At 45.3% G+C, this 71394-nt stretch overlaps 2 protein-coding genes across 3 annotated transcripts; both read left to right on the forward strand.

Annotated features, from left to right (window-relative positions):
* The first annotated feature begins 2992 nt into the window (after positions 1-2992).
* On the forward strand, positions 2993-11378 carry LOC115647758 (keratin, type II cytoskeletal 5-like). Its single transcript, XM_030554528.1, has 9 exons — positions 2993-3553; positions 4457-4671; positions 6118-6178; positions 6832-6927; positions 8098-8262; positions 8668-8793; positions 10067-10287; positions 10492-10520; positions 10616-11378. The coding sequence occupies exons 1-9, from the start codon at positions 2993-2995 to the stop codon at positions 10957-10959; spliced, it is 1818 nt and encodes a 605-aa protein (XP_030410388.1). The 3' UTR covers positions 10960-11378.
* A 16574-nt stretch (positions 11379-27952) lies between these two features.
* On the forward strand, positions 27953-59916 carry LOC115647754 (keratin, type II cytoskeletal 5-like). Of its 2 annotated transcripts, XM_030554524.1 has the most exons (17): positions 27953-28426; positions 28874-29088; positions 31180-31240; positions 36384-36479; positions 38347-38511; positions 39159-39284; positions 40501-40721; positions 45552-45559; positions 47999-48477; positions 49645-49859; positions 50625-50685; positions 51834-51929; positions 52106-52270; positions 55409-55534; positions 58338-58558; positions 58956-58990; positions 59609-59916. In XM_030554524.1, exons 1-17 carry the CDS (start codon positions 27953-27955, stop codon positions 59914-59916), a joined length of 3072 nt encoding a protein of 1023 aa, XP_030410384.1. The 2 variants fall into 2 exon arrangements, with proteins under 2 accessions (XP_030410384.1, XP_030410385.1); XM_030554525.1 differs by lacking the exons at positions 45552-45559; positions 47999-48477; positions 49645-49859; ... (5 more) ...; positions 58956-58990; positions 59609-59916 and adding exons at positions 42162-42196; positions 42919-43136.
* The last annotated feature ends 11478 nt before the right edge of the window (positions 59917-71394 follow it).

Below are 71394 nucleotides of genomic sequence, written 5' to 3' on the forward strand. Positions count from 1 at the left end.
CCCAGCTAAAAGAATTTGGCGAATTTGGCACAAATAGATGAAATATTTTGGTTTCAGTGCTGTGGAATCATTCCCCACCCCCCCACATGAGGATGATATTTTGTTACTTTCCAGGAGAGTTGTGAGGATTAAAGCCATTCATGCTAGTGAGATGCTTGGTTGATTTGGTGGTCAGGGCTATGTAACTACTTAGATGTCTATTGTAGTCCAATCAGCTGTGTTGCACAGCAAATGTGGGAATAAGTGAAACTCAGGGTATCTGGTTGAGACAGGGCCACTTACACACTACGAGACAATATAAGTTTTCCCTCACAGTTAACTCAAACAAACCTTGGTTACATCCATGGAGTTTTGTCTTTGTTTCGCCTCTTTATTATAAAAGACAGATGAAGAAGAAGCAAGTGGCTTTCCCAGCACTTCTGCCTGGCCATTTCTCCATACTCAGCACAGCTGATACAATGATGTTGTTTTGGTTTGCGAAGTTGGAGCTCAGACTGTCTATCAAGTTTGAACTGGATGAGGATGATTGATGATAAAATCATGCTTTAATTGCCTGCCTTTGGCTGGAGACAGAGCTGTTACTCAATACGTACATTATCTGAGCGCATGCAGTGACTGAAATTAGGACAGCGGCATTCAGCTGACTTAACAACTCCCCTCCTGTCGTGGGCCGTGAGATTTTATGATAGTGTATTTGGCAATCGTCAGAGAAGCCAGAGAAAAAGCATCCTGGTTGTATCTGCAAGAACACAGCACCTCCATGCACCCTGACTACTGTGCACCACAGCAGAGTGAATTAGATTGATCAATAAAACTGGAGTGCTTTAGTGCGTGTCGTGTATGGAGAGTGCATTGGTTGTGGCTTGTTGTGTGTTTGCTGCTCCTTCAAAGGGAGACCAGGCCCACTCCCCACTGCAGGGATGGCAGTGTTTTGTGTTTAGATGCAGCCTATTACAAAGGAGTGAGACACACTCTGCTCTTTCTCTCGTGGAGACCTGGGCTAAAATTTTCAAAACTTGACCCAGGCGTCCCATTTTCCCAAGGACTTAGGCCTTTAGGAGCCTAGTTCACACTCTGTGAAAGTCGGTGAGAGGCTCCCGAGTGTGTCAGTGACTTTTGAAAATGGGACTTTAGGCCACGTTTGCAAAGGTATTTCGGTGCCTAAGGATAAGTGCCTAGTGGGGTTTTTCAAAAGCGCCCGGGTGCCCGACTCCAACGGTGGTTTAAACAAATTCTGCCCTCTAACTTGTATTATTTGTTTAGTGCAGGTTGACTGTCCAGAAATAAATTCATTGAATAAATAGCTGAATAAAAATTGGCAAAGCTAGTCAACAGCAGGGCTGCCCAGAGGATTCAGGGGCCTGGGGCAAAGCGATTTCGGGGGCTCCTTTCATTAAAAAAAAGTTGCAATACTATAGAATACTATATTCTCATGGGGGCCCCTAGGGGCCTGGGGCAAATTGCCCCACTTGCTCCCCCCTCTGGGTGGCCCCAGTCAATAGGTGTATTTGATAAATAGTATTCAGCCTATTAAAATGATGTTTGTTTGATGCGTTTATATATGTTTATAAGTCTCTCTCTCTCTCTCATGAGCTACCCAGCTGATTTACAGTACTCAACAACTGTATTGTTTATTATCTAAACAGCAACATAGGCATGCATGGCTCTTTTTAAACCAGGCCTACACTAACTATCTATCATTTGTTACCTATTTAGCTATTTCTTTGTCTCCCTATCTAGTTCTCTATCTGGTTGTTTGTCCACACCCCGCACCCTAGCATCTGAATACGTCTACACAGCAATTAAACACTTGTGGTTGGCCCGGGTCGGCAGACGCGGGCTTGCGGAGCTTGGGCTGAGGGGCTGCAAAATTGCTGTATAGTCACAAGGCCGGGGAAGGTGCCAGAGCCTGGGCTCCTGCCCGAGTGTCTACACAGCAATTTTTAGCCCTGCAGCCCAGGCCCCACGAGTCCAAGTCAGCTGACCTGGGCCAGCTGCAGCCATGCTTCGGGGCTTTTATTTCAGTGTAGATGTATCTTGAGTGCCCATGGATGCTTCTCAGTGTTGCTTATTTGCTTTTAGTCTTCAGAACAACACAGAGGACAGGGGGATTTGCTCTCCCTGCTGATCACTGCATTTCTCATCCTTGTTGCTACCCATGTTATTCATGATACCAGATAATCGGGAGATTCTAGCATTACAGATTCTAGGATTCACCTCTGCAGGAATTAAGGTAACAGAAGCTCCCATTACAAGAGATTTTTAGGAAGCTTCAGGGGTGAAAAGCCCAAATTCACCTCTCTGGTAAAAGTCTTATTTTAATGAGACAGTGCAGAGCCTCCTCCAATTGCAGTATGCTCAGCTCCCACTTTGGATTGGGCAACCGGTTCTCAGAAGCCAAAGGCAATTTTCCATGGAGAAAGCAGATTTAGGGTGTAATCATAGGTGTGTGTGTGTGTGTGTGTGTTTGTGTAATTGTGAAAGCTGTGCTATTATTTGGCATCCTCTAAAACGTTTGCCTGCCATGGGGCTTTATGAGGCGAGTTCCAGATAAAGATACAGATAAATGGTACCCATCCAGAATAAGGGGTGAATGAATGATTCACTGCATCATTTAAAGGGAGATCATTTCAGACACCCTAAAAAAGTGCAAGGCATCTTAGTCAGAGAGAGTTACCAGGAGGCGTATGTGACATTGTTCATGTTTTGTTTTGAACCCTTCTGCATTGCAGGGGCGTGTAACTGGGCAGGGTCATTGGCCAATTGAAGATCGAAATCTGTCAACCACACCAAGCTCAAGAACACAATAAGATCATATCCTCTGTCACGCCCATGTCAAGCCCAGCCCATCTCCCGAAGCAGCTAAAAGGGAGCATCCCCAGCACTGGATTCAGAGGGACTCACTTCCCTTCACTCTGCACTCATTTTCTTGCACCACAGAAACGGTGACTCTTCTTCTCTTCGTCTTCCACTCTGTTTAGAAGGAGCAGCCATGTATCTCCAGCAATGCACTCCGTCCGTTCGAGGCAGCAGAAGGAGCTACAGCTCATGCTCTGCCATTGGTGCAGGTGGAGGTGGGGGGGGCAGATCCAGGCGTAGCTACAGCTCCTATTCCTCCTCCAGGGCCTTTGGAGGTGGCGGACGCTGTGCAGGGTTTGGCAGCAGGAGTTTGCATAATTTAGGCGGAGGTACAAGGATTTCTTACGGTGGAGGATTTGGGTGCAGAGGTGGTGGCTTTGGTGGTGGGTTCGGTGGCTATGGAGGTGGAGTGGGCGGCTATGGAGGTGGAGCAGGCGGCTTTGGAGGAGGAGTGGGTGGCTTTGGAGGAGGAGTGGGCGGTTTTGGCGGACCTGGCTTCGGACCTGGCTTTGGGCCTGGCTTTGGGCCTGGCTTTGGACCTGGCAGACCTGGAGGCATCCAGCCCGTTCAAGTTGACCCAAGCCTCCTGCAGCCGGTCAATGTGGATATTGACCCTCATATTCAACAAGTGAAAAATCAAGAGAAGGAGCAGATCAAGGTCCTCAACAACCAGTTTGCAAGCTTCATCGACAAGGTGAGAAGTCAGGGCAGTAGGGGGGCACTTTGAACGGCTTTGTGCACTGCAGAAAGGGCTGTTCCTGTATTTCCATCTCAGTTTTGGTAAGAAAGGAAAATTGAGCAGTGATCAGAAATAGGCTAGAATTTCTCATCCAGAGACAGAGAGAGATTAACAGCTTCTCTTGCATGGGCCTTGCCATGGATTCAGCTACCCCAAGCTACTCTTTGGCTTTGAGCTGTAGGATGCTCCAAAAAAGTCACGTTCAAGTCATCACAACATCTTTAGCATTCACTAGCTGGTCTTACTACTGTGAATTTCTCTTTCCACATGGCCTCCTGTCAAATGCTACCTATTTATTAATATAATTTGATTATCAAATGACCCATTTACAGGGGAAAACTAGGATTTCTAATTTGGCAGATCCTCAGCTTCAGCGCAACTAGGACAGTTTACACTAGCTCAAGATCTGCCCCAGAATGTTTTCAGTGATGGAGCTCACTATTTCAAATTCTTTTTGGTTGCCATTCTGAGTTTTGATGGAATAGTCCTAAGTTATATTGCAAAGCGATGGTTGGAGGGCAGTGAGCGAAAAGGGTCAGAAATGTTTTTGCAAAGATCTGTTCTAAAATTTTCAAGAAGTTGAAACATTTCAATGAGCTCAAAGCTTTTGCAAGACAGGGTGAAAATGCCATGAAAATGCCACTGAAATTTTCTGCTATTTGGTTTCAAATCCCCAAATGCCATCCATATCTTGAAATGTCATCAACATTTCAAATTTGATTACTCTGACCACCTTCGATATTACCATTCAACTGAGAAAGAACTCTCCTGTTTGCACAATGCAGGAGGATCCTTGAGTAGTGCCGCTCTTCCAAGTATTATAGGGAATACTTGATCCATCTGCTTTTTGGGTTTCAGGTCCGGTTCTTGGAACAACAAAATAAAGTTCTGGTCACCAAGTGGGAACTCTTACAACAGCAAGGTGGAGTAATTATTAGGAAGGACATAGCACCCTTGTATGAGAATTATATCCAAACCTTAAGGAGGAGACTAGATGGACTCCAGAATCAAAGAGGACAATTGCAGTCAGAACTGGAGAACATGCAGCAGTATGTCGAGGATTACAAGTGCAAGTAAGTGCATTAAAAGAATAAGAAACAAAACCTTAAATTAAATTTAAAACATATTCCAGCTATAGCAAACTCGATTGATCAATTTACTGTGCCTTCAGTCATGAAGGGCAGGGTCTATTTTTCCCCTTGCATCAACTCTTTGATACTAGTTATGGCTGAAAATCCCAACATGGCCTAATTTCAAAGGCACAAATGGCAGAGAGGCACCTGACCCTGGGTAGTCAATGGGAATTGGACTGCTAATTCCCATCTCTAGTTTGAAAATAAAGCCCAAGAACAGAGAAACATTATTATTCACTGCTTAAGAGAAGAACCTACCCCATTCCGTTTATAGGTATTGTGATAGACCCAGTCCAGCTGGGAACAGCAGAGTAGTCGAAGGGAGATATACTGGCCACTGGATAAGCAATTTTCTGTTCCCTGAGTGACCAGAGCAGGGGCTGCTCCAGGCTAATGAGAACACCTGTCTCCAATTAACCTGCTAAGAGACAGGTGAGGCTGTTAAGCACCTGACTCTAATTAAGGCCCCTCTGATGGTATAAAAGGGCTCACTCCAGTCAGGATAGAGGGAGCCAGAGGAGAGGAAGTGCGTGCAAGGAACTGGGAGCAAGAGATGTGCAAGAAGCGGAGAGTGAGTAGGCACACTGCTGGAGGACTGAGAAGTACAAGTGTTATCAGACATCAGCAGGAAGGTCCAGTGGTGAGGACAAAGATGATGTTGGGAGGAGGCCATGGGGAAGTAGCTCAGGGAGTTGTAGCTGTCGCGCAATTGTACCAGGAGGCACTCTAGACAGCTGCAGTCCACAGGGCCCTGGGCTGGAACCCGGAGTAGAGGGTAGGCCTGGGTTCCCCTCAAACCTCCCAACTCTTGATCAAACACAGGAGGAATTGACCTGGACTGTGGCTTTTACTAGAGGGGAAGATCTCTGGGCTGTTTCCCGACCCACAGGGTGATTCTGTGAGGCGAGCAAATCTGCCAATAAGCACAGGGCCCACCAAGGTAGAGGAGGAACTTTGTCACAACATATAATAAGCCCTAAGTTCCAATGTTCCTTCCTATCCTGGTGTGATTCAGTTGTGTTACAGCAGTTCTTTTCTTAAGAGGATGGCTGATGGGCTGTGGACCTTGAGAAAGAAGTGTGTTTTGAGGAGGGATCTGAAGGTGGAAAGGATATAGTAGAGATGAATTGGATCCCATCTGGATGTTAGCAAGAAGGAGTTAGTGGCAATACAGCATGAAGGGTCAATCAGATGCACACCTTTGGTGTAGTAAAATGAGGAAGAGAAGGAGATAAGAACAGAGATTTAGACAGGTGCTGTGATTTAAATATCTGGATTATTTGATATTAGACTTGATTTGAACCTTAGGTGAGTCTAGTCTTCTTTTACTGGTGACGGAAGCAGCAGAACTCAAAAAACCCCATCTTGTCTCTTTACTTGAAACAGGTATGAAGAAGAAATCAACAAGCGCACAGCTGCTGAGAATGAGTTTGTGGTGCTCAAGAAGGTGAGCGATGATGCTAACTAATGAACGAGGTGGGAAGCTTTAAATAGAGATTCAGCGAGATTCTGTCTTCGATGAAAATATAACCATTGAAAAGCATAATTAGAAGGAAAAAAATGCCAGTTACACACAGGCCTGCACCAAAATCCCCGAGTTGCTACCACCTGTGTGTTACAACCCAATATCCACTTGGGATTGGGTAACTGAATTTGTCAGATGCCCGGAAAAATGTCTGTCTACGCAGGTATTTCTAGGGTGCCCACCACAGTGCTACCTGAGTGACTGACAGAAATTAACACATTTTTGTGCCTTACAAGTCAGGTTTTCAGCTTCTCCACTTAATGTCCACAAAATCCTCCAAAGGGATATTTGGTAAAGGGAAAGCAACAGAGGAAAGAAAGAAAGGACATTCTAACCTTAGTAGTGGTGCGAACGAATGACTTTCTGCTATGTCACCTTGGTCTTATTGTAATGGATAATAAAATAACTAATCCCGAAGGTCCTGTTTTCCCCCACACCTTTCTGAGCGCTACATTTGATGCCCTAACAGCAGAACAGCTCTTGCTTGGCAGGAAACATAGGATGCTATTTCTGCTATTTCAATGATACCCAATGGGAGATTAAACAGTTCACAGTATCTCTGATCTTTCCTTCAGGATGTGGATAATGCCTACATAGTTAAAGTAGAGTTGGAAACAAAGGTGAACACTCTGATTGATGAAATCAACTTCCTGAGACGTGTGTTTGATGAGGTAAGGAGTCTTCTGTTTCCCTTGAGCAACTAGTCATTGGGTGATGTAGGTCCCTTCCAAAGAGGCTTGACTTTGATTACCTACTGGGGTTGGGTTTCTCTTGGGTGATGGCTAGAGCTGTTGGAAACTGACAATGATTTTTTTTTTTCCTACTGCAAACATTTGTGCCAGAAAGTCTGACTCCATTCAGATAGAGACTGACTCATTTCTAACCTGGACCCAAATGCCAGGCACCTGAAATCACCTTTAGGATGCTAGATTTTCAGAGCTGCTGAGCCCCACAGCTTCTGCTGAAGTCGATAGGGGCTCCTTGCTTTTGAAAATCATCCCATTTATTTGGAGTGTAAATATGGATCAAGAGGCCTAACTTTAAGCAACCATGTTTGGTCATTGTAGCCACAGACAAATGGACTGAACTCAAGGCTGGGGACCAGTTCTAGTGTCTGCTTTGCCACTGAAGGGCCTCAAGAATTCTTGGCACTTATTATATAGCACTTCAGACATTGGGTTAAACCGCGGCCCTAATGAATCATTGGCACTTTTGCCACTGAGTTTAACTAGGCCAAGTTTTCACCCTTTGGCTTTGACTTCCTGAAATAAGTAGCCCAGTACTCGTGTAGTTCAGAAATGCTGACATGCTGTCTAATTACCAAGGCTGGTGGGGAAACAGGGAAACATTTGTTAACAAATTTCCAAGATGCTTCTGTTTGGGAGTTTATTGAAAAAGGACCAATTTCTCATTTTTACATCTATTTTTGTAGAATATGCCACATTCTCCCCACCTCTTCCTTTCTATTTTTGTATAATGGGAGGGAAAAAAGGCAAAATTTTTCATTTTGCAGTTTCAACTGAAGAATGCAATTTTGCCATCAAAATTTTTCTTTTTGAGACAAGGCTGTTTGTTTTTCCTTTAAGAATTTTGATCAGCTGTCATAATTGCTGTGACTTTGGAAACAGGCCAAGGACCTTTTTGTAACACCCTCATTTCTTTAAGATCTCCTCCTCCTCAGCTGTGTTTATTCTGTGACAGACTATGTCTGTTCTAAATTGAAGTAAACAGATCTCTATAGGTCGTCTTTAGACTGGAGAATAGGAAAAAGGGACAGAGATGGGAAATAACATGAATGAAAGATACAGGAGAGAGATGACTAATGTTTTGGTGCTTTGCAGGAATTAACTCAGTTGCAGACGATCAGTCGTGACTTGTCAGTGGTTGTATCCATGGATAACAACAGACATCTAGATTTGGAAGGCATCATTCAGGAAGTCCGAAATCAATATGAGGAGATCGCTCAGAGAAGTAGAACTGAGGCAGAGGCTTGGTACCAGTCTAGAGTAAGTAAACAAGCGGCTAAAGATACGTGGATGGGGAATATTGCTCACAGCGGATTCATAAATACAGCTCAGTTGCAATGGAAGAACTAAGCAAATATTTAGAGCTATAGGTTTCCAGGCAGGAGCTCCCTTCTTAGACACAACCCAAGGGGATCCAGGGTTCATGTTTGTGTGGGAATTCTGAATAGGACCAAAGATGTGGAATGGGGTAATGGGGCCTTCACACCGCAGAGAACCATACTGTATTTCCCAAAGATCTCTGCATCTATGTAGGCACCTAAAGGAGACACTATAGGCCAGTATGACGGGCAGCAGACACAGCACAGCTGCTGGCTAACAATTACCAAGTGTTCTGTAGGTATCAGCGATATGTTGTTCAGTGGTTGTTTTATTTCTGCCCATCAGTATGAAGAGCTGCAGAGCACAGCTGGAAGACACGGGGACAACTTGCGCAACACCAAGATAGAGATCCAAGAGCTGTCGAGGAATGTCCAGAGACTGCGGGCTGAAATTGAAAGTGTGAAGAAGCAGGTATGGCTCGGGAACTTTTTATATGTATCAGTGCGGGGCTGGATCAGGGATATTCCAGGAGCAGCAGCAGAGTTCTGGAAGCTCTTTTGCGGCCTGCAGGCATGGCACCTGCTGATTAAAAACACCGATGCTAGTCGAAATCGGTGAAACTTACAGATCTTTGAGAGTCAGAATTTGCTTGGAATGCATCTGCCTCCTTGGCGGGCTCCATCTCTCAGCACTTTATAATATGGGGTGGTGTGGGGAATGGAGAGCCAAGCTCTCCTGGGGGCTGTTGAGTCACACTAGGCTGCTAATGCATACACAATGTGGAGACAGCCTGATGGATGGAAACCAGGCTTGACACAGGCTTGAAATACTTCCCCAGTAAAACCTCTGCAGTGAATTAGAAAATCATAGGTGTCGAATCACTCAGCCTAGTTTGGTGTCCCAGGTCAGAGTCCTGCATGCGAATGAGCTACAAGGATGGTGCAGTGGGTAGGGGACTGAACAGGAAACTGGGCGATGCCTGACTCTGGGTTCTACCGGACTCCCCCGGTAATAGATTTCATAGTCTGCGCCGGATGCATCGGGGTTGGTAGCTTTGCTGGCCAGAGACTGAATTGTGACTCAGCCAGATGCAACACTTCTCTCACTTTGGAGGGCGGAGTAAATTAGTTCATCCCTTTTCATGGAGTAATGTAATCTTCGTGGGCAGATTAAGCTCTTCTAGCCCACGACTACCGGGCCGGGCTAGCCTGGGCTCTTTGGTCCTCCACCTGCTTGCCTGCAGCAAGGGGTGTCAGATGAGGAGCCCCTGTAGCCGGAGAGTAAAGGGGAGGGGGCGGAGGTGTGTTGTTTCTCCTTATTCTTCTCATGGCAGCTGGGGCAATTGAGCCCTAGACATGGCGTTGGCAAGTCACTACCTTTCTCTGCCGCTCTTCCTTAGCTTTAAAGCAAGAACGTTGATACTCACTCTGCTGGCTGGTGGAAATTGGTCATCCTTCAGCCCCACCGCCCCCACACACAAAAAGTGTTCAGTTTTGTTGGAAATTTTCAAGTTTTCGGTGAAAAAGTTTTGGTGGAACCCCAAAACTTTGAATTTGGGGCAGTACTTTTTTTTGAAGTGTGTGTGTGTGTGTGTGTGTGTGTGTGTGTGTGTGTGTGTGTGTAATGAAAAACTGAAATTTTCAGCCATGCCCCAGACCATTTTCCAGCCACACGTAGCTTTGGTGAATCCGACGACAAAGTAGGTCTAGAGTGGAAATTTGACACTGCCTTTCCTCTTTTGAAGATCGCACAGCTGCAGGCTGCCATCGCGGAGGCAGAGGAGAAGGGCGAGTTGGCCCTCAGGGATGCTAGGACAAAACTGGATCAGCTGGAACATGCCATGCAGAAAGACAAGGGGGATCTGGCTAGCTTATTGAAAGAGTACCAGGATCTGCTGAATGTCAAACTTGCCCTGGATATTGAGATCGCCATGTACAGGAAACTGCTGGAAGGAGAGGAGTCCAGGTAGGTGCATTGCCTGTTGGGATTTGTATTTCAAATGGTTTCAAGTTGCCATATTTGCTGGTAGGAGCTATTATAAGAGGGAAATAAATAAATACTTAGCAACATCCATTGCACTAAGGATGGAAAGTTGTCAAATGAGCAGGGCTCCGTGGAAGCATGACCTGCTTTCCTGGGTGAATGACTTATGTCTCTTTCCCTACACAGGATAGCCGGAGGTGGCCATGTGAATGTCTGTAAGTAGTTTGTGGTCTTCATGTTGATATGTTGTTTCCCTGGGGTTCGTGGGCTGCCCTTACACTGACGGGGTGACCCTGTGCTTTTCTTGCAGCTGTCATTGGTGGAGGAGTCATTGGGGGTGGATTTGGTGGCGGAAGTGGAGGAGGCATCTGTGGTGGTGGATTTGGCGGTGGAAGCGGAGGATTTGGCGGTGGAAGCGGAGGAGTGATCTGTGGCGGTGGATTCGGTGGAGGCGGAGGATTCAGTGGCGGAAGTGGAGTTGTTTGTGGTGGTGGATACGGCAGCAGAACCATTGGAGGTGGTGGCTTCTCTTCTGGAAGTGGAAGAGGCTACGTAGGTGGCAGCAGCGGCATCTGCTCCAGCGGCGGTTCCTCCTCAGTCGTACGGCGAAGCACCACGTCTGTCTCCACCAAATCCGGTTCGGGAGGATACTGAGCACTGGAGCCAGGCCCCAGAAAGAAAGAAGCATCTTTTTATCTTCAAATGGCAGCAGCACAGCCCACCTAACCCAACTCTGGTATCCAGAAAAGAAACGAACTGTATCTCTTACAGCCCACACCCTCGAAACACCACCTGATCCTGACCGCATCTTCCCCGAAAGGAGGGTGGGAGCAACGCGTCATCCTGGCAGCAACACCTGCAGGGATTAAACCAAACGTCCATGTCAGTTGAAATGCACCCACCAATTAAATATTATAAGACCCTCTAAAGTAAAGCATCACTTGAGGATATCAGTAAGCAGCGAGCTGATTTAGAGGAGGGAGACCTCTGCCCCTCTGGGTGTGCTGTAGATTTTTGGCTGTTGTGGCTGTCAAGGGGTAATGTGTATAAAACTCAACTTTCCTCTTCTTTTCCTAGCGCTTCTTCTGAAATGGCTGTTTTCTTGGGTGCTATTGCATTTACTGTGCCTTGCATCTCCTGTTTGCGTGCTTTACAAATAGGTCAGAGTTGCGGTAAATGTGCGGAAAAATTATAATCCACCTTCAGCTGAGTCGAGGAGTTAGAAATGTTTGTGTGGCTTTCTAGACACGATAGACTTCCCCTTTAAGGAATGACTAGGCAAGTTTGTCATTTTGGGTATCCAAAGACAGGCTTTAACCAACGTTCACCATAAACAAGTGGGTACCAATTCCACTCATCCTCCATCCTCCTTTAGTTGCACCCGATTCCTCCGGATGTATTTGTGCCTTTATTGTAAAGATAACAGAGCAAACTGTTCACTGCAAAGCATTCTGTAATGTAGAATATACTGTACTGTCACCATTTGCCTACCTTTCCTACTCATGGGGCGTCCCATTTTCTTGGGGCGTGACCATTTTCAATAAACTGCAGACAACTCAGATCATGTCTATGTGTCATTATTCTTATACAAGGTCTGTGGTCAGGATCCTGAATGAAAAGCAAGAGCTGTTCTTCTGGTTAAAACATAGACATAAAACGATACTCTGGGCAAAATTCTCAGCTAATGCAAATCATTGAAGGTCTTTTGAAGTCCATGGACCTGGGCCAGTTTACAGTCTGGCCCTGTGTGTTCTGAAATGTTGTTAAGATTATTGACATAGGGTTCATTTCCTAGAGGCAGGGCACTTTGAATCTGCTGCATTTTTTTTTGAGGTCACTGTGGAGCTGAAAAGAAATAACAACAACTGGGCCTAGTTTTCCATTATACTAGTATTATGCCAGTGTGACTCTACTGAAATCAAGGGAGACACACTTCGGCCAAGTCCAGACTAGATATTAAAATCGATTTTAGATACTCAACTTCAGCTACGGGAATAACGTAGCTGAAGTCGAATTTCTAAAATCTAGGTACTCACCCGCCTGGACGGCGCTGCATCGATGTCCGCGGGTCTCCGTGTCGATTCTGGAACTCCGTTCGGGTTGATGGAGTTCCGGAATCGATGTAAGCACGCTCGGGGATCGATACATCGCGTCCAGACTAGACGCGATATATCGATCCCCGAGCAATCGATTTTAACCCGCCGATGCCGCTGGTTAGTCTGGACGAGGGCTTGATGTTACAGTGGTGACGGTCTCAACATTACCGTGGTCACAGCAGGCAAGACCCACATGTTACTGAGTCTGAGACACACGTCCTCTGAGCAGAGAAATAGAAGTGTCAGTGGAACAATTATCACCAGCACGTTGTGCAAGGTGGGAGCTTACTGCTCACTATGTCTAGCAAAGACATAACAACATTTAATGCCTGGAAACTGAAGCTAGATGCATGGGAACTCAGATGCATGTTTTTAACAGAGAAGGTAATTAACCATTGGGACAGCTTGAGAAGAGGTGGATGCTCCGTCACACGGACACCAAGACTTGGTGTCTTTCTAAAATGTACCCTTTAGCTCAGCCAGAAGTTATGGGAATGATGCAGCAATCATGGGGTGAAATCCTACAGCCTGTGTCATGCAGGAGATTAGAAGAGGTCCCTTCTGGTCTTAAACCTCTCTGGGCTTTGAAGGGTAATAAATAGGTATATTTCTGAAGAAACCCCAGGTTAGTTTTAACTTGAACTGATTGAACATTGGAATTTTCATCTAGTGTGAAATTCTCATATTTCAAAATTTATTTTAGTCCTGAATTGCTGCCAAAAGCTGAAAAAAACATTTTTTTCTGGCAGAATGGGAAATTCCAAAAATTTTGGATTCATAACGTTTTGTTTTTGACATTCCCAAATTGAGATGGTTGTTTTGCCTCGGTTTGACGTTATTGTATGTCCCACTTGAGCTGCTGTAGAGCCTGGTGGCAGTTGTCATATGAGTGCCTCGTGTCCATTCTCCTCGATGGGCTGGCTGCCCGTGATGCGCTGCGTTCATTGAGCCTGGGGACTCATCCAGTTCTCTGAGGGCGTGAGGCTGCAGAGGATCAATCAGACAGCCTACCTCTCAGCAGGATGGGGATGTTGGTAAATGTCACCAGTGAAAGGCTATAATGAATGTAAGTTTTGAGCACAGAATCACCCATATGGTAGACAGGTTTCAGAGCGGTAGCCATGTTAGTCTGTATCAGCAAAAAGAACGAGTATTTGTGGCACCTTAGAGACTAACACATTTATTTGAGCATAAGCTTTCGTGGGCTAAACCCCACTTCATCGGATAGCTTATGCTCAAATAAATGTGTTAGTCTCTAAGGTGCCACAAGCACTCCTTGTAGCGTTCATCATGGGAGATGTAGTCCAGTCAGTAAGCCTGGCTCTGAGAGAAATGTGGGGGCATGAAGCATCTGAACTGCAGCTCCCACGAAGCACAGCAGTAGCTCAAGTTAATGTCAAACTGACTTTTTTTTGAAACATTTGGATTAGGTCCAAACTGACCTGCAACGAAGTGTTTCAGTTCAGTTTTTTGTAATGGAAAACTGAAATATTTTGGCAAAAACACAAATTGTTTCTATGGAAAAATTCAATGCTGAAGAACCTTAGCCGTCAAAAAGAAAAAAAAAAAAACGGGGGCAGCCTAGCCATTCAAGGATGTACTCAGGGGCTCAGCCAGGATTGTACTCAGGCAATTAACCTGAGTTGGCAGCAGCCATACTGCTATTTTTAAGTGCTAATTCAGGCAAAGCGAGGACGGGTACATCTATCTGAGCTGGGAATCGCCCCTCCCAGCTGCTGTGTGGACATAGCCTAACAGTGCAAATGCACCACTATGCTGGCGTAACCAGCTAGTAAAGGAATTCTCCTGCCGAGGGAAATCCCCTTGTGGCATAGAGCTGCTGAAGCACCTCTACACCCCAACTTCCCTTGTTCCTGGCATTATGGATGCAGCAAAGGTCTCTCTACTCCCCAGTAACCTGCAACTGCTGGATCAGTCCTTTTGAGGCTTTAGGCAGCCAGATTCAAAATAGAGCAGCCCGGGGGCTTCTCTAACTTGCACTGATTTGGTCTCTGTCAAGCCACCAGATTAGAGGTGGGGATTCATAGATTGATAGCTTATAAGGCCAGAAGGGACCTCTGTGTGATTATCTATTCTGACCTCCTCTATAAAATGGGCCATAGAACTTCCCCAAATTAATTCCTCTTTGAACTACAGCACAACTTTTAGAAAAATGCATCCAATCTTGCTTAAAAATTTGCCAGTGGCTGGTGACTCCACCACAACCCTTGGTAAGTTGAGAGGGAGAACAAAGATGCTTTAAAGCAAACTTTGCTCGGATGGCTTTTGTTTAGGAAGAAATAATGGGGGAAGAGAAAACACTCTGAAAATGTCAAAATGCCCCGTTGTGACATTCTCAGACCAAGGATTTACAATGTTTCACATCAAAACAATTTTTTTTGTTTCAAAATGTACTTTATGTAAGTGGGGGAATGGTCCCGCTATTGTGGGGAACTTTCCTGGCTTATACACAACCCTGGTGGAATAGGTGGTGAAAGGATCTGAGTCCTCGCTCCCACTCCCTTTACCCAGAGGCCTGCCTGACCTCGAGGGCTCCCCTTCCACGCTTCTGTATGGCTGAGTCCTCTTAACCCCAACAAGGCTGGGCCCAGGATTCCTGGGGGGTTCCACCCCCATCCTTGTTGTGGTCACTCAGGGCAGGGGCTAGGGTGTCCCCACTCTGGGATGCTCTCTCTGCACTGGATGCTTCCCTGAGGCACAGTTCAAAGCAAATACAATTTATTAAAGAGCAACCAATTAAAAAAAAAATAGGAAAAAATGGGAAAAGTGAAAGGAAAACCCCGTCACCCAGCTCTGTGGCATGAGGACATCACAAGCAGCATCTCTCGAATGTCCGGGAAGCTCACAGTCCATTCCTCACAAGTTCCAGGCCCCTGCCCAGGCCCTGGCTGTGCTGCAGGGACGCCGCGGGTCAGACTCTTGCTCAGGCGGTAGCCACATGCCCTCAGGTTCTAGGTGGCAGGACCCTTCTTCCCAGTATTGCCCCCCCCATTGGGGTTACAATCCCCCTCCAAGTCTGGCCTGCAGCGCCTCTTGGCTGTGGGCATCTCCCTTTGCTGGGTCCTCTGTGCAGGGTCCCCCCTTGCTCTCCCCAGCTGCTCACTGCACCCAGCTCCAGACGGCTCCAACCCCAGCTCCAGCTCCATTCTGCCTCAGCATGGCTGCTGCTCCTCCTCCAGCTCCCTGGGCTGCTTCTCTGGCCTCTCTGGCTCTAGTTGCTGCAGCTCTGCTCCCAGGACAGGTCTGCTCCTTAGGCTGCTTTTGTGACTCTGCTCCCAGCACTGACCTGCTCCCTGGGCTGCTTTTCTGGCCCCTCTGGCTGGCCCGGCCCTTCTCCCCAGCTCAGCTTGGGCCCCTCCTTTCTCTTTAGCTCTGCCCCACACTGACCCAGGCAATTCCATCTCACATGGAGGACAAGATCCCCCCGGCCTCCTGACTCCCTGATTAGCCTGCCCGCCCTGTTAGTCAGGCTGACCTGGAGCATAGTCCTCTCCCCATTGTTCCTGGGAACTGTCAGTCTCAGGGCTGTGATTTCCCATCGACCCTTCCCCTTTCTTTTGGGACTGGGAGCTAGCCAACACCCCCCCTCCCCCGCACACACTGAGATTTAGCAAGGGGACATTTAGTTTCTACTAAAATTTCAAAGGACAATATCGAAACCAAACGTTTTGAATTTGTTGAAACAAAACACTTCGCTTGACCTGAAACAAAACTTTTTAAATAATTTTATTTCACAAAACTTTTTCAAAATTTTGTCTGTTCACCTCAATTTAGGATGATTTTTTTTTAAATTCAGTTTTTTGCAGGACTAAAATCTGATTTTCTAACCGCTTCTGGTAGCAACATATACATATCTAGATAGGCTTTTATACTGGCATCCAGGACTTGTATCCTAGCAATTAAAGACATCAAATGATAGCCTTGGATATTTACCAGGAAATTCTCCTAGGAAAGATAAACAATATTGCATACACAGTCAGGAATGTACTGGTATAACTCCAGTCAGTTTGGCCCAGTAACTCATAGTTATGTCACTGAGGGGAATCCCATTGCGTCAAAACTAATTTGAATGCAGTGACACATAGCTGAGAGGATTCTTCATAACGGCTGGAATTAGAGATGCTGTTAATTATCATCACCATCACTGTGAATGCATTGCGCCTCAAAGCCAGGTGCTTTATAGACATAAAACAAGACAGACATGGGTTTCAAAGATCTGACCATCTAAATGCAGACAAAAGAAATTGAAGAAGAAGAAAGAATCATTGCACCTCTTAGTATAATATTTACTCTGATTTTCCTTTTTTATTAAAAAAACAAACCCCTCTCTTTTAACGCTTCAGTACGGGATTTATCATTGTCATTAGTACAAAGCTTATATCTACCATGATATGACTTACCCTCTTTGCATTATCAGTAGAACTGGTGGAATTATTATTACGATTTTTATTTCTGAAACTTTTTTTTTGATGAAAACTGGAAACAGAAAAAATGTTGGTAAAAATTCTGTTTTTGTCCAACCATTTCACATTTTGGTTCAGTTTGGGGGTTTTGTTTTTCGAAAACGGTTTTTTGTTTGTTTGCTTTGCAGAATACAATTTCTGAACAATGAAAATTTTTTTTTTTACCAAAACCAATCGTTTTTCAGAAAATTTGGAAAAATGCCTAAAGCTTTTTTTAAAAAAGTCATGCAAAAATAATTAGACAAGTTAGGTGAGGTAATATCTTTAATTGGACCAAGAGACATGCTTTTTAGCTTATACTGAGCTCTGAAGACTTGAAGAAGAGTTCCATGTAAGCTCAAACGTGTGTCTCTTTGGCCAAAGGAAGTTGGTTCAATAAGAGATATTACCTAATGCACCTTGTGTCTCTCATATCCTGGGACCAACACTGCAAACAAAAACCTAGTTGGCATATTTGGATCAAATGTAATTATCACTATTTTCTATTCCTTTTAAAAAAACTCATCCTAGACTTGTTTTTCATTCATTTGTTCACTCCTTTCCTCCTTTCTCTCCTCCCCCATCAGTGGTTTAAACCCCTTGCTGTGGTCATTTGCAGCTTCCCCCTAATTAAGTCTCTTCCACGTCCATGGCTCAGTTAGGCCAGTGTGGAACCCTCCCTTCATCAGTTGCACAGGTTGTTGAAGCAAAGATCCAGTGGTTTCTTCCTGAGCCCACCACTTGCCTTTCCCCTTCATGACCTTTTATTGGCATTCCCCATGCAGACAGCACAGAGACCTTTCCCCTGGTGTGCATTCAACGCTGCACCCAGCACTATCTCTGGTGCAGTCTCCCCAGAAAATGCCCCGAAAAATATATGTCCACTTCTCAATCTATAAAGGTATTTCTGTGATGCCCATCACTGTGGCATCTGAGTGCCTCACAAAAATTGCCACATTTTTGTGCTTTAAAGTCCCGTTTTCAACTTCTGAACTTACTGTCCCTGAAAGTTGCCAAAGGGATATTTGGTAAAGGGAGAGCAGTAGGAGAAGGAAAGAAAGAAAGAACATTCTAACCTTTATAGTGGTGCAAATGAATGACTTTATGCCATGTCCCCCTTGGTTTTATTGCAAAGGGTATTAAAATAATGTCCTGTTTTCCCCACATTTCCCCTACATTGGCAGCCCCAACAGCAGAAAAGCTATTTCTTGACAAGGAACAGAGGATGCTATTTCTGCCATGCTCAATGATACCTAATGGGAGATTAAACAATTCACTGTACCTCGGAACTTCCCTTCAGGATATGGATTGTGCTACGTGGCTAATGTAGAGTTGGAAACAAGGATGCAAGCTCTGACTGATGAAATCAACTTCCTGAGATATATATTTGAGCAGGTAATGAGTCTTCCATGTCCCTTGGGTGGCTGATAATTGGGTGATGTGGGTCCTTTCCAAAGGGGCTTGATTTTAATAGATACCAGCGTTGTGTTTCTTTTGTTTTCTGTTTGAAAACGATGATGAATTTTTTTCCTTCTGCAAACATTTATGCCAGAGAGTCTGGACTCCATACAGATACAGACCGACTTGTTTCTAACCTACAAACCAAATGCCACGACACCTAACGTCACATTTAGGCTGATAGGTTTTCAGAGCTGCTGAGTACCCAAGCTTCTAATGAAGTCAAAAAGCGGCTATAGGTGCTCCTCACATCTGAAAATCAGCCCAAATATTTAGAGTTTAAATATGGGTTTAGATGCCCAACTATAAGCAACCATGTTTGATTATTTTAGACACCGGAGAATGGACTTAACTCAATGCTGGGGGAGGTGTCAATTCTATTCCCTGTCTTGTCACAAGTGGCTTCAAGAATTCTTGGCACTTGTTGTATAGCACTTCACAGACATTGGGTGAAATTCTGGTCCTAATGAAACAAATGGGACTTTTGCTATTGATTTTAATGGGGCCAGGATTTCACCCTTGGGTTCACCACTAAAAGTGCTTACTGAAGTAGCCTTGTTCAGAAATGCTGAAATTCTGGGTAAAAACATAAGAATGGCCCCACTGGGTCAGACCAAAGGTCTATCCAGCCCAGTATCCTGTCTTTGGACAGTGGCCAGTGCCAGGTGCTCCAGAAGGAATGAACAGAACAGGTAATCATCAAGTGATCCATCCCCTGGCACCCATTCCCAGCTTCTGGCAAACAGAGGCTAGGGACACCATTCCTGCTCATCCTGGCTAATAGTTATTGATGGACCTGTCCTCCATTAATTTATCTAGTTCTTTTTTGAACCCTGTTATGGTCTCGGCCTTCACAACATCCTCTAGCAAGGAGTTCCACAAGTTGACTGTGCGTTGTGTGAAGAAATACTTCCCTTTATTTGTTTTAAACCTGCTGTCTATTAATTTCTTTTGGTGACCCCAATTAATTTAATTTGGTAATTACTAGGGCTGGTCAAAAAAATAAGAGGAAATTTTGTTAAGATTTTTGCAAGATTTCAAAATTGCTTCTATTTTGAAGTTATTTGAAAAGGCTGATTTTTCATTTTCCCCCTCAATTTTTGCAGGAGATTCCTCCTTTATTTCCTACCCCCAGTTCTTCCCTCCCTTTTTTGTATAATAAGTGAAAATGAAAACATGTTTTCTGATTTCATCAAAGGAAAGGAAATTATGTCCTGAAAAGTTTAGATTTTGAGAAAAAAAAGCAGTTTTTCAACCCCTAAATTTTTTGACTAGGTCTTATAAACAGGGTGACTCTCGAAACAAGCAAAGGATTTTTTGTGTAACTATGTAGTTCAATGATTGTTTTGTCTGTGATGTCTTCTTCTCATGTCCTTGTACCACAATCATGAGTTTTCCAGTGTTGGGCACATGATATGACCCAGGCTGTAGCCCTGGTCAGATCTTCTGTAGTGCACAGTTCCTCCGGGAGCTGGAAGACCAACAGATGTTCCATGGTTGGTTCCATGTGTCTGGGTAGTTGAAATAGCCTCACATCCACACCCTGCCCTTGTTCGGGGATGATTTAAACATCTCCAGGTTGACCAATCCTCCTTCGCACCTTGGCAACATCCATATCCTGTGTGCCATCATGTAGCCACTGGCCATTGTGACAATTGGTGATTGTTTGTGACAATCGGTATGAAGTGCTGCAGAACACAGCCGGAAGGAATGGGGACAACCTGCACAACACCAAACGAGAGACCCAAGAGCTAATTAGGAGTATCCAGAGCCTGCAAGCTGAAACTGAGAAGTTTAAGAAGCAGGTAAGGCCTGTGAACTTTTCATATGTACCGGGCACGTATGATTGGGGATAAGATTCCCTTGGAATTCCAGGAGCATCAGTAGAGCTTTGGAAGCTGTGTGCAACCTGCAGGCTCCCTGCCTGCTGATAAAGACACAATACACTTTGAGTTCAATGCAGTTTAGGAAAGATTACAGCACATGAACAAGCAGGCTTGGACTGTCTGTGTTTAATTGTCCAGTGCGTCAGGCCTGGCACTTGAATGCAAGCAATCTGGGTTCTGGCCCAGGTCCTGACAATGATTCCCTTGGTGATCGACTTTACAGTCTGCCCTGAATGAGGAGGGCCATAGCCTCGTCCTCCGTATTTGCTTGCATTTATTGGAAGGAGCGTACTCACTGGATGAGAAGCCCTGGTGGCCAGAGTCACAGTCTGAGAAGGGTAGTAATCTGGGGTGGGGAAGGTATCATGTACCTTGGCAGGTCACTTTCCTTCTCTGCTGCTCAGCTTCTGCTTTGATTAGGGCTGGTTGAAATCTAGCAATCCAGCAACCAAATGCAGAGAGAGAGACACACACACAGCAGGCTGCTACCTAGGGCCCAACTTCACCCACCTTGCTCCAGACTCATCCTCTTGCACGCTGATGGCTGAGGACCCAGATCGCATGCTTCCTGCAGAGTCCCCTAGCCTGCAAGCAGGACCAGGAAAACGTTTAGAATTTAAAGGGACAACTTGCAATTTTACAGCCATTTTCAATACACCCCAGGAAAGAAGGGAAATTAATAGCCTGGCAAATTGAAGAGGCACGGACGGATACTTTAGGGGACTCACAGACACTGCAGACATTTACGAGACACTGTCATTATAATAACACAGGTCTGCAATCTTCTTTTACCACCATACACGCCTATACGCTATATATAATAGGGAAGAATGCAAGAGAATTCTGAACCAGCAATTCTGGCTGAAGGGGTGATTCAGTGTTTAGAAGAGAAGGGCAAGCTATTTTCGGAGAAAGGCTGTGGCCGCAAGAGGCACAGTGCTGTTGCTGCTAAATACTTTGCCTTTGATAGCATGTCTCTGTAACCCGCTTGCGGCCGTGAGTTACAGGATGTGAGTTGTTACAGTCCCCAACTACAGGACTCAGCCAAGTTCTTTTCTCTTCTGGCTCCCGACACCTGTCCTGTGCGGGTGGAAACTAGCTAGGGGAGGTTGATATTAATTAAACCGATGCCTTCAGGGGTGGCAGACATACTCTCTGCAATGACAGAAAACGACCAACTGGTTTTGCTGAGGCAATTAAGGTCTTTTTTTGGATCACACGCACTGTGCAAACAACTCGGTGGAATGATCTGACACTCTGCCCACCCCACCGGCGATCTGAAGGCTCAAAGGGGAACATCGGATGGGCTTCACAGAGTGTTTGAGGCTGTCAATCTTCGGTGGAAATTCATTCAGGTTAACGTGACATGTTGCTAAGCAGGGCTGTGGGGATTAGAGCTGGGCGAGACCTTATGTGAGGTCTTTTGAAGTAGCCCAGAACCAAAACCGTGGATCCAAACACCTTGGACCCTCGGTGTGCTCAAACGGGGAACCAGATGCCTCTCCTATGGGCAGTACTGGAAGAGAAATTAATCTAATTATTCTTATTTTTGTAAATTCTTTGGGATTGGGACCTCTCATGGGGTCCACTCACCACAGGAGGCACCTTCTCCGGAGAGGATTAGCTCTGACCAGGCATTTCACTCTCCTCTGGCGGTCTCCCCCCCATTGTCCTTTCATCTTGCGGATTCCTCTCGATCCAGGAACCACAGCCTCCTTTTCGTGACTCGGCTCTCCAGCTAGGTCACTACGTGATTCCCCCTCCGGGGGTATGTAACAAAGTCTTTCTGGAACAAATCAACGAGTCCACTGTCCTCTACTTGGTCAGTGCCACATCCCCAATGGCTAGTTGGGGAACCGGGAACACTCTCTACTTCGGGTTCCAGTTCAGGGGCCCTTCGGTCAGCAGCCAAGGTCTACACTCCTCTTCCTCACTTCTTTACGCCTGAGCCTGCTCCTATCTTCCTGGTTTCCACCCTCTCTGGGTTTGCCAGCATCCCAACTCCCTCTTCCCAGGGAGTAACTGTGCACTACCCTCTCTAGATCTAATACACCTCCCTCCTCCCAGGGAGCGACCGAGACTACCTCCCTGCAGTCCTTTCTGTTGCCAGCTTCCTGCCCAGCTGAGCCTGGTCTTCTTAAATCCCTGCTCCCTGTCTCCTTCTCCAGATGTAGCCTGGGCAGTTTATTGGCCCACTCAGCCATTTTAACCCTTCCAGGCCCTGTATGGGGTGAACAGCCCATCACTGGACTGTTTTGTTGTTTCCACAGCACCTTGTGCAATCAGGTCCCAGTTATGATACCTTTGAGAGTGGATACTATGGTAGTGAATGCTACAGAAAAGCATGTTGTAATAAGAATCATAATTAATAAATCATATAGTGCCTTACATGTTCAAAGAACTCATCAAACATTAATTCTCCCATCAATCTCCTCAATAGGCAGGCAAGTATTTATGAAAGATAACAGCAACAATAGCCAAGTTTGCAAGCTCCAATACTCGTCCAACTTTCCTTTTGCAGCCAACAGCTCAGTGGCGAACAACTTCCCACAAGGGTGATTGAATGGTGATCCAGAGCCAACATACATAATTACCACCTTGACTACCATTTAAAAGGGTTTCATTAAGCTCAGAACACCCACACTGCTGACATGAAACTGATCCTTAAGGGTATATATCACTCCCTGTTTAGTTGGGAGTGTATGCTAAAAGTATGTGAACATTGTACCTTAAAGGCAAATAATTAAAAAAAAAAAATCAGCAAGAGAATTTATCCAGGTGCCCACATTTCCTTTCCGGAATTCTTTAAGAAACAGAAGCAGGTAGTGCTGGTCAGTTATGAAAACAAAACTAATTTGGGCATATCTGGGTGTAGGTATGTTCCACATAAATGTTGAAAGAAAGGAAAAATGGTTTCATCCGAAAATTTTCACTATTCTTTCCAGGATTTTTAATGAAAAGAAGCAAGCCGACAACTTTTGAAACAAAATGAAAAGATTGCTGCACTCAAAGTTTTATAGTTTTTGCTTTTTTTTCTTTTTTTAGAAAAATGAAGTTAGAAGAAAACAAAAAAATTGGAAAATGCAAGGCAACTTTTGTTTAATTTCAAATCTTTCAGTTTTTCAATGGAACAAACCAAAAAAAATTTTCAGAAAAAAACCGTTGCCCACATTTTCACACAAAATTTGTGATTAGTTTGAGAAGCCATATTTTTCATTAAAAAAATGTTTCTATCTAAAATTTTCAACCAGCTCTGGATTGATGGTTTCTGATGGGATTGGTCACATGTTTTGTTGTTTGTGTGGGTGTTTGGACAATTGTAACATAATCATCGAAATGTCAAGAAATCACAAATTTCAGCATGCGTGATCATTCCGCCAAATATGCAGAGCAGAAACAGCTGTTTCTTACAATCCTGTTTTAAAAAATGTAGTTATCCAATCAGCTTAGCTGCAACTGTAACAATGCCATGTGACTTAGGCTGACCATGCATGAACTGCAACTTACACATGATCATTCATCCAGATATTCAGACCAGAAACCATATTAACCATTAGTTACAAATTTAGAGAAACAAGGTGGGTAAGGTAATATCTTCTGCTGGTGAGAAAGGCAAGCTTTTGAGCATACAGAGTTCTTCTTCAGGTCTGCCAATAAAAAAATATTACCTCACCCTCCTTGTCTCTCTAATATCCTGGGACCAACACAGGGACAGCAAGGCTAGTTGCAAATTTATTATGCTTCTGTTTAAAAAACTTCCGCCAGCCAATCAGGGAGGAGAGATGATACCATGTGACAGGGGCTGAGCAGTCACATGCCTTGAATTACAAATAAGTGACTAGTTATAGGGCTCAATCCTATAAGATGCTGAATGCACAGGGTAAAGCCCTTAAGCGCAGGCTTAACTTTAAACCTGTGAGCTGTTAGAGTTGATATGAAGGTCCCTTAGCACAGGGGCAAGATAACCAGGACTGCCTCTTGAGCTTCCCCAGGATGAGAGCCTCAAGGGTGTCTTACAGCCATCTGTACCCCTTCCTCCTCACTCTACATGGGGCACAGCTCAGTATCAGAGTCATAAAGGCCAAGATTTTCTCCGGTCCTGAGATCAGCTTGGCATGGAGGACAGGCCAGTCAGAGTGCTGGTTACAACTTCCTGATTCTCAAGCTGCTCCAGGCCCATGCTAAGTAGAACAGCTTTGGGGCTGCTCTCACTTATACTGGTTGACTGTGATTCCCCAGAGGTCAACTGAAAACTGGCAGAGCACTGGTTTAACCCCACACCGAACAGGTCCCCTCCCATTCTTGACATTCCCCCCTCAGAAGATACCCCATACATCAGGCTAGGACAGGGGCAGTCGTTTAGAGTCAGATATGCCATTTTACCCCAGCTATGAGATTCCTATTTTGGGGATTGCCCCAGGGTAACTGGTCCCCGTGGATCGACTAGGCCCAACTCCCCTGGCCCAGAGCTGGTGAATCTGATCCAGGACTGGACTACACCTGGGCCATATAAAGGGCTATTAGTGGGCATGTGGAGGATGGATTGATGGAGACAGGCTATGCCTGGGGTGGGAAAGTCACAGTTGAATGGTGTTAACTCCTGTAGTGGGTTCCCTGGAGAAAGAAGGGCCAGGTGATCAGAGAGACAGCCCTGAGATTGCTGCCCCGGGGAGGGAACCCAACTGGGAAGCTGCAGCGGAGCTGAAAACTGAAAGGAAGGACTGTTTTTCTCTTTGTTTGCTGGCTTCTGTTAAGAAAATCAATCTCCTTGCAGAAGCCTGAGCGTGGCAGTGTATATTTTGAAGCAGAGAAGAAGCCCAGCCAAATGAGAGGGATATTCAGTTACATGCAGATTCTACCAGCTGAGTGATGAAAAGTGGCCAGAACAGGTGGTGAGATTCTGGCCCAAATCTTTCACCTATTTTTACAATCAATTAATTTTTTTACAAGACTATCATTGTCACATACCTCTCAATCACTCTTTAGTGATCAGTCGGAGAATTGCCAAACTGGGTTGTTAATAAGATTAGCAAACACAGCTGTGTTCCGTCACCAGTTCCTGATACTGATTTGATTACTATAATTTCCATGCCTCTGGCAGAAAAAGATGATCATCTTTAAGACAGGGTGACCGCAGTGCAGAGCATTCTGCACCTTGGTGATAAGACAAGATCAAAGACTGACAATTGCATGTAGCGAAAGTCACTAGAGCTGTACGTTTGTTCATGCTATGACAGCTCCTAAAATAGCGTCCTTACCAGGCGAATAAGGCAAAATAATTTTCATTGTTCATTTATAGCGATGAGGTGCATCAGATTCCATGCTATTAAAGAACAAATGTAAGTAAAGTGGCTCAGAAATTTTCCAGGGTAAGGTTTTTCTGTTGGAAAATCTTGATTCATCTAAAGTGATACCTTTTGCAGAAAGTGGGAAATAAATGAAAGAAAGTAATGAGCTTGTTCCATTTCAACATTATTGGACCGCGACATTTCTATTTTTCATTTCAAATGTTCTTTTATATTATAAAACACTTATAAGGATTTAAAAAATGTTGATGCTGGAACAAAACATCTTGATTTTATTGAAACAAAATGTGTTGATGAGGTTTTTTTTCAGAATTTTGTTTCATGGCAAGTTTCACATTTTTGTTCCATTTCAGTACCGAGAAAAAAAAACTGGAAATCAAGGAATATTCTAGTGAACAGAAAATCTGGTTCCCATCCAGCTTAAAACGTAAGATGTATTAAATGTAAGATCTATTAAATAATGATAAAAAAATCCAGCATTACTTGGACTGTAAACTCTTTTTGGGAAATTGACCATCATTTTGTTCTGTATTTGTACAGCGCCTAGCACATTGGGGTCCATATCCATGACTGGGGCTCCGAGCTGCTACCATAATAATAACAAACTATGTCTACATAGAATATTTTCCAAATGGATTGGAAAACCTAATTTTCCTTCAAAATTCCCCCTCCCCCCAGTTTCTGTAGGATCTATCAAAACAAAACCTAAACTTTCATGTTATTTTCAAATATTGATTTGAAATTAAATGAAAAATTTCATTTTGTTCAAACATATAATGTCATTTCTGTTTGTGGAAATGACAATTTCAGATTTCCATTTGCAGTTTTGTACTTTTCCCCTACCCCTTGTTCTTTCCATTTTATTTTTCACTAGAAAAAGTGAGAGAAAGTGCAGAAAAATTCACAGTCTCTCAGTGGCTTTGCGTTTTTCCAATTGGAAAATTTCCAGCGGAAAATTGCAATTTAGACGGAACCATATTTTCAGGTGGGAAAATTTTTCAACCAACCATACTGAATATCTTAGGAAATTATTCCCCAAACTTCTGAAAGCTGAGCCATCTTTCATGATAATGACACCAGTTGTGATTCCACCAGCAGCCCTTCCATGTGTCTTACCTGTCCTAACTGATACAATTTCCATGCCCTCCCGATTAGTCACTTTGTGGAAAGCTGGGGTAGAGCTTCATAATCCAAGCTTTCCTCTTCTTTCCTATGTGCATTGACAACTGTGAAAATGTTAACAATGTTAACTTTGCAACATCATCATTGGCATCTGACTTAGGCCTGCCTACACCAAAATATTACATCTGCCCAACTACATGGGTTAGAGATGTGAAATATTTTGCACCCTGTTTGATATAGTTAGACTGACTGTAGATGTTGACTGTAGATGCTGTAGAATTCTTCCATCACCCAAGCTATCGTCTCTCGGAGAGATGGATTATCTACATCAATGGAAAAAACCCTTCTATTGACGCAGGAAATGTCTACACTACAAGGACACAACTGCAGTGCCTTTGCGCCTGTAGCCTAGACATAACCTCTGTGTGAAGGCTGCCTTCTTGATAGACACATCAGGAATTGAAGGGGGACTTCCAGAGCTAAAAACATGAGCTGCTCCAGCTCCTTAGATAGGGGTAGTAACAGACTCATATCTGCTGTGGATTGGACACAATGGAAGGTTTGGAACATGCACTCATCAATGGGTTACTTTCTGGGTACAAAGGAAGTATCAAAGGTTCATATCAGGTCCATCTTAGATTCTTATGTAGCCCCCCCCCTTACAATAGTATCCGAGCACTTCACAATCTTTAATGTATTTATCCTCCCTCGTCCTGAGGAGGTAAGACATGCTGCTATTTGTATTTTATAGATGAGGCACAGAAAGAGGGTCAATGACTTGCCACGGTCACACAGGAATTCTGTGGTAGAGTTGGGACTTGAACCTAGATCTCCTAAATGGCAAGTGAATGCCCTAACCACAGGACCGTCCTTCCTCAAATCCCAGAAAAGCTTCCACTTGTTTAATGCCCATCATTTAGCGAAAGATGCAGTCGCTCCTCATTTTAGCTCTGGCGGTCGCTGGTCCAACCCTGGGTGTGTTGGCCAACCTGGGGACCGTCACACAGTGCTTATTTTACCATCAAAAAACCCCATCCACCCTGGAATGAAAATCATTTTTTGCCGGGGGTGAGTTTAGCTGAAGTTAAGTGTTTAGCAGGTTGGAATAAAGAATGGGCTTCCTGCCAGGCAAACCAAGCCCATGAATAGCTGAGATTGTTTTCTTTACACCTGCTCTTCCAACCCCAGCTCAAAGACATATAAAGGAGGACAGAGCAGCTGTCATGTCAGAGGGGCGCCTACTCCTCCTGTCCCAGCTCTGTTCTCACACCGTAGCTTTGTCATAGTGCTCCAGAGTCCTCTTGGAACAAGCCACCATGAGTCGGCAGCTGAACGCCAGAGTGGGAGGTTGCAGCAGGGGCTTCAGCAGTGTCTCTGCGATTGTTTCCAGTGGGGACAGATCCAGCTGCACCCCTCTGAGTCGAGGAAGAAGTAGACACTGTGTCTTTGGCAGCAGAAGTCTCTACGATTTAGACTGGACTAAAAGCATTTCCAACAGCTTGATTGGTGGAGGCTGGCGACTCAATGGTGGTTTTGGTGGTGGATTTGGTACTAGTGGGGGAGCTGCTGGCTTTGGTGGTGGTGGGTTGTTCGGTGGAGGAGTTGGTGGTGGGAGGAGTAGCCCTAGGTTCCCCTTTTGCCCGCCTGGTGGCATCCAAGAAGTGACCATCAACCAGAACCTGCTTGTGCCACTCAACCTGGAGATCGACCCGGAGATCCAGAAAGTGCGAGTGCAGGAGAGGGAGCAGATTAAGACCCTCAACAACAAGTTTGCCTCCTTCATCGACAAGGTGAGCCCGGTCATTTATTATTATTTTAATTGTTGTCATCATCGTCACGGATTCAGCAAAGCCTCCATAGTCGTGATAACACTTTAGCATGGGCCTAAATTTAAGCATGTGCTCAAGTCCCGCTGAAATCAGCATCATCATTATTCTCCTTCTAAGGACAACTAGAGAGGTGTGTAGGCGGATACATAGATTCGTCAATCGGTTGATCAGTAGTGGAATGTTTAGGGGTTAGATTGATAAATAAAAAGAGGGTCAGACGCTACCGATCTTTTTTTATTTCCATTGCATTGAAAATAACAAATGATCAAATCCTGTTGAGGGCTAACCAAGATTTCCCTGGTGGAATGGGAGATGAGCAGGTTGCTATGGTAATTGACCTGCTACCTGCCAGTGCTCTGGAGGATCATCTCCCACATCTGGCATCTCTTCTCTCTGTTTGGATCTCAGGTCCGATTTCTGGAGCAACAGAATAAAGTTCTGGAGACCAAGTGGAACCTGCTGCAGCAGCAGCCCACGTCAAATGCAGGGAACAACCTGGAGCCAGCCTTTGAGGCCTACGTTGGCAGCTTAAGGAAGCATCTTGATAGCCTGGTGGGGGAGAGAGGAAGGCAGGACTCGGAACTGAAGAACATGCAGGATCTGGTGGAGGACTTGAAACACAAGTATGTGAAAAAGGTGCTGGTTCACGTTCACATTCTCCAGGGACTAAGGACCAGTTTTTTAGAGGTATTTAGGCTCCTGAAGATGCAGAAAGGCACCTAACGGGATTTTTAAAAGCACCTCGGTCTCCAGCTCCTGACGTGCTTTTGAAAATCCCACTACGCGTTTGTGTCAGAGCTGCCACTTATTGAGTGCCTCCTCATGGCCAGAGGTCCCCCTGCAGTGCTGTCCCTCTATTGTCCCTCTTCGGGGCCCCTGATGAGCTCCACACAGTCTCTTTTGTGAGTAGTGCCAACCTCTACCTGGGACTGGTTTAATGACCGCAGATAGTTCCACATAGTCCTTAGTGTCTCAAAAATAAAATCCAGCATTGCAACCTCAGGGCTTTGCTCCAGTCTCTGGCTTTTCTGCCCACCTCCGTGGAGTTCTTCTCCTGCCAGCATCTGTTCTTTGCAGGATTGTGACTTTTAGCTGTTTCTAGCTAGAGCTCAGCCTTCCGGATATAGCTTCCTTCTCCTGCCTGCCTCTCCCCTGTTCTGAGGGAGAAGGCTTTCTATATACTGCCTTCCTGCAGAGAAATCCTCTTGATTGGCTGGAAGAGAGGAGAGCCCTAACTCATCCTAGACTACAGGGCTCCTGGTCCTGGACCCTTAAAGGAACAATGTCCTGTTCCCCACCTCCCCCATCCAACAGCTAATTTCCTGGGACTGTTACTTCTTTTCCACTACAACAGTGTTTCTCAAATTGGGATCGCTGCTTGTGTAGGGAAAGCCCCTGGAAGCCCGGGCTGGTTTGTTTACATGCCCCGTGTGCAGGTCCGGCTGATCGCGGCTCCCACTGGGGGGCTGCTGGAAGCGGCGGCCAGTAAATCCCTCGGCCTTCACTGCTTCCAGCAGCTCCCATTGGCCTGGAGCAGCGAACCGCGGCCATTGGGAGCTGTGATCGGCTGATCCTGCAGACGGGGCAGGTAAACAAACCGGCCTGGCTCACCAGGGGCTTTCCCTACACAAGCGGCGACCCCAGTTTGAGAAACACTGCACTACAAGGCAATTTCCAGTGTTTTTAATCATTCCCGCTTCCTGGAATGGGGTCTTCTGGCCCCCTATATATTTAAGGGCCAGTAGACCCTGTTACAGTGTCTATCTACATCTTTAGGTGCCTAAATGCCTTTAAAACTCTGGTCCTTTGTCGCTGCGTAACAATCAGGCTATGTGCCAATGTTGGTACATGTTGATTTCACCGTATACACGCAAACCAATGAAAAAAAATTTCAGTTGTTAATCGGAATGTAATGACCAGCAAAATAAGAAAAGTACTGCTTGAGAACATATTGGAGTCCCCTCTTCATGTGTATAAAATGCTCCGTTAAGCAATTATTGTCTGAACCTCACCCCTACGATTTTCTGCAATTGTGAACATTTAAATCGATACAAATAATGTTCAAACATGCTTAAACCCCATAATTTTGTGCAACTGTGGACATTTAAATGGATGATAACATCTAAAAAAAAAAAAGGTTAAAAATAAACATCGACGTTATCTGTCGAAATGATAAAAACCTAAACGCTGAATTCTGCCAAGTCTAATAATAATTCTGGACTGGTGCTTTGCAATAAGTCCCTGGACAGCGTGAAGCATTTAACAATGCTGCTGATGCTGGATGGGAGACTTTTTTAACCTGAGCGAGAACAAAAGGGTGCCGGGTGGGATTTTCAGAAGTGCTGAGCATTGGCCTAACTTTACTCCCATTGACATTGCTGGGGAAACGGGAGCAGGATTACGCCAGCAACGAATGCTTTCGAAAGTCCCACCCAGCGCATCTACCAATGCAAGGATAGTGCAGGAATTGCAAACAGCGCTGATTGGAAAAACATCATTGAAACAGGAAAACTGACCAAACTAATTTTGTGTGTGTTGTGTATGTGAAATTGTATCAAAATGTTGACCTGCACAGCGGAAAATATTGAAACAAAAAGATTTGTTTCTGCAAGATTTCATTTTGAATTTTATTTTGCTTTGTAGTTTACATGGTTATGGTACATTATTTGGGACATGTCAGCTGTAGTACTGCATATTGTCTTCTGCCCTGACAGATACGAAGAGGAAATCAACAGGCGCATGGCAGCGGAGAATGAGTTTGTGCTGCTGAAGAAGGTGAGTAACACCTTATCAAAGATCAAGGGTTGGTTGTCTGTGCTCCACTCTGATGGGTGCTAATTGGAGCATATGCCTTAGTCCAGCGGTTAGGGCTCTGGGCTAGGATTCAAAACACTTGGCTTCGTGTCCTCCTGGCTGTGACCTTGGGTGAGTCAATTCCGGCCTCCGTTTCCTCTCCTGTGTCTGTCTTATCTATTTAGTTTGCAAGCTGTCAGGGGGCAGGGACACTGTCTCACTATGTGTTTGTACAGCACCTAGCACGATGGGGTCCTGATTCAGCAGGATAATTTGTGATGTAATGAAAACTGTGTTAAAATGACATGCTATCCCTTGAAGTGTGATGGGGTTCCTGGTCCTGCTTGTAGGCTGGGGGGCTTTGTAGGAAAGCGTGCAATCTGGGCTTTGAGCAGTCATTCTGCAAAGAATCAGCCTAGAGCAGAGGTCTCAAACATGCGGCCCATGAGGTTATTTTCTGCGGCCTGAGAGCTCCTCGTGGCCCCCCTGCCCTTCCCCAGTGTTTACCTAGAGCGGTTTCGAACCGGCGGACGGAGCCTGGGAGAGAATAGGCACAATGATGTGTGTGGCTGTTGCTTCAGGCACCGCCCCAAGCAGCTCCCATTGGCCACGGTTCCCTGTTCCCGGCCAATAGGAGATGCTGGGAGCGGTGCCTGAAGCAACAGCAACATCGTCCCGTGCCCGTGCTCCCCCACGTTCCAGCCGCTTCCCGGAGCGGCACAAGGGCAGGTAGACAGGGAGCCTGCCCTGCTCCCAATGCATGCCAGGCCAGATCCTGCCCTCCGAGCCCCTTCTGCAGTCAAACCCCCTGCCCTGAGCCCCTTGCCACACCCTGCACCTCAACCCCCTGCCACACCCATCCTACACCCCAACCCACTGCCCTGAGCCCCTTCTGCACCCCAACCCCCTTTCCTGAGTCGCCTGCCCTGAACCCTCTACCGCACCCCACATCCCTCCTGCACCCTGATCCCCTGCCCTGACCCTCTGCTGCACCCCTCCTGCATCCCAACCCCCTGCCCTTACCCCCTGCCGCACCCCTCATCCCTCCTGCACCCTACACCCAAACTCCCTGCCTTGACCCCCTGCCACAACCCTCCTGCACCCCAGCCCCCTGCCCTTACCCCCTGCCGCACCCCTCATCCCCCCTACACACAAACTCCCTGCCCTGAGCCCCTGCCGCACCCTGCATCCCTCCTGCACCCTGACCCCCTGCCGCACCCCTCCTGCACCCCAACCTCCTGCCCTTACCCCCTGCCGCACCCCTCATCCCTCCTGCACCCTACACCCAAACTCCCTGCCCTGAGCCCCTGCCGCACCCTGTATCCCTCCTGCACCCTGATCCCCTGCCCTGACCCCCTGCTGCACCCCTCCTGCACCCAAACTCCCTGCCCTGACCCCCTGCCACACCCCTCCTGCACCCCAACCCCCTGCCCTTACCCTCTGCCGCACCCCTCATCCCTCCTGCACCCTACACCCAAATTCTCTGGCCTGAGCCCCTGCCACACCCCACCTGCTCCCCCTGGGGGCAGGGAGTGGGCGGATTTGGGGTGGGAATTTCGGGGAAGGGGTTGGAATGGGGGCAGGAAAGGGGTGGGAAAAGGCACGGCAGGGGCAGGGTTCACGGAAGGAGTGGAGTGGGGGTGAGGCCAAGGGCGGCGGGGCGGAGATGTCAGTAATGCAGCCCTTGTGGTCATTTGAGTTTGAGACCCCTGGCCTAGGGCAAGGTGACCCAGGCCTCTCCTTGTTAGGGAGCAGCCTGCTTTGTCTCTCTTTGTCTTTGGTTCCTGTGTGTTAGGATTCTGGATTCTAAGAAATCAAGTAGTGTGTGGCTGCAGCCTTCCTGAAAAGGTGTTTTATGCTCTTTATCTAACATCCCTCTGTGTATGCCATGAACATAACAATAATGTTGGCAGGGAGCATGTTTGGGGAAGAGGAGATAATACAAAAATAAAAACACATTAAACAAATGAAACCTTGGACTAAGGTGAACAGATGTCCTGATTTTATAGGGACAGTCCTGATATCTGGGGCTTTTTTTTATATAGGCTCCTATTACCCCCCGCCTCCCCCCCCGCACCCTCTGTCCTGATTTTTCACACTGCTGTCTGGTCACCCTACCTTGGACCATTCATAAGAAGGGAAGTGGCTTTAAAGATATGCTATTAGAAAAAGGCTTGGCCACTGGCATAAGCTGAAGGCAATGCAGTGTAGTGGTTAAAGTAAGAGACTGGGAGTCAGGGCATCTGAATGCCACTGGCATGCTGAGAGACTTTGGGCAAGTCGCTTTCCTGCTGTCTGCCTCAGTTTCCTCATTTGCAAGAGGCAGACAATACTGACCTACCTAATTGGGACAGAAGGTCAGGAAATGTATTTAGTGAATGTCTATACATTTTGAGTGAGAGACTTCAGAAATGTATAAAACACACAATAGAAGCCAGGTTTGATTTTATTTAAACTGTTTGTATTTCTAAGAGTGGGATTGACAGGCAAGGCTATAGCTAAGAATGCAGATATATGTGCAAATAGATAGGTGACTATTATATATAGATAGTTACACAGTTTGAAGGGACTGAAGTGTTAAATTTCAGCTAGCGTACGACTGGAAGGCACGTTTGGAATGCAACATTATATGTTACAGCATTAGGACCAGATGCATCTGTACTAGAGCTGGTTAGAAACTAGGTGTTTTTTTCCCATGGAAAATTGCAACTTTTTGACAAAATATTGAAAACTGGAATCTTTAGGCTAAAAACCAAAATAATTCGATTCAAAATGGTGCTATGGTGCCACATTGGAGATGGTAGTTCAGGTGCTTTATACTCACTTTCTCCTCTTCTGCGCGTAGAGTTGCCAACTTTCTAATTGCAGAAAACCCAACACCTTTGCCATGCCCTTCCCTTCCCCGAGCCCCCACCCCTGCTCACTCCATCCTCCATTGCTCGCTGTCCCTCAGCTTCACTTTCTTGCTCATTTTCACCAGGCTGGGGAAGGGGATTGGTGTGCAGGAGGGGGTGAAGGATCTGGGGTGGGGATGAAGGGTTTGGGGTGCAGGAGGGGACTTTGGGCGGAGGCTGAGGGGTTTGGAGTGCAAAGGGAGTGAAGGCTCTGGCTGGGGGTGCGGGCTCTGGGGTGGGGCCAGGGACGAGAGATTTGGGGTGCAGAAAAGTGTTCAGAGCTGGGGCAGGGGGTTAGGGCACAGGAGGGGGTGAGGGCTGCAGGCTCCAGGTGGCGCTTACCTCAGGTGACTCCTGGAAAGTGACCAGCATGTCCCTCTGGCTCCTAGGCAGAGGGGCCACAGGGTTCTGCTCACCACCTCACAGCTCCCATTGGTCGAAATTCCTGGCCAATAGGAGCTGTGGAGCTGGTGTTCAGGGCAGGGACAGCGCACGGAGCCCCTGTGGCCATCCCTATGCCTTGGAACTGGAGGGAATGCTGGCCACTTCCCGGGAGACACACGGAGCCAGGTATGGAGCCTGCCAGCCCTGCTGTGCTAGCAATGCCTCCAACCAGACTTTTAATGGCCCAGTCAGCAGTGCTGACTGGAGCCACCAGGGTCCCTTTTTGACCAGATGTTCCAGTTGAAAACAGGATACCTGGCAACCCTATCTGTGGGCCAGGCTCTGTGGCTGGACTACATCTCCCATGATGCATTACTTTGTTGCCTCTTGGTGAGGAGATAGAGTGGTGCATCCTGAGTGATGTAGACCAACCAAAGAGCCCAGCCCATAGACGAGAATGGAAGGGTAAGGCACTTGAGCTACAACTCCCATAAGGCACGATGTGAACTGAAATATTTGGGGTTTAGTCAAAATTTTGTCAATTTTCAGCCATTCGGTACTGTGGCAAAATTATCGACATTTTCTGTGGAAAGCAGACACTTTTCATGAAAAATTTAGTTTAGTCAAAAACATGATGTTCAATCAAAATGCAGTTTGGGCAAAAAAGTTTTGCCCAGTCCTAATCTCTATCCTCTGGCTGCTTTGCACATTACTCTGATAATGCAAAGTGGCCATCAATCTGGATTAACTGGCTATGTGAAGCTGATAGCTGCTTTGCACTGTGCTATACCAATGCATCTGGCCCCGAAAGCGCAGAGTTATTCACAGAGTTAATTATTATTAGTTGACACACAAGCAACAGGTGTTTTGGATGCAGCAAAGTCAGCCTAACTAGAATATGGATAAATTTCCCATTCTGAGAGACAGTGGGGAAGATTCTCTCCGCAGGGCACTTTATAGCACCAGGGGATATGATTGCTCTCTATAAATGCATCAAGAGGCCTAAACACCAGGGAAGGAGAAGAACTATTTAAGCTAATGGACAATGTTGGCACACGAAAAAATGGGTGTAAAGTGGCCAGGAATAAACTGAGGCTGGAAATTAGAAGACGTTTCTAACCATGAGAGAAGGGATCTTCTGGAACAGCTTCCCAGTAGGAGTAATGGGGGAAAACAATCTAACAAAATTTTAGATGGAGCTTCGTATATTATAATGAATAGGGTGACCTGCAATCATAGGAGACTGTCCTCAGTGACCCAGGAGAACCCTCCTAGTCCTGTATCCCTGTGTCTCAAAGCTGGGCCCCCAGCAGTCTATCACCTCGCTGTTCCCACCTGCTGTCTCCCTATGAACCAGCTGAGCAGGAGAGACGATGAAACCTGAAGTTACATCAGAGAGGGCTTCCCTGGGCCTGGTTGGAGGCACACAGTGCACTCTGATTGGTCAGGGCTTCCTATTTAAACCCAAAGAAAGGCACAACTGGGCTGTGCCTGACTGCTACAATGGATTCTGCCTTCTTGCCTGACTCCTTAACCATGCTTTCCTGACCTGTTCCTGGTTCCTGCTCTCCTGGTCTCTGATGTCAGTGCTGACTCTTGGCTTGACTCTAACCACTAGACCCGGCTGCCTATGTCCTGGCCCCGATGTATCTTGCCTCCTGTGCAAGGTGCGTGTGAAACTCTGTTGTTCTGACTTGTTGGTGTTTTGCATCCACTTTGCATATTCTTCAAACTAGTGGAAATTACCACACCGGGAGCAAGGCAATGGGAAATCAGCCCTTCCTGTTCTCGAAACTGTCACCGGTTCCCCTGAGCTTGAAAGAATGATCTCCATTGCCATTTTTCAGGACTTGGATGCTGCCTACATGAAAAAGGTGGAGATGGAGGCCAAGGTGGCTGCCATGACAGATGAGATCAACTTTCTGAGAGCCCTGTATGAGGCGGTGAGGATGTTCTCTGTTCTCCTAATCCACACAGAAATGCCCCACATAATATTTAGCACTTTTCTAGATCACCTTAAATGTTTACGTATGTCTTATACCTGTCTCCAGAAAAATTGTAGTGGTGGAATTTCTAAGCAAGCCCCTGACTGCTTCCAAAAAACTTACAAACATGGCAGGATGACCCAACGCTAAGGAACAGAAAGGTCTAAATAGCAGGAGAAGTTGGAGGACGGTAGAATACTTGCCCAAAGATCCAGCACTCAATGCCACATTCTCCACTGACCTGTATCTTGTATATACACAAGTGCAAAAATGAGAGCAAACGCTACTGAATCTAAAAGGTAGAAATCTACATCCATTTTACCCTCACCATGCTGGTGTGAATGACCAAGCAAGGCAGAGGCGCTGGAACATTTTTATAGTGAGGATGCTGGGAGCCATGGAACCAAACTGTAAACCCTGTGTATAATGGAAACCGCTTTAAGCGATGGGGTATGGCAGCAAACCTAGTTCGAGTACCTATGATGCAAGGTGCCAGGAAAAAACCAAGAATCTGATCCCGATGTCCTTAGCAAGAAGACGACCCTGTTCCCACTGATGTCAATGATAAAACTCCAGTTAACTTCAGGGTTAGACTCTCGGTATGCACTCAGGCAAAACTCATACCGAGTACAAAGAGAATTTCATTGGTGGAAGAACTTCAGCGTGGGGCCCCCTCAGGAAGAACATCACTGCAGAGGTTCTATAGTGATTTAGATAAGACATAAGAGTTTTGGAAGGGCTAAAAAATCCATGCTTCAAAGCAATCTCTATTAAGAATCAGGATGAGACCATCCCTCACCAGCCTATTGTGTTCTTGCACTTTCCTCCAGAGAGCTAGTGTTGGCCACTGTCAGAGACAGGATGCTGGATTAGATGGACCTTGCATCTGGTCCAGTCTGGCAGTTCCTATCTTCCCAATGTAACCCAGTGGTGAGTGTGTGTTACAAGTCCCCCTGATTCCCAGAGAATATGAGCTGTTACAGCCCCTCCCCTACTCTGCAGCTTTAGCTCAGGTTGTAGCTGTTCATCCTTAAAGTGCCAGAGGTCATCTCTTCATTCCCTGATGTTGGCCAAGAGGGTGCCTGTAACGGTAAGACATACCTGAGAATACCACCCTGCAGGCTAGACGATATATGCAAGGAAATAATGACAGATACAAGTGACCAGCCTGATAGCTATGAGCTTTTGGAGACCAACTACTTAGAAAAAAAATACACTCATGAAAGTTCTTCATAGCGTTGTCTGATGGGTAAACTTTGGGTGAAATCTTATTCAGGCAAAACAACCATTAACATCAGTGGGCGTTTGAATAAGACATGAGTAAAGGAGGGTAAGGACGATGAGGTTCATTCCTTGTGGCTCAGTACAACATTTGGCCATATGAGTCATTTCCCCTCATTTTTAGTTTCAGTAGCTAGATAAATAAGTACGTACGTATGGGACCGCGAGCTAGCTAGAAAGACAGCAATAAGAGTTGGAGGAAGGAGGAAGAAATACATAGAGAATGATAATAGATGAGAGCAACAGGTTTCTAGAGAGAATAATAGAATTGTAGGACTGGAAGGGACCTTGAGAGGTCATCTAGTGCAGTCCTCTGCACTCATGGCAGGACTAAGGATTATCTAGACCATCCCCGACTAACCTGCTTTTAAAAATCTCCAATGATGGAGATTCTGCAAGCTCCCTGGGCAATTGCTTAACCATGCTGACCATTAGGAAGTTTTTCCTAATGTCCAACCTAAACTGCCCTTACTGCAATTTAATCAACATCTGGCATCCAGTAAGAAAGGGCCACTCACTGATGGGGACTTTGTATGATTTTCAGGAATTGGCACAAATGCAGAGACAGATCAGTGACACCAGCGTTATCTTGTCTATGGACAACAACCGAGCCCTGGACCTGGATGGGATCATTGCTGAGGTGAAGGCTCACTATGAGGATATGGCCAACAGGAGCCGAGCTGAAGCCAACTCTATGTACCAAAGCAAGGTGAGTCATCACATGACTTCAGGGTATGGAGCCATACAATGCTCATGGCTTTACCACATGGAAAAGAGTTAACCAGATCTTCTGTGCACCTATTCTGTGAATAAAATAGAGTTTTCCAGTTCAGCACCACTTATGTGAACTAAATATAATTAATACAGTGTTTATAGTAGTGATATCTTGTCTAATTGAGTTCTGACTTCTTAGTGACATCTTAAAATCTATTTATGGCCCCACCAGCATAGTATCTGAATGCCTCATGTATTTATCCTCACAACACCCCTGCGCGGCAGGTGTTATTCCCATTGTACAGATGGGGAAACTGAGGCACAAAATGACTTGCTCAAGGTCTCTCAATGTCTGTGGTAAATCATGGAATTGAGCTACAGTTTCTCAAGTCCCAGGATAGCACCCTAACCACCCTGCTAAGGAATACAGAACATAATGCATGAATCAGAGAGGTACCTGTTACTTTAATAAAGGATGCTGTGAAATATATCCATCTCCCATTGATTGGATAATCCCCCCCAAATCAAGCAGGCGTGGAGCAGCTTAGCTCCTATTTGCTTCTCAGAATTAGCCCTGATCAGGTTAGATCAGCCTTTGGAAAATACAGTCTATTACAATTATTTTTTTTTTCTGGCCATCAGTTTCAGGAGCTTCAGGTCACTGCTCGGAAACACGACGATGATCTGAAAAACTCCAAGCTGGAGATATCGGAGCTGACCCGGCTGATCCACAGACTGCAGGCGGAACTTGAAAATATGAAAAAACAGGTAGAGCACATCTGCTTAATATAAAATGGGCAGATGTGCTATGGACCCTGGACATGAGGGCAACTCTGACGGACTGCCAGATGTGCTTTTCTCCTCCTAAATACTGCCATGGGGCCCATAATGATGCTAAAATCAAGGAGGTTGTTTCTGCTTAATGTAAAACAAACGTGTTCATCCTGAACTGAAGCTGAGGAAAAGATTTCGTCCAAAACTTTTTTGTGTGTGAAAAATGCAGAAACAGCAACGCCACAACGTTTTGGTTATGCTTAATTGTTTTGGTAGGGAAAAAATTCCCCCCAAATCAAAACATTTTTAAATGTTTCCATTTTGGGGGGCTCAAAATGACTTTGCATTCCAAAATGTCAATACATTTTTTTTTTAAATAAAAAGGATAGTCGACGTCGACACAAAATGTTTCCATTGTGTAGAACCAAAATGTGATCTAAAGGCAAGTTTTGTCTTTTACTTTTCTGATTTGCTGAAAATTTGATACATTTTGTTTTAGCTTCAACACAAACCAGTTTCTTTTCTATTTTTTGGAATTGCCAGCCAACCAAAAAATCCTTCATCCACACAGCTCTGCTATGAACTCTGGCCACTCGGATAGAGTGACAGATGTGCTCTTCTTGTCCTGAATACTGCCACGGTGCCCATAGTGATGCCAAAGATGACACGAGAGGCCCTACAATGTGAATGAAAGTAGTCCCAGGGCAAATCAAGTCTCATCCACATATTTCATGATTTCCCTGAAGAATAGTTAAAAAGTGCCCATGGAATTTAACATCTGTATATGACATTTTTAGGTGTTATATACAATTGCCTTGATCTAATTCAGTTACAGTAAAGATCAAGAAGGAATGAAATAAATGGATTTCTTTCTTTCTTTCTTTTCTTCCACCTAGATCATCTATCTATCCATCTAATGCCTCTTTACTTCCATCTGTCTACCCACCTAATCATCTTTAAATACACCTCTATCTATCTCTCTACCTATCTAGTGTCATTCACCACAGTATCTAGGTACTGGTTCTGGTCTACATGAAGTGGAGATGATCCAACGGTCTGATGATAAAGAGTTCATTTATAAGTCTTAAGGCCTGCTTCAAAAGTCCACTGAAATCAATGGGAAGATGCTCATTGACGGTCATGGGGCTCCAGATGAGATGCTGAGAATGGATGACCACATGGTTAGCTTGCTTTCTTCTTTTCTTTGCAGTGCGCCAAACTGCAGTCGACTGTTTCAGAGACAGAGGAATGTGGGGAGCTTACCCTCAAGGACGCTAGGGAAAAGCTGGTTGAATTGGAAATGGCCCTGCAGAAAGCTAAGGAGGAGATGGCTCGTTTGCTGCGTGATTACCAGGAGCTCTTGAATATCAAGCTGGCCTTGGATATTGAGATTGCCACATACAAGACGCTGCTGGAGGGAGAAGAATGCAGGTGCAATATATATATATATAGGTCCTGACTTTTGCAAAGCAGCCTCTGTTATGGTTGGTGTACACTTTTTTTGCCCACAAATCATCGTGCTTGCATGTTTCTGCTGGCTGGATCCAGAAAACTGAAATATTTCACAGGGTTCTATCCGTTTCACCAACATTTTCACGAGAAATAATCGCAACATTTTGTTTCGACTTTAATATATTTGAAATAATAAAGTCGAACCACGTTTCAATAGGTTCAACACTGTCTGCAAAATGTTTCATTTAACCAAAAATCCAGAGATTTTGACTTTTCGTCCCTTTTGGGATGAATCTAGATTTTGAAATCTCGGACTCTCTCATGGGATGGAAATTCTGAATTTTGACCAGCTCCAGCCTACAGGTGATTAGATGGAGCTCCAGTGACTGGGGAAACTCTGAGCTTGGAGGACCTGTTCCAATCACTGGTCTCCCACTGGGTGACCGCACCCCAGTAGTCTCCAGTGAACTGTGCTTACTGGTATATAAGAGGTGTCCAAACCTTGTGGGAGGCACCCAAGACTTGCCCAACACCAGCTCTAAGGACCTCATTGAGATGTAGCGCCAGGAGCTGCACTGCTCCCTTTTGAAAGGGGATAGAGAATAAGACTGAGAATATGTTATTGCCCTTATATAAATCCATGATACTCCCACATCTCAAATACTGCATACAGATGTGGTCTCCTCGTCTCAAAAAAGATATACTGGCATTAGAAAAGGTTCAGAGAAGGGCAACTAAAATGATTAGGGGTTTGGAATTGGTCCCATATGAGGAGAGATTAAAGAGGCTAGGACTTTTCAGCTTGGAAAAGAGGAGACTAAGGGGGGGATATGATAGAGGTCTATAAAATCATGATTGATGTAGAGAAAGTGAATAAGGAAAACTTATTTACTTATTCCCATAATACAAGAACTAGGGGTCAGCAAATGAAATTAATGGGCAGCAGGTTTAAAACAAATAAAAGGAAGTTCTTCTTCATGCAGCACAGTCAACTTGTGGAACTCCTTGCCTGAGGAGGTTGTGAAGGCTAGGACTATAACAGCATTTAAAAGAGAACTGGCTAAATTTATGGTGGTTAAGTCCATTAATGGCTATTAGCCAGGATGGGTAAGGAATGGTGTCCTTAGCCTCTGTTTGTCAGAGGATGGAGATGGATGGCAGGAGACAGATCACTTGATCATTGCCTGTTAGGTTCACTTCCTCTGAGGCACCTGGCATAGGCCACTGTCGGTAGACAGATACTGGGCTAGATGGGCCATTGGTCTGACCCAGCACAGCCGTTCTTATGTTCTTATGTCTATGTTGGGAAGGAAATTCTGCAGCCACTTGGCTTCCCTTGACTTCAGGTTTCAAGGTGTGTTCTAACTTGTACCCGCCAGGCTAAATCAATGACCTAAATGGTGTTTCTTTCCCCAACAGGATGTCTGGAGAGTGTGCCAGTGCTGTGAACATCTGTAAGTAACTTGAGCGTCTATTGACTAAAGATAGAAACAGGCAAACTGGAAGCCTCTATTCTCCTTCCCCCCCCACCACTACTCAGCACAGGACAGAGTGGGAACCAGTTTCCTGGTGGTTATTGCTGGCCCTGGCTCTAATGATGCTTAGAGCAGCCCAGTACCTGCTCTAAGTTGCACCATGGATATAGGGTCCTTAATAAACCCAATGCCAGTGGAGGATTGGCAGAATGGAACTATACTCCACCATGCTCCCTTTTACAGCCAATATGCCACCTTCCCTCCCCTGACATGCTTCGCATGCCATCTCCTGCAGCAGTATCAATGCAAACATGAGACTTTTCAGTTGTGCATTTGCACCCTGATTACAGACCCTTTGCACTACCTGAGTGATGCATAGAGGCCCTAATTAGAGCTGTCTGGAAAATGCCGCCCCCCCACTTCCATGGAAAATTTATTTTTTTTTGGCCAAAATTCAAACCCCACTATACCTTGATTTGGAAATACACCTGGGACATCTCACAGGAGTTGGAGTACATGAGTCGCATGGGCCAGGCTCCCTGGTCAGACTACACATCCCAGGAAGCCACCAAAAAAAAGTAGAATGCAGATCATGACCCACTAAGCTAGTTCGTGACACTGGCTAAAGAAATGTGTTTGGGTTTTGCTCTGCGATTCATGGGCTGCAGCTGGAATAACGTGAACATCTCGGTCTTTTGCAGCGGTGGTCAGCAGCAGCTCTGGAAGCGGGAGTGGGATAAGCTGGGGAGGAGGAGGAGGGCTCAGTGTCGGAGGAGGCGGGCTCGGTGTCGGCAGAGGTGGCTCCAGCTCTAGAAGCGGAAGAGGCATTGGAGGACACAGCTATGGAGGCAGAGGAGGTAGTTCCTGTGTGAAAATCATATCGACAACCTCTTCAAGCAAAAGAACCACCGTATGCTAAAGCCTAGGAACTGTAGTCACTATCACCTGAGTGCCAGGCGATTTCCTTTATTGTGGTGTAGTGGGAAGAGCACTGGACTGGGACTCAGAAGACCTGGGTTCTATTCCCAGCTCACCCACTTCTTCCCTGGGTGACCTTGGACAGGGCTCTATGCCTCAGTTTCCCCATCTGTACATGGGGATAATGATACTGACCTCTTCTGTTAAGCGCTTTGAGATCCACTGATGAAAAACACTGTAAATGAGGTAGGTATTATTATTGTTGTGACCAAATAGCCACATGCTCACACCCAGGGCTATCACTGAAAAAGTGACTGGTAACATCACAGTAACGCAACTGATGAGACCAGAGATCTTGTTTCTTTTGAATTTCCCTCCCAGCAAAGTTTTACCAAAAGATCTTGGGCCTGAAGATAATCCATTCCCATGCCCCCATTGCTATGGCACTTTGAATCCAACTTCCTGTATACTACACTAAAAAAATCTCATACATTTCTGCAGTCTGGATGCTATCGTGGATTGTAGCTTGCTCTCTGCTTTGTGTGTTCCTACTGTACTTGTTGTAGCCATGAAAGAAACCTTTTCTGTGTTGTTCTTCTAAGCCAGGACCTTCAAATGGGGCTAAAGGACTCAGGCATCTGACTCCTATTGACTTTCTATGGACGTGTATACATCTTTAGGATCCTTTTAAAGTCGCAGAGTTAATCTCATAACCTCCACTGAGTTTCCTTGCATTGGATACATTAATTCCAATGAGCCAAAATTCTGGTGCAGGTCCATTGAAAATGAAGGAATAACTAGGGCTGGGCAAATAATCTATTTTTCAGTTTGGGGGTCAACTCAAAAATTTGGGAAAAAATGGTTTCGTCCTGAATAAAGTTTAATTTCAATCTGAAACTAAAACATATTCAGTTTTGAGTTGCCTTTTGTTTCATTTTCATGGATTTTTCAACATTTTTAAATGTGTTTTTTTTTCCAAATTACATTTACATTAACTACCGAGCAAAACATCGTTCCGAAACAAAAAGTCGAAACATTTCATTTCAGCAATTCAATTGTTTTTTTTTCTCAGCTGAAGCTATTTGCTGAAATTGACCCAAATTCACGAATAGTTTTGATCAACCCAATTTTTCAGCGAAAAAAGGGTTCACCTGAAAATTTTCATCCAGCTTTAGGTGTAAGAAAGAGGAGAATTTGGCCCACTCTCTGGCTTAGCAAGGTAACCCCTTGTACTCCTTGCTCTGAGAGAGGTATGAAACATTACCACTAATAAACAGGATGCATTCCTATCTTAGGAACAAATCTTGGGAGTTCCACCTCATCTCTTGGCCTTGATGCCACACAAAAGTTGTACCACTTTAATTTCACTGGTATAGTTAGTGCTATAATATGGATGCAGTTATATTATTACAAAAAACAGCTTATGCCAATGTATCTTATTCCTGTACAAGCCGAGCAATAAGCTACATTGGTAGAAGCACTCTTATGTGACTTGTCCACATTACGGGTGCACCAGCATAACTATTTTGGCAAAATCACCCCCCCAACTGAAATAGTTCTCTTAGTACACAAATCCCCTGACACAGTTTTAGCCTCGGATGGCTGGCTGCAGTCATAGTCCCAGTCCCAGGATTTGGATTGTATTAACAGTCATGTCAATTTTAATAGCTTTTAAAAGCCAGAAAGGATCACTGATAACATCTAATCTGATCTTGTGTATAACACAAGGCAGAGAATTTCATGCTGCCTTCCTGCCTCCCCTACTAGAAACGCTGCTGTACAGAATTGCAGCAACCATACCCCCATCATAAGTGGGGCTCTGAAGCAGCCGCATAAGCTGCTGCCAGGTGAACTACAGGGAGCACAATTCTGTTTCTGCCAGCACTGTCCTGGGATTTGAACCCAAGCTCTCTAGCAGTCTAAGGAGGGTGGTGAAGCACTGGAATGGGTTTCCTAGGGAAGTGATGGAATCTCCTTCCTTAGAGGTTCTTAAAGTCAGGCTTGACAAAGCCCTGGCTGGGTTGATTTAGTTAGGGTTGGTCCTGCGTTGAGCAGGCGGTTGGACTAGATGACCTCCTGAGGTCCCTTCCAACCCTGATATTCTATGATTCTATGATTAAACTCCCTCCCTGGGGGCCAGTCTGGCTGCATAAAACATCAGGCTTGTCAATGGGCGGTCTGTAAAGTCCACAGCATTATACTCCTGCTGTGGTATGTACTTGGCAACTTGGACTTGATGAGAGCTAATCTGGACAGTTATTCAGAGATCCATGCTCCATGAACAGGGTGACACATGAATGTCAAAGAAGATGCAAGTTGCTACCGGCACCCATCATACCAGCGCCACACAAGGAAGCAAGCAGGCATAAGAAATGCCATGTTGCTGAGCCATATACATAGGGGTACAGTACAGCAGAATGGCAGGTACATTGCCAAGGTTGAGCACGCTGCGAGCATGGAAGATGCTCACACCTGAGAGACAGCTTTCTGAGCCTTATCATATAGCCGTGCAAAATCTGCTCAGGTCAGTGGCCAGGAAGATGTCCAGCACTAAATGCAACACCTGTGATTGGGTGGCTAGGCTCCAAAAATGCTGTTCTGATGTGTATATAAAATAACCACGTTACCAGTTTTTGCAAACAGCTCGACGCTGCATGTTGCTGGGAAATAGCGTTGTGCAATTCCTATTACTCTCTTGAGTTTTGAACCAAGCTCTTGCATGACAGCACAAGTTGGGTCATCCCCCTGCACTCTCCTCGCCATTCCCAGGGTTTGTGCCAAGTCCCAGCTCTAGTTTAACCACTGGCAAAACTCCGAGTGGTTCACTCAGGGCTTGGCAGCCAAACATGCATCCATTGGAGTCAGTGGTGAAACTCACGTCAGTCTACATGGGAGTAGAGTCATGCCTTTGGCCTTTTGTAAATGGAAATGTGTGAGCTCTGTAAAGTAACTGTCGGATTCCTCACCACCTTTGCCCTTTGTGCAGTCATTTTCATGTGCACTATATCAAAAAGGGAGTGCTCTGACACTGACTTTACGCTCACTTAGTGTGCACAGGTGAATCTGATGATGCAGAGTGCAAGGCACTGGATAGTTAGGCTTAAATGAATTTACTTGGGTTACTGCAGATTTTCTGTGGGGTAATTGAGATCAGAATCAAGCCCTTGTTCCAACCTCATTTTCAAACAGCCCCTCAGCTGGCGTAAATGAGTGTGTCTCCATATACATCGGTGAGGTGATGTTGATTTTCATCAGTGGGGGCTCTGACCCAACAAACGCTCGTGCTCTGGGGGAAGAGGAAATGTAATGATAGCTGTATTATAAGGAAACATCAATAACGTTCAGTCATACTCAAAAGCCTTAATACCCTCTTGCCATGACATGCTCTCTTGCAAGAAAGAAAGTGCTTCATGGAGCTCAACACTCATCATTAGTTTCCTAAGTGTAAGACTTCTAGCAAAACACCAGAAGGGGTCCATCTTTATTTATAGCAGGAAAACATAATGCTTGTGAAATGTGCCATATTGACTTAGCTTTCAGAAATGCTGGTCAGCTGGAGCTCCCGTTGCTTTTGGCTGGAGCTGTGGATGCTAAGTAGTTCTGCAAATTAGACCCCACTGTTTGCAGAAGAAAGGCTCAGTGGTTAAAGTGTAGTGCAGGCAAAAGTCCCAGTGAACAGAAATTGGACTTTACCTATCAGTCAGGAGTGCTGGAACTGTTCCAGAGCTGGTAGAACACAGGTAACAAGCAGTGCAGGTTGTTTGGCCAGTGCATTATTATTATTTAGTATTTATTTGTATTATTGTAACACTTATAAGCCCCAGTCATGGGACAGGACCCTTCTGTGTTAGGTGCTATACAAACACTTAACAAAAAGATGCTCCCTGCCCCAAGGAACTTACAACTTAAGTATAACACAAGAGACAACAGGTGGATACAGACAGATGGGGGAGTTTAAAGAAACCGTGAGACAATACTGGCGATAGGGAGCGGTCACAACACAACAGCAACTGCTGGTAGGGATGAAATCTCAGTAAAGTGAGAACGAACTTCAAAGAAGTCATAGAGCCAGATCCAGAAGCTGCACCGATATCCACTGACTGAGGGTGACATTTTCAAGAGCACCTATGTGAATTAAGATCCACTGGTTTTCAGAGATACTTAGGCTCCTAAGTGCCTATATCACTTAGAATAGATAGATCGATAGATATTACTAATCTTCTTCTTTATATTGTCCCCTAAACACCTTTGAGAATTCGGGCCTAAGCCCCTTAATGTTGTAATATAAAACCGATTTCAGTGGGAGCTGAATGCGGCCATAAAAGAGAGATGTCCCGAGCACGTGGCTTTGAAGTAAGATGTGGCAGAGCGTTCACACTCTTAATTAAAACCCTTGTAGATTCCTTTGAATTATTTTGCATTAATGAGTTGTGTGCAGGGAAAAAAAGACAAAGCGAGGGGAGACGATCATTGAGTAACAGAGATAATTTCATTCCATGAACGCTGACAAGCGAGGTCTGCGTTTTTATCCACTTCAAAGGTGTGTTTAAGGGGGTTGAAAAGGGTGAGTTGCTGCAAGGCAAAACCAAGCCCGTAAACAGTCTTAATGAATTAACTAGCTTCAACCAAGCCCAGCCCTTCAATCGTATAAAAGGAGAAGCCACAGCTTCCATCTCAGAGGGGGCTCAGTCTCGTTTTTCTCTCTCTCTCTCTCTCTGTGCTCTCATCTTGCATCACACCCTTTGGTTTCTTCCTTCTGTCAGGTCAGCATGAACAGGCAGTTCAGTTCTAAGTCTGGGAGCGGGGTTAGGGGTTTTAGTGGCCGTTCTGCAACCACCACCATCACTTCCAGTGGCAACAGAGCTGGCTTCAGTTCAGCTTCTTTGTCTCACATTGGGAGAAGAAGTGGAGGGTACAGTGGTGGTTTTGGCAGTAGGAGCCTCCATAACCTGGGCGGAAACAAAAGCACTTCCATCCGCATAGGAGGTGGAGGCTTCCGGAGTGTGGGGCTTGGATTCGGTGGTGGTGGTGGCTTTGGTGGTGATGGATTCGGTGGTGCTGGTTATGGTGGTGGTGGCAGATTTGGTGGCAGCAGTGGATTTGTCTCTAGTGGGTATGTCAGTGGAGGATATGGGGTTGGTGGGGGATACGGTGGCGGAGGCTTTGGTGGCGGCAAAGCTGGTCCTGTTTGGTCTCCTGGTGGCATCCAGCAAGTCACCGTGAACCCCAACCTCCTGGCGCCCCTCCACATCGAAATTGACCCGGAGGTCCAGAAAGTGAAAGTGCAGGAAAGGGAGCAGATCAAGACCCTCAACAACAAATTTGCATCATTCATCGACAAGGTGAGACCAACAATTCAACGTCTCAGGCACAAGGAATCCAACAGCATGGGAGACTTCCATGTTCTGCAGAAGAAGGAGTTAATGGTCCTTTTGGATGCTGGCCTTGAAGAACACATCTCGAGGCAGCATCATGGTTAGGAGTTAGGTCCTTATTCCATTTTTACTTATTCCTTACTCATGCAACCTATTATTGATGTCAAGTCAGGACTGACTGAAAAACTAAGTAAGGGCCGTAGGTTTGGGTCAGATATGAAGGCATAAAATGATATGCAGTAACTAGGAGTTATTTGCAATGTCTATGCCAAGCACCTTTTTTCCAGGTGTTTATAACAGTACAAATAAAACTGAATCTCTTTCTTTCTCTCTTTCTCTTCTCCGTCTCCCCGTGTCCCTCATCTATCTCCTTCTATCTCCATCATTGTATTTCATACATTTTTGCCTCCACAACACAGCGACTGGCTTTTATGGATTTGAATCTTAGCTGTAACGGACTGGATTTGACAAGATACTTAAATATGGGCATAATTGCACTATGAGGCATCAAGCATGTGAGTCAGCCCGTGGATTTCAATGGGACTTCTCACATGATTCAATTTATATGTGCTCTTAAGTATTTTGCTGAATCAGGTCCAAAATGACTTCAATGTACTTCCTATGTGGTTTAATAAAGTTATCTATCTATCTATTATTATTATTATATTTTATTCATTATGCAGCTATTTGGGGATAACCAACTTCCTTTTATTATCCCTTATCTCAATTTTTCCTTAAAAATGCCAGAGTGGAATATTCCATCTCTCTGCTTAGCACTCATATAGAGCCAGATCCTTAGCTGTTGTAAATCAGCAGCTATTGTAAACTGACTCCCATTACTAGAGCCAAAACTTCATCTGGCATTAATCTGTGTATCTCAATGGCCTTCAATGGAGCTAAGTTGATTCACACCAGCTGAGGAGCTGGTCCATCAATGTTCTGATGTGACAGCTTCCCCTCTCGTCTTGATTCCAAAAGAAGAACCAAGAAGGATTTCTGCTTCATTTCTCTTAGTGGGAGTAATTCTATCAACTTCAAGTCTGATTTACACTTGTATAACTAACAGCAGAGTCTGGTCCAATGCCGTAGGGATATTGTCCAACAATTAACATCCTCTTGCCTGTTGGGTTTCAGGTTCGATTCCTGGAGCAGCAGAATAAAGTGTTGGAGACCAAATGGGACCTCTTGCAGCAGCAGGGTACCACAACCACTAAGATTCCTATCGACCCCCTTTTTGATGCATATATCAATAATCTGAGGCGGAGGCTAGATAGCCTAGTAACTGACAGAGGTTGGCTAGATGGAGAGCTGAGGAACATGCAAGATCTCGTGGAAGATTTCAGAAAGAAGTAAGTCAAAAGACCAGCCTGAGAAATGTAATGGCTTTGTTCCCTTTCCTTGGCATGGATTTCTGGTTGTGGTTCCTGCGGGAGCTATTTTCATTCCTATTACAATAACGAGAGCTTTTAAATCATGTAATTACAGGATAATCAAAACTGCTCTGCTTTCAGGACAATTCTCATGGCTATAATTAGCATAATAAGCAATGTTTGCCTTGAACTGTATGCAGATTTTATGGTATGCTCATCAACTTTGGAAAAAAATATTTTTATAGCATATGAAATCTATCTATCTATCTATCTGACCAGTTATATATTTATTTTATATCATATTATCTTATCTTACACTTCTAACATGCTTATCACTGTAGTATCTTTTATTACAATTTGGGTGCCTAACTCCATGTAAACTCTCTTGGAAATCTCAGTCTTAATCACCAAGATAAATGTAATCTTGGCTTGAGGATGATAAAGGGGACACACTCATGATGTAATAGCAAAACTATGATACCGATCAGAAAAGCATAGCAATGCTCCAGGTCCAAACTACTGTTGTATTGAGTTAAGAATGTAATGTGTTGAATAATATCTCTGATCCATTGCAACAAAGTCTTACTCTGAAAGCTTCACAGTTAGCAGTCATCATCCAAATGAAGTTGCCAGAGATTAGCATTGTATGTAAGAACCTGGCAGCCACATGCCTTGCACCACGGCTTATGACTTTTTCCTCGTAGTTGAGAAGGTAGAATTCAAACATGTCTCTTTACCCAACAGATTTGAAGAGGAAGTCCACAGGCGCACATCTGCAGAAAATGAATTTGTGGTGCTTAAAAAGGTGGCCAATGCATCTCTCTCGCTCTCTGTTATTATTCTATAGCTATCTGAGGATATGGCAGCAGATTGTTGCAGAAGTTTAGAACTGTAGACACTGAACAAGCAAACAATGAAAAAGATAATACTGCAAAGAAAAATTCCTATGTATTATAATTTCTGTTAAAATCCAGGACAAATCCATCCTGTGTCCTGAAGTTGGTAACCACAGTTGTTGCATTAATTTAAGCGTCTTACTTATTGCATTAACATTTTGGGGGGTGGGGGGTTGTATTTTTCTTGAAAGAAATGACAAAGAAAAATTGGCCATGCTTAATATTAATGTCTTTTTAAAAATATGTATTAGTTAATAGTTTTAATAAATAGATTATTGTCGTTTGTTATAGAGTCCAACAGACCAATAGGTTGCTTATAGCACCATCGACCAAGGTGCTTATAACCACCACCAATACATGTCTGTAACACACTTATAACATCTGTTAACCATTTATAAACAGAACCTTAGTGGAAAATGCAGCCAAAACATTTGAAAGGCCAAATTCAGCTCTCAGTTACATCAGCGTGAATCTGCAGTAACTGAGACCACGATCCTCAATGGTGTTTTGGTACCAAACTCAGTGGAAATATAACTCCACCCCTTTACACTGCTTTAGCGGGTCAGACTGGTGAAAAGCAGCTTTGGGTTGTGCTTTCACTGCAGTGTTAGCTCTGGGTATGACTCGAGTGTTGCCCCAACCCGATTCCTGTCCACACACACAAATATCTAGCTCCAGTTAAGTGACGTAGTGCAGTGGGGCTCAGCTATAGGCTATAGCTCTGGGTTGATTCAGTGTTGCTTTCAGGGTGGCTGCTCTCGCTTGAGCTAGTAATTCGAGCACAGTAACTCACAGGGCTGCCCGGGGCGGGGGCAAGTGGGGAAATTTGCCCTAAGCCCCCACGAGAATATAGTATTCTATGGTATTGCAACTTTTTTTTATAGAAGGGGCCCCCAAAATTGCTTTGCCCCAGACCTCTGAGTCCTCTGGGTGGCCCAGGTAACTCGAGACAACTTTTGCAGAGAAGACAAACCTCTGAGTGTAAACGGGATCAGACTCAAACCCAATAGCTCTTGCCCTCGGTAGCATTGTCCCAACATTTGGTGTGTTGTTTCAGGAAGTGGATGCTGCCTACATGAAAAAAATGGAACTTCAAGCAAAGGTGGATTCCCTCATCGATGAGATAAACTTCCTGCGAGTTTTCTATGAAGAGGTAAGGCTCCTATTCAGAGGCTCCTTTCCATAAGACCACATTGCTCTTTTCCCAGTGACAATGTTATAATTGGAAGACCTCTCACATTTTTTTCTGCTTTATGTGTGCATGATGCAACTCCTGGAATGAGTGAGGTCACTAATGGAATACTATGTCCAGTGCTGTGTTACCTACAGGAACTAGCTCAGATGCAAGGAGCAATCAGAGACACCAACGTTATCCTGCAAATGGACAACAGCCGAGATTTGGACTTGAACAGCATAATTGCCGAGGTCAAAGCTCAGTATGAAGACATTGCTAACAGGAGCCGGGCTGAGGCTGAGGCTTGGTACCAAAGTAGGGTGAGTCATCGTGTTGCTATGGAGCATATAAGAGTAGACTGAGAATTCTCCCCATAGATTGCTGTGACCCAGTGCTTTGAATCCATAGCACTCAAAGCACTTGGCAAAAGAATGTCAGCTTCATTATCACCATTTCACAGATGGGGAAACTGAGGCAACAGAGTGGAAAAGTGACCTGCCCAACGTCAACCAGGAGATCAGTGTCAGCACTAGGCATAGAACCCAGTTCTACTGGTTAATTTAACCACAAAATGATCCGTCTTCACCGTCTTAAATAATAATAACGCCTAGCTTAGGGAACTGTACCTTTAAGAGTTTAGTCTCCTGAGGGCTGCAATACCTTGGTCTAATTTCAGTTGTTGGGTTTAATGAATATTGAGTGCGGCTGGTGGCCTGCGATATATAGGACGTAAGGCTAGATGCTTTTGTGGTCCTTTCTGGTCTTAAACTCTGTGACTCTGTAAATCTGAGAGGCTCTGGCAAGACCCAGTTGGAACTGGTGTATCACCAGCTAGTTCTTATCCATAGCTTTTCATCCATACATTACATAGGGCTTTATAATAGATGGGGAAACTGAGGCACAGGTAGGCCAAATGCCTTGCCCAAGGTCCCACAGCAAGGCAGTGGCAGAGATGGGAATAGAACCAAGTTCTCAGCCACTCTCTTATGTCCTCAGTGACAATAGCTCTGTCAGTCTAGTACACTTAGGGTGACCAGACAGCAAATGTGAAAAATCAGGACGGGGGTGAGGGGTAATAGGAGCCTATATAAGAAAAAGACCCCCAAATCAGGACTGTCCCTATAAAATCGGGACATCTGGTCACCCTAAGTACACTGTAACTACATGCCAGTTTTCCCAGTGGAGGTTACCCATGGTGCTCCTCAGCATATCAAGCCATCCTAATCCCATCAGCCTCAACTTCCACAGTTGTGCTCTCATTTTCTGGGGTAAAAATAAGATTCCCTTGGAATGTCCTTAAATGATCCCTGTGGATAAGTGACAGGACCCATATGGATTTTCCATCTCACTTAATTCATATATTAATGTGTCAGTCATATAACTGCTTAGTAACACCTCGACAGCAAGCAGAGGACCTCACCCTCCCTGATTGAACTAACCTCACTATCTCCAGACTGAATCTTGCCTGCATATTTATAGCTGCCTCTGGAAATTTCCATTACATGCTTCTGACAAAGTGGGTATTCACCCACGAAAGCTTATGCTCCAATACATCTGTTAGTCTTAAAGGTGCCACAGAACTCTCTGTTGCTTTTTACAGATCCAGACTAACACAGCTACTCCTCTGATGCTTAGTAACTGTTATTAAAGTATTGTTCACTTGGGGCCTAAAAGTGTAATAGACGCATTATGACTATTTCATTCAGCCAAAATCAAACCACTTCACAAAATCAGGTCAAGTTCACCCAAATTTTGTTTTGGAAGAAAACCAAGGGGAAAAAAGTTTGAATATGGTCAGACTGAAACATTTCAATTATTTTTTGCTGGTGAAAGGACTTTTCATTTCAATTTTTAAAATGATATAATATATTACAAAAGAAACAGTTGGAAATCAAAACGAAATGTTTGGATTTTTCAAAAACAAATGTTTCAATTATCCTCAAACAATATTTTTTTGAAATTTGCCTTCATGGAGAATTACAGATTTTGAAACCTCAAATCTTTCATGAAATGGAGCTTCATAAAGACAGAGGGTAAAATTTTCAAAACTTCCAATGATCACTGATAAAGTTTGCAGATGACACAAACTGGGGGAGTGGTAAATAACAAAGAGGAGAGGTCACTGGTTCAGATGGTTTGGTAAACTGAGTGTAAGCAAACACGTGTTTTAATGTGGCTAAATGTAAATGTGTATGTAACGCAGACAGACCCCAGTAGTCGGCGGACGGGATCAAACTGGGGGGTCTCTGGAGTTTAGTGCATGAGCTAAAAGCCATATGGCACTTAGCTAAGGCTGTAGAGGCTACTCATTAAATTGCTTTCTCTCTAAGTGGTCTTAATGCCACTAGATGGGACAGAACACCCCAGTCAGAAGGTGTGTGGGTTACATATACACCTGGGAATAAAGAATGCAGGCCATACTTAAAGGCTGAGGGACTCTATCCTGGGAAGCAGTGACTTTGGAAAGGATTTGGGGATTGCAGCGGATAAGCAGCTAAACATGAGCTCCCAGTGCAATGCTGTGGGCAAAAGATCTAATGTGATCCTGGGATGCATAAACATGGGAATCATGAGTAGGAGTGGAGAGTTTATTTTAACTCTGTATTTGGCACTGGGGGAGCACTGCTGGGATACGGTGTCCAGTTCTGGTGCCTGCAATTCAAGAAGGATGCTGGTAAATTGGAGAGGGTTCAGAGAAGAGCCATGAGAATGATTGAAGGATTCCATGCCTTATAGGCGCTAAATCTATTTAGTTTAACTAAGAGAAGATTACGGGATGACCTGATCACAGTCGATAAACACCTTCACAGGGAACAAATATTTAACGATGGGCTCTTCAGTCTAGCAGAGGAAGGTATAACATGATCCAATGACTGGAAGTTGGAGCTAGACAAATTCAGGCTAGAAATAAGGCATACATTGTTAGCAATGAGTGTAATTAACTATTGATACAATTTACCAAGGGTCGTGGTGGATTCTCCATCACTGACAATTTTAATATCAAGATTGGATGTTTTTCTGAAAGATCTGCTCTAGGAATTATTTGGGGGGAAGTTCTGTGACCTCTGCTACAGAAGAAGTCAGACTAGATGATCACAGTGGTCCCTACTGGCAGTAGACTCTATGACTCTATGATCTGAACATCTCACACACATTGGTAAACATTTCCTTTGATATTGTGCTGACAGCTGGTTAGAAGAAACTGCAATTTTTTCCCATCTCCCCCTAGTTCCTCTTCCAATTTATTTATTTATTTTAAAGATGAAAAAAAATAGAAAAATGTCAAAATTTAGATAATTTTCAACAGCATAAAAAAATCATCCACTTGTAGAAAAACAGAGGGGAAATTGCATTCAAGTTTTTCCCAATTTGAAATTGGGAAATTGGAAATTTGAAACATGTCTTCAACTCCAGGTATGACAATCTTTTCTAATGACCTTATGGCTTGTATCTTTCAGTATCAAGAGCTTCAGGTCACGGCCACAACACACGATGAAGACCTGAAGGTCACCAGGAATGAGATCACTGAAGTGAGCCGGGTGATTCAGAGGCTGAAAGCTGAAATAGATAGTGTGAAAAAACAGGTGGGAAAGATCTTAATTATGGCATCAACATGATTTGTGGTGTTTATTACATCCATTTTAATGAGCTCTGTAACCTGGTGAGTGATACTTACTCTCTGCATTGTCAACTCTTGCGACATCTGGTGTTTTTCTTAAAGCCCTGGCTCTCGACGTCTAGTTATTTCTTGAGAATCTCTACTTCCATTTATTTATTTACTTATTTTGTTTTTAACTAAGTTTCTACCTCTCGTGATTGCAGAGTAAAGCTTGGAAATGAGTCTCCATCATGTCATAAAGGTTCAAAAACTTGGACACACAAACTTTTTTCTTATTTGAAAGCCAGTCTTATGATTTTGGGGGACCTAATTCTTGATTTTTGAATGCTTGGGTTAGAAATACTGGTTTTCTGGTATGTAAGGAACTGCTAAAGTCAAAGGATTCTGTTTAAGCTCTCTGGGCCAAATCCTCGTCTGATAAAAATGGATGTAGCTAGGTATATTTGGGTCCTGCCTTAGGGCAGAGGCCTGGACTAGATGACCTCTTAAGGTTGCTGCCAGCCCTACATTTCTGTGTTTTTTTGACTCATTGAAATAGGCCGAGCTGCACTGATGAAGATATGGCCAATTATATTTAAGTGCAAAACTATTCTGACATTTCAAGGCATCTTGGAATATTCACAGGTATTTCAAACAGTGCTTTCTGGCATTCTGGAAGGAATGTCATGTGGTATGGAATAAAATACACTCTCCTCCGTGATCCGGATTGGTATATGTCACCATTAAAAACCAATAATAAACAGCAGAACTCCTGGAAACTGCATAATTCAGTCAGTTATATATGCAGGATCTGACCTGTACAACAGCAAGGAATGTAGGGTAAACCTTTCCAAAGCACCTAAAGGCAAAAATTTCCAAAGTGTCTGAGTAAGTTAGAACTTTAAGTCACTCTTTCAAAAGTGACGTAGGCACTTAGAGGCATTTTCAAATGAGCCCAGGTGCCTAACCGTTATTGAAATCAATGGAAGTTAGGAGTGTATGTACCTTTTTGGATCTGGGCCTACATCCCTTTTGAAAATGGGATTTAGATTCCTAAATCAGGTGCTTTTGAGAATTTTATCTATAGTGTTTTCTATCCTAAGGGTATGTCTACACTTACTGTAGATTGGTGCTGTGGCAATCAATCCACTAGGGGTCGATTTAGTGGGTCTAGTGAAGACCCACTAAATTGACCACAGATTGCTCTCCCGTCGACTCCGGTTCTCCACCATAAATAAAAAAAGTAAATAATAATTGGAGATATACCTATCTCCTGGAGCTGGAAGGGACCTTGACAGGTTATTGAGTCCAGCCCCCTGCCTTCACTAGCAGGACCAAGTATTGATTTTTGCCCCAGAGCCCTAAATGCCCCCTCAAGGATTGAATTCACAACCTTGGATTTAGCAGGCTAATGCTCAAACCACTGAGCTATCCCTTGGCAAGTGTATGGTAAATTGAAGGGAGAGTTTCTCCCGTTGACCCAGCACGATGTAGACACTGCAATAAGTTGACCTAAGCTACGTTGACTCCTGCTACATTATTCATCTAGCTGGAGTTTGCATAACTTAGGTTGACTTAACCCCGTAGTGTAGACCTGCCCAAAGAATTTCAATGGAACCACTCCCAGTAGTTAGCCTTCTGTTTGCAGGTGTTTCTCTGTCAGGACTTTGGAGATATTTCATAGAAGGCTGAGCAATCAGGAACAAAAATGGTTAAAGAGTTGGGTGCCCATGTCCTTCCTTCTATACTGTGAAGAGAGAAAGAAATCCAAGAGGCTAGAAATCCACTAACTACATAGCTTGCCCTTTGGGTGACAATGGCAGCTGGACACTCAGGCCTGGTCTATACTAGGATTTTACATCAGTATAACTGCATCTCTCCGGGGTGTGAAAAATCCAGCCTCTTGAGAGATGTAGCTATTCTGACCTAACCACTGGTGTAGACAGCACTGGATTGATGGAAGAATTCTTTCATCAACCAATCTACCACCTCTCCGAGAGGTGGATTAACTACAGTGACAGGAGAACCCCTTCCGTCGGCACAGGTTGCGTCTACACTGAAGCGGAACAGCTATGCCGCTTTAGCGTTTTAAGTGTAGACATACTCTTGGGTTTATTAATTCAAACCTTTCTTTGACCCAAAAGCATGCCTTGTGATTTCAATTATTACTAAAGCAACGAAAGACAGATATCCAGAAAAAAGTTGCCTCCTCTTGTGGCGTAGGTGTGTCATGCTGGATTTCTTCTGTGTACCTCCGACTACCCCTTACAGTCCACCACATTTTAGACACATCCAAATAACATATCCGTCAGTTCTCTTTCAATCACCATCAAGCACAGTATTATGAGTTTTATGCAACACCTACAATACACCTGCACAAGCTTCGGTTTGCAGGACGTTTGCTGCCCACGCTGTTTTCATCTGATTATTGCTCTTTTCCAGTTGGTTCATTACCACTGATCATGCACACGTGACTACACTCTGATTATACAGGTTACTACATTCTTTACGTGATATCATGGACTTTCTCCTGTTTTTCTCTGACTGCCTCTTGGCAGCAGATATTTTATATCCATGGTGGTGCAATTTTGGCACATCCTATGATCAACACATCACCCACAGAGCAACCTATAAAACATCACCTAAGCAAGCTTATATATGAAACAACTCCAAAGCCAAACAAAGGGTAGGTGAGTCAGCATAAGTATCACCTCCAGACTCATTCCACAGACATAAATGAGCTTTGTCACAATTCCCAATACTAGAATCTCATGATATGTCCCTTCCAGATTGCTGGGCTGCAAATGGCCATTGCCGATGCTGAGCAACGTGGGGAGCTGGCCCTCAAAGACGCCCGGGGTAAGCTTGCTGATCTTCAGAATGCCCTTCAGACCACCAAGGATGAACTGGCTCGTTTGCTGCGTGATTACCAGGAGCTGATGAACGTCAAGCTGGCCCTGGATATTGAGATCGCCACCTACAGGAAACTGTTGGAGGGAGAAGAGTGCAGGTAGGTGCAATACACAAATAGTGCATGGTAATTATGGGCCGGCTCCTCAGCCGGAATAAATCAGCAAAGTTTCTGTCTGTGAGGCTGAGTTGCTTCCAGATTAACTCCCCACATTCCCTGGTATCTTCCCAATGAGAGTCGTGGCAGAGAACATTGGCCCTCTGACTCTAGTTCCAATGATCACGAGAGGCTGGGGTCTTACAAAAATTTTAGGTGCATAGCCCTTGAAAATCTGCCCCTGAGATCTTTTGCAAATGTTGTCATAATTAGTGTGAATGAGAATCAGACCCCTTGTCCTTTTGGGAAGCATTTAAGCCCACTACATTTCAAAGTTTAGTAATTGTATTATAGTGATTTATGGAGTGATTTATATGAATTACTTTTCTTTCCCTGACAGGATGTCTGGAGAATATGCTGATCCTGTGAGCATCTGTAAGTATCTCAAGGATTCACCTTCATTTGTCAGAATTAGAGCTGGTCTGAAAATAAAGGAGTGTGTGTATTTGTGATATTTTGGCCAGAATAGCAAAAAACTAAATTTTTCAGCCAAAACCTGAAGAAATTCAATTCAGAAATGCCACCATAATGCCCACGGGAGTTGTAGTTTGGGTGCCTCAAACATCCATTTTCCTGTATAGGCTGGGTTCCCTGGTTGGACTACATTTCCCATGATGCACCATGGACTCCTCTCTTGGTGAACAGAGGCTGTGCGTGAGGAAGTCCTTGGCCATGGTGCATCATGGAAGCTGTAGCCCAGCTTTGGAGCTTGGTCCATAGAGGGGAATGGGGACATGAGGCACATGTCCAAATTACAACTCCTATGAGGCATTTCAGCAGCAATACTGAATTTAAATATTTTGGTTTTCAGGCATATGGTTTTTCAAAGAAAAATGGCAATTTTCCAAGGAAAAAAATTATTTGGTCAAAACCCCAAACTTCCATCAAAAAACAGTGGCAGAAAAATTTTAACTAGATGTAACACCAGAATTTGTCTCTCTTTGGGAATCACAAGCTGCTCCCTGAATAACCAGAGGGATGTTTTTCTTGCAGCTGTGGTCAGCAGCACCACCAGCGCAGCTGGCAGCGGTGGCGGAGTTGGAAGCGGATATGTCCTTGGTGGAGGTCGTGGAAGTGGCCTCAGTCTTGGTGGTGGTGGAGGTGGTCTCGGCCTTGGAATTGGCAGCGGGAGTGGTTTTGGAATTGGTGGCAAAAGCGGCATCAGAGTTGGTGGAAGTGGGATTGGTTTAGGAGGAAGCAGTTTTGGCTACGGAGGGGGAGTCACCTCTGGAGGAGGAAGCAGCGCTAGTATAAAATATGTCTCGACATCCTCTTCATCAAGCAAAAAGTTAATTAGATAAAATGTAAAAACTCAACTCAGGAACCTCTGAATTAACCCAGGTTTTTGCTGCTTGGTGACGGGAACTCCCACCCCACCTTTCAACATTCATGGGGAAAAATCCCCCTCATCCTGGGACAAAATTTTGCCCTCAGTTGCACTGAAGTCAATAGGTCTGAATGGGAGTAACTGAGAGAACAGAGTTGGCATCTGACCCATTGTTCACTGGGAAACTGAGATAACTATAGCAGTGTTGATATACTTTCCCTATAGCTTTGCCTCATTCAGAACTTGGCTCTGTTGTCAACTGCACCAATTTTACTCCAGTGTAGTGACTGGGGGTCTGATTCTCCTCTCCCTTATGTTTGTCCTGCACTGATGTAAATCCATCACGTCCAATTCTCCGTTGCCCTGCCATGTTGCAATATGTGTGTGAGATTCCCTGTAAATAACTGCACAGGGTGCTGGATAGTAGAGAATCAGGCCCATTGATTTCAGTAGACAAACTCCTGAATTATGCCAGTGTAAGTGAAATCAGAATCAGGCCCTACATTTTCAGCTTTCTGGTTGCTGTGGATGTCCACCGTTATTTCCACACTCATGAAGTAACCCTGGGTTTTTCCACTCTGCCACTGTCTCCTGAATTTCACTGCATCAGCTCACAGGTGGTTCAGGGCTTGGTCAGGATAAGAAATATAGTTCATTGTACTGGCTTTGTGCAGAGGGCATGAATCCCACCCATTTAGCATCATGAACATTAATAGAGGCCACGAGCCAACACATCTCTGCTACTTCTTTTCTGCGGGCCCACTCCTGCGTGATGTTCATAAAATGTAACAGCGTTGCCTTATTCTTCGCGCGTTGTTAAAGGACCTGCGGCTTTTCACTCTGTGCATCACTAATAAACTGCATGGTGTCATTAACGTCATGCGGCTGAGTTTTTCAACTAGGCTGTTGCCTTAAATTGCGGGTTGGGTTAGTCTTTCGTTGCACTGCGGTAACTTAGAATTAGGGCATGTCTACACTTACTTCTGGAGCGATCAATCCAGTGAGGGTTGATTTATTGCATCTAGTGAAGACACGATGAATCAATCGCCGAGCGTCCTCTGTGACTCCGGTACTCCATTGGAGTGAGAAGCGTAAGGGGGAGCGTCAGCAGTCGACCTACTGCAGTGAAGATACCTTCACTGGAGGTAGCGTGGGTATTATCCGTCACAATGATAAAAATAAAATTCTGCCAAGCCCACTGATAAACTGTGATCAAGTCACACCTTCACCTTCTGTACATTACCCGCTGGATTGATGGGCAGCGATCGTTCCAGCAAGGGTCGATTTATCATATCCAGTCTAGATGCAATAAATCGGCCTCCCAGTGCTCTCCCGTCGACTCCAGTACTCCACCACGCTGAGAGGCGCAGGCGGAGTCGACTGGAGTGCGTTAGCCATCGACTTACTACAGTGAAGACACCGCAGCAAGTAGATCCAAGTACGTCGGCTTCAGCTACGTTATTCACGCGGCTGGAGTTGCATAACTTAGATCGATTCCCCCCGCCCCCAGAGTAGACCAGGCCCTTGTTAAGCTAAATAAATTTGACTTCCTCTAGTCTATCATGGTAAGGCATGTGTTCCAATTGTTTAATCATTCTCCGAACCCCGTCCAATTTATCACCATCCTCCTTGAACTGTGAGAACCCAGAACTGGACCCAGTAATTTTGCAGTGATCGCAACCAGTGCCAAACAGAGGTAAAACAACCTCTCTACTCCTACTGTTTATGCCTCCTGTTTGTCTTTTTGCTCTGTATTTGTACAGCACCTAGCACAGTGGGGTGTTGCTCTGAGTGGTACCATTCCCGCAACACTGCATCTAATAACGTGTGTAGAAGTGGTGAAGTGAGTCACGGCGCCATCTAGTGGCCCTTCCCACAGAGAGCCTAAATGCCAGGCTCAGCTGTTTGAAGACTGTGCCATGGCTGGATCTGAAGAACAAGTGTCCTGTCCCTGGCTTCCTCTGTGGGGATGGTTGATATGACGTTGGTGTCTGCTGCTTGCCGAGCGTGAAGCCGTCATAGGCCCACTGCAGGCAGGTGGGGTTCACAGCCACTCAGTTCCCTTGGTGCTTCTGGGTCAGAGGGAGCAGCTTTATTATGGAACAGGTACAAAAGGAATGATATTCTCCCTGCATGGCCGTCTACTCCAATACTGCACATCAACCTCTAAGAGACGTGCTGAAGCTAAACTCTCCTGCTTTTGCAGGAAAGAAGGATGCTCTTTTGGTTAGAGTATTAGCCTGTAGCACAGAGGTGGGCAAACTACGGCCCGCAGGCCACATCCAGCCCACGGGACTGTCTTGCCCAGTCTCTGAGCCCCCGGCTAGGGAGGCTAGCCACCGGCCTCTCCCCCGCTGTTCTCCCGCAGCTACGCCACTGGGTGGGCAGAGTGGCTTGGCCCACCTCCCAGGCTTTCCAGTAAGCCTGTCCTGCTGCTCTGAGCAACATGGTAAGAGGGCAGGGGATAGGGAGCAGGGGAGGTTGGTAGGGGGTGAGATCCTGGGAGGGGGCGGTAAGGGGACAAGGAGCAGGGGGGGTTGGATTAGTGTTGGGGTCCTGGGGGGGTGGGGAATCCCAGGAGGGGGCGGTGAGGGGACAAGGAGTCTGGGGGGGTTGGATTGGGTTTGGGTCCTGGAGGTAGGGGATCCTGGGAGGGTGTGGTCAGGGGACAAGGAGTCTGGGGGGGTTGGATTGGGGTTTGGGTCCTGGGGGTAGGGGATCCTGCGAGGGTGTGGTCAGAGGACAAGGAGTCTGGGGGGGTTGGATTGGGGTTTGGGTCCTGGGGGTGGGGGATCCTGGGAGGGGGTGGTCAGGGGACAAGGAGTCTGGGGGGGTTGGATTGGGGTTTGGGTCCTGGGGGTAGGGGATCCTGCAAGGGTGTGGTCAGGGGACAAGGAGTCTGGGGGGGTTGGACTGTGGTTGGGCTCCTGGGGGGGGTGGGGGATCCTGAGAGGGGGCAGTCAGGGGACAAGAAGCGGGGGGGTTGGATTGGGGGGGGTCCCGGGGAGGCAGGGTGTCACGGGAGGGGGCGATCAGGGGCCAAGGAGCAGGGGGGGTTGGATGGGTCGGGGGTTCTGAGGGGGACAGTCAGGGGGTGGGAAGTGGGAAGGGGCAAAGAGGGAGCAGGGGCCAGGCTGTTTGGGGAGGCACAGCCTTCCCTACCCAGCCCTCCATACCATTTCATGACCCCTATTTGGCCCTCGGGCCAAAAAGTTTGCCCGCTCTTGCTGTAGCAGAAGAAGGCTTTTAGGCATAGGTGTAGTTTGCCTTCCATATTTGGGGAGGGCCATTGCCAATGAGACCGTGCGCAGGGGGCAAATTCCGCCCCTCCCCAGAGTGTGCAGGGCTGGGCCTGCCGTGGGGTCACCTGCCCCGGTGTGTGTTTGGTCTCACACAGGAACCTGGGGGAGGGAAGGGGGGCTAATGGAAGCCGTGGCTGGAAACCACCCAGCCTCTAGGGCTTTGGGGCAGGGTTGGGGCCGGGGCTGTCCCACTCCCACGCGTGAGTTTCCCATTGACTCAGAGCCAGATCCGCGCTCAGTCACATGGTGCCGCTGGGCCCCCTCCCTGCATGGTATCTGGTGGAACTGAGCCTGTCAGGTGACCTCCGAGGCCGGACGAGCTGTGAGCTGTGCCCAGTGGGGAGATGCAGGAGCAACAGCTGGGTGGGGAGACTGAGGATAAGGGGTGGAGCCTGCCAGGGAGGAGACTAATGACTTGAGCTGTTCGGTGGGCGGCCAAACCTTTAAATTGTGTCCCCCCCTGCCAACATCCCCCATCTCCGTCCATGCTTTCAGGCACTCCTCGCTCTGCCACAGACTTCCTGTACAGCCTTGAGCAAGTCACTTAATCTCTCTGGGAGCCAGTTCCCCACCTGTTAAATGGAGATAATGATGCTTCCTTTGGGTGTTGGGATTGTAAACGCTCTGGAGTGGGGATTGTCTCTTACTATATATACATGTAATGACTAGCACAATACAGCTCTCTATAAAATTACGGTCTCTAGGTGTTCATGTCATATAAATAATAATTAAAGCTACGCTATGTTAATGTGATCAACGGGTGACTGTGGGTTTCAGGGCCTCACCTGTGCTTGATCTACAGAGGAGATGAGTCTCTTACAGCCCTGTCTAGAAAGCTGTAGCTACTTGTCTTTACCTCCAGAGGTGTCTGGTTTAATTCTTGGCATGTTGGCAAACTTAGCAGCTCTCATATTAACAAGGCACAACTTTTTCAAAACAATAGGGGACCAAACTGTCTCCTTCAGTGGCAGAACCCTGCAGTGAAAGACAAGCAGGGAAGGAGGTGCACTGGGTGGATTCCATTACACTTGCAAAGGCCAGGAGAATCACAGTGGCTAGGGATTTCAAAGCTGACAGGGGGATGCAGCCAGGCAACTCCGCCTGAAATCTCTTATTCAGCATGGAAAATCTCGGTCAATGTCTCAAGGCAATATGGACGAGCTATTGCTCTCCATTGACCCCTCCTGCTGCTAGGCTGGGGAGATCTGGCCCACCAGCTAGTAAGTCGTCATCGCTCCATTGACTTCTAAGGAGCTACTCTGTTCCACACCATCGGAGACTCTGCCATGGTTAGTTTAGCCCGGAGAAGATACTGGAGACTGCAAAGATAAGAACGACCATACTGTGTCAGACTAAAGGTTCATTTAGTCCTGTCTTCCAATAGTGTCCTGTCTTCCAATAGTGGCCAATGCCAGGTGCCCCACAGGGAATGAATAGATCAGGTAATCATCAAGTGATCCATCCCTTGGCACCCATTCCCAACTTCTGGCAAAAACAGGCTAGGGACACCATCCCTGCCCATCCTGGCTAATAGCCATTGAAGGGCCTATCCTCCATGAATTTATCTAGCTCTTTTTTGAACCCTGTTATAGTCTTGGCCTTCACAACATCCTCAGGCAAGGAGTTCCATAGGTTGACTGTCCATTGTGTGAAAAAAATACTTCCTTTTGTTTGTTTGTTTTAAACCTGCTGCCTATTAATTTCATTTGGTGATTCCTAGTTCCTGTGTTAAGAGAAGGAGTAAATAACGCTTTCTTATTTACTTTCTCCACACCAGTCCTGATTTTATAGACCTCAATCGTATCCCCCTTAGTCGTCTCTTTTCCAAGCTGAAAAGTCCCAGTCTTATTAATCTCTCCTCATATGGCAACGGTTCCATATCTCTAATAATTTTGTTTCCCTTTTCTCAACCTTTTCCAATTCCAATATCTCTTTTTTGAGATGGGGCGACCAGATCTAGCCAGGGCCGAGGAGCCAAGCGCTCCACTGTAGTTTTTGCTCGAGGATTTGCTTTGTTAGCTTCAATGATTCATTTGTTTTGTTCCCATGTTGCTGCTGCCTCTAAATAAACTTCGCCATCTAGTGCTTTGAGCTGGCTCTTGCTGAATGGATTGTGGCTGGTTCACTGGGTTACTTAGAGTTGAGTAAGACCCGCTGACGCGGGGTGTCAGCCCAGGAGCACCCATCCTCATGAGTGCTGGAGGCACCACGCAAGTGCACCACTAGCTGGAGACGACTGGTTTTGTTGCTAGTAAATTGATGACGACACAGACAAAGAGGATTCTCATCCCTACTAAAAGATTCAGATGTGCATCAGCCAGCACCACCTGCTGGAAAAAAGGGGAACTTGTGCAGTCGTGGCAAAAACGGAACTCTGATGGTTACGTCTCTCTGGGCATGTGTGCTCCCAAGATCTGGAGATGCTTGAGTGCTCTTTGCCTTCCAAAGGAGCACAGATGAAAATGATTCCTTTGTGCTCCCTCTCCCTTTCTCCTGGGCCTCTTTCCAAAACTCCTGAAGGGGAAGGATTCAGCAGAGATTATCTTTGCAGCCAAAACAATAAATAATTTTAAAAAAGGAGAGTTTGCTCAGACAGTAAACAAAATGCTCCATCAACTGAATCCAAATAGATTGAGACAATCTGGTGTATTTTAACACTAGAAAAACTGTCCCCCGTATTAAACAACACAAGAAAAGAATCTGGACAGCTCTTGGGAGGGAGAAGTCATGCCAAGATGCCATAGCATTTAAAGCCAGAAGGGATCATCCTTAAACCACCTTCATGCTCCCCTAATCTATGGCCTTATCTGTGCCAAGCTGGGCACCCACACCTACCGCAGTACAAGTAAGAGCTGCCTGAGGGTTGTATCGTCAGCTTGTGGCTCCGAGGAATCATTTGGGCAGCTAGTGCAAATCAAGATTGGCTGGCCACACCTTTCTTTCATGGCCTCCTCTACCACTGTAACTGAGTGTAATTTTCCCCAGCCATGCCCCCTGATCTGCCTGCCAGGGTGGATGTGAGTTAGGACTTGCTGGGATTGCTCCATACCTGCAGCTGCTTTGCACAAGGATCTGGATCTGCTGGCTTCAGGACAAGCATGTCCTAGTGTAGTTGAGGAACTGGCATCGATTGTTAGCTGAGGCTAAGGAACACTCAGCTCATTTGAGGTGGGGAATAAGCCTTTATTTACCTTCTGGATTCTGAGCATTTAGGACATGTGTGAGTCATGTTTTCAAGGTTTCCAAGGTTACAATTACAAAGGCTAGAAATGGACAAAAACAATAGAGAGTGAGCGGAGAGTCTCATATGTTCACATGACTCCAGGAGCTGGGGCTTTAGGGAAAACATCAGCTCTCTCGAGACTCACAATAGAAACCACAAGAATTGGCAAGGCCGAAGCCTACAGAAATCTCTGAAGTTACTCTGGATTGACAAAGACTCAACTGAGATCAGAATACAACTCTTTTTCTCATCCCAGTGCACAACATGTTCAAGCAACTTTGCATTGCAGTATGGTTGTTTTCTACTTTTTGGGCACAGAGCCATGGATTCTTCCCAGGCAAGTTTTTAGAGAGATTCCCGCAGAATATGTTTTCATAGTAACACGATATGTCAAAAATACCAACCTCTGTGTCTGTTGCATCAATGAAGAGAGAAAAGATGTTTGTTCCTCCTGTTCACACCCATGTTGTTAAGATATATGAGAGAGAAAACACGTAGACCCAGACTGGCTCCAGGTGGATTGTCCCCATCCCAGAATAAAATCCAGTTGTTCAGGTTTGGAACTGCATTAGTTATGGCTGAGTCCAAGCAGGGCTTTAAAACAGCCAGGAATTCATTCACTCCTGCTTTTCCATGTGTGGGTGTGATGGGTGGCACTGTCAGGAACCTGCAGTTATGCTAATCCTCGATCTTCCTTCTTCACACTGTAAATTAGTCTTTTGTTGTTTTGGGGAAAGCAGTGTTCCCGTTGGAGAGAATTGGCTTATTGAGGGGTGTTTAGGGGGTTACATGGCTTCTGAAATGTTTGGCACTGATCGCTATTGGAGACCGGATAGCAGACAAGAGAGATTATTGCTTTACAGCGCTGTGATTGATATTATCTTTTTCGCTAGAGCAAAAAAAATAAAAAAAAAATGAGGAAAAATCTCTCCCTTTTCTGAACATTTTAAATGCCAAAGTTCTAAAGGCAGAAATTTCACTGACATTTTCCTTGACTTTTTCAAATTTCAGAAATTATAAAAAAAAAATTTTGGGCTGTCTAAGGGGGCCACCAGAAGTAATTAGCTTGCAGTGGGAATTAGGTGCTTTGTGCCTTTGAAAATCTGACCCATAGTCAGACAATACACTCTTGTGTTTCGTCTCCTTTATTATTGTCTTTTTCTCAGGCATAATTTGGACTGAATATATAATAAAATAGTTAATACAGTCCAAATTTAACAATCATATTTCGTCCTTAGTGTTAACATTTTTCTTCTACAGCTCTCGATGGGATTTACAAAGGAAGGGATGCATTATTGTCTCAATTTTACAGATGGGGAAACTGAGGCACAAAGCATTGATGTGGTCTCACATAACGCCAGTGACACAGCTGGGAAATAGAATCCCAGGGTGAAATTGTGCCTCATTGAAGTCAGTTGCAAAACTCCCACCAAATTCCATGGAGCTGGGATTTCACCACAGAAGTCCTGATTTTTAGTCCAGTGTCCTAGTCACTGGTTGTCCAAGACCTTGTGTTTTAATAGTGTCTGAAAAGAATATAGGGATTAGCCATGTTTGATCCTATGCAGACCTGAGGCCTGATTTTTGCACTAAGCCAGTGATACCTAGACCTCCGTGGTTCAGGAGCCAAATTAGCGATCAACATTACCCGAAAGAACCACAATCGTGTGAATTCATGTTTAAACAGTATGACAGGGAAAACGTTGAGATAACTTATTTGCTGTGAGGATATATATATATATATATTATATATATATATATAACTTAGTGGAAGTTGATAATTTAATTGGTTAATAACATAATAAAAGCATCCTGATTGGTTAATAATTAAATCCCTGGTTTAATATCGTGTGCCGCAGGAGACACATTAAAGTCACAGTCTTTGTATCGCTGCACTGGGCAAGATTTAAAAAAAAAATAGATGCACTTGATGAAGAGTGACCTGCATTAATGAGATGGAGGCTGCACAGCCCCCAGGTTACTCTCGCATAGTGGCAGGGATGAGCCCAAAGAGGAGAAAACGTAGCTAAGCACCTCATTAGCACGGTGCCTAAACTCTTCAGACATGTTCATTCTCCGTCCACACCACACACTTACTCTGTGTCCTAGTGAGTCAGGGTGGAGGGTTTGCAATTTATCCTAGTCCCTCTTAGGGTATGTCTGCACTGCAGCTGGCTGTGTGATTGCAATATGGCCTGGCAATGGCCCAGGCTAGCAATGCGAGTGCACAGCCAGAGCCTGCAGCCTGTCTGCCCAGCTTGTGCTGTGATCACACCTCCAAGTGCACTGCAGACGTAGCTGTAGGGTGCGTCCAGACTACCCGCTGGATCAGCAGGTAGTGATCGATTTATTGGGGATCGATATATTGCATCTCATCTAGACATGGTATGTCAATCCCCGAAAGTGCTGCCGTCAACTCCAGAACTCCATCAGGGCGAGCGGCGGGAGCGGAGCTGATACAGGGAGCCGCGGCCATCAATCCTGCACCGTGAGGACAGGAGGTAAGTCAAAATAAGATACATATCTTATATCAACCCCCTCCCAGTGTAGATCAGCCCTTAGTGTGAAGACCATCCACCCTTAACATTACTTACACCCATGCCTAGCACTGCCACTACTATTCATGCTCTGGGACACATGATGCAAGGGTTTCCAGGATGAGGACTTCAGACTGTGAGGCTATGGATCAGGGTCTGTGCTGCGTAAGTCAAAGTTGCTTCAGTGTGGCCACATTTGTAAAAATGTGCTGCTAAGTCTGTTAGAAGAAAACCGAAAGCAATTTGTGTCTTGCTATGTTGGCCAGAATGCTGGGGATTGAACTTGGGACCTCCAGAGCTGAAAGCATGACTGGCTGCAGTTAAAGTAAAAGCACCCATGCTTGCTGGCTGGGCCTGTCACAGGCTTTTCATCCTTGGTGAATTAGGCACAGAGCAAGACCTGTACAACACAATCACACGTATGTATGTTACATGTACACTTTTGCAGGGGTGTTATTAGAAGTAGAGGCAAAAGCCCCAGAGGCAGGGGCCGGAATTTCCATAAGGGAGTTCGAAGCCCAGTTCCCACTGAAAGTCATTATGAGCTGAGCACTCAAGTCTCTTAAATCCTTTTGAAACTCCCAGTCATGGAGCCTAAATGTGCCATGTGACACGTTCATGCACAAGCTGCAAAAAGAGCAGATGGCAGGTGTGATTTAAAAATCACCATGTCACAGTTTGGCCATTCGTGGAACAACATGTATCAGAGGGTGCACAACTCCTAGGCAACCGTAAGTCTGTGCTCATGCACAGCCAGGTTTGGCAAAAGCGCATCTTGTTCCTGTTTTGCGTAGCTAAATTCAGACCACACTTAAGAGCAGAAAAGAGCCCGAGAAGGAGCCAGGAAGAGCCTGCATTCTATTCCCAGCTCACAAAGCCATGGGCAAATGCATTAAACTTTTCATGCCTTCCCCTCCCCATCAGTAAATGTAATAAACCTTATTTACTTCCCTGGAGGAGTAGAGTGAGTTTTAATCAGATGCTGCTTGCAAAATGCTATGAGTAGGGTGACCAGATGTCCCGATTTTACAGGGACAGTCCTGATTTTGGGGGTCTTTTTCTTATATAGGCTCCTATTACCCCCCAGCCCCTGTCCCAATTTTTCATACTTGCTATCTGGTCACCTTAGCTATGAGCATGCAAAGGGCATAAAGATAGCAATGCAAAGTAGAATTAGTGTTATGTACTGGGGAAGGGGCAGCGGTCTGAGCTAGTCAAGAACCAGGAGTCAGCCACTGAGGAGGGCAGGAACAGGACTGGAAGCAAGGCAGACGTAGAGCTTCAGGTGTAAGTGTAACACCGACAGATCCCACGTTGTCGGCATCGAACCTGGGACCTCTGGAGCTCAATGCATGAGCCGCTAGCCAAATGGCTGTTAGCGAAGGCTGTAGCAGACTCTTCAATCGCTGAGTGATCTCGGTGTTACTAGAGGGGACGGAGCACCACACCCAGGAGGTGCGTGGGCTACATAAGCATTGAACAACCACTGCTAAAGTCCTAGTATGGGGTATAAGAGCAGTTCTGGCAATGCCGCCTAGGTGATCTGGACGATTAGGGGCTCCAGCTGTGATTAGCTAGCTGATCCCAGGCCTAGCTGCAGCCCTTGCTCCTGACAATCAGTCATATTAATGATTGCGGGTTGTGGCAACACCATGCAGCTTGGTAGTGGTTTTATCCAAGGCTCCACATGCCAACCCATTGAGTCCAAGCCTTTCTGGTGCTCCCAAATAATAAGTGCTGTCTATGTGGGATATGTGCAAAAGCAGAGCCGGCGGGGGGGGGGGCAAATGGGGCAATTTGCCCTGGGCCCCACAGGGGCCCAATGAGCCCTGGCCCAGCAATAGTCTGGATCTTTGGCGGCATTTCGTCGCCAAAATTCTTTGCAAGTTAGGGAGAAAAACATTTTCAAAACTGAAAAAACTCCTCTCCGCCAATGCACAAAGTTTGTCTGACTTGTTTTCTAAGTTCTTTTTTGGGGGTGTGTGAGAAAAAGGGGAGTACTCCCCCCAAAAAAATACCCAGATCAAAATGGAAAACCAAAATGTTGCTATTTCCAAAACCAAAAACTAAATGAACATGTTTCATTTGTTTCAAATTGTTGATTCAATAGACATCTCTGAGTCAAGAGAGGAAGAGCAGGCCTCAATTTGATCTTCTCTCATTATTCTGCAGTAGCTAGATGTAGACCATGTGCCTTTGTTTTTCCAAGGAAGAGAAATGTGTGTTTTCCAAGAACCTTCAAGCCCCATATGGCCCAAGGCAAAGCGCCTTTGATATGGGCTTTACTTCCAAGCTCACAGTTTGATCAAAGCACTTAGCAACATGTTTCTAGAGAGACAACATATCCTGGAGTATGAAAGGACGACTCTGGAGAGGAAAGTTCTGGCAGC

This window comes from Gopherus evgoodei, chromosome 3 (genome assembly GCF_007399415.2).
Source record: "Gopherus evgoodei ecotype Sinaloan lineage chromosome 3, rGopEvg1_v1.p, whole genome shotgun sequence".
Classification (NCBI taxonomy): Eukaryota; Metazoa; Chordata; order Testudines; family Testudinidae; genus Gopherus; species Gopherus evgoodei.

Coding starts and splice junctions, on each gene's coding strand:
- LOC115647758 (XM_030554528.1), top strand. CDS start 2,993: ATGTATCTCCAGCAATGCACTCCGTCCGTTCGAGGCAGCAGAAGGAGC. Junction 6,928..8,097: donor TGAGACGTGTGTTTGATGAG/GTAAGGAGTCTT, acceptor GGTGCTTTGCAG/GAATTAACTCAGTTGCAGAC. Junction 8,794..10,066: donor TTGAAAGTGTGAAGAAGCAG/GTATGGCTCGGG, acceptor CCTCTTTTGAAG/ATCGCACAGCTGCAGGCTGC.
- LOC115647754 (XM_030554524.1), top strand. CDS start 27,953: ATGAGTCGGCAGCTGAACGCCAGAGTGGGAGGTTGCAGCAGGGGCTTC. Junction 51,930..52,105: donor TGCGAGTTTTCTATGAAGAG/GTAAGGCTCCTA, acceptor TGTTACCTACAG/GAACTAGCTCAGATGCAAGG. Junction 55,535..58,337: donor TAGATAGTGTGAAAAAACAG/GTGGGAAAGATC, acceptor TGTCCCTTCCAG/ATTGCTGGGCTGCAAATGGC.